The following is a 72,089-nucleotide window of genomic DNA, read 5'->3' as shown; positions in this document are numbered from 1 at the left end:
TGGGGGATCGGAAGTCTGAGGCGGAGCCGGTGGGACTGAGGACCAAGGTGGAGCCATAGGGAAGGAGGTCCCCGGTGGAGCTGATGGATCGGAGGGACAAGGCATAGCCAGAGGATCGAGCCAGGTGACTGACTGACCAAGGCGGAGCTGGAGGGACGAGGGACCCTGGTAAAGCCAACAAGCTGAAGGACCGCAGTGGAGCCGAGGGAACGTAGAGCTGAGGTGATGTCGAGGGATCGACAGGCAAAGGCGGAGTCCAGGGCTCGGAGGGTCTAGGCAGGGTTGGAGGGTCGAAAGTTCCCCTTGCCTGATAAGGAGAACTAAGGGTGGGTACAAGGGTGGGAACCATCTCCATGTCCAATAGCTCAGATGTGGTTATGACATGGCGTGGCTGTGACGTGGCATGGAGCAGGCTCAGGGGAGCAGACTCAGGCGTGGCTGTGACATGGCATGGAGCAGGCTCAGGCTTGGCTCGTCGACCATGATGTGGGACTCCGGCTCATCGACCATGACGTGGGACTCCGGCTCGTCGACCATGAGGGCTATTTCATTAAAGTCCACCCGGCAGGCCAGAGTGCAGAAGTCCTCCACATAATCCTCTAGGGGACAACTCCCTTGATGTAGGCATAGGAGTTGGACCGCTAGGTTCATATTGTGTAGTTCAGGTATTCTGTAACGTTGGTTGCTGGCACTGGCAATGACGATGATGAAGACAATGAAGTAAAGATGAACCCAAGTGCAGTTTATTTACATAAGTGATCGCCAAAACGTGAATCCAAACCATAACAGACTAGACTAGACTAGACTAGACTAGACTAGACTAGACTTGACTTGACTTGACTTGACTTGACAAAAGGACAATGGTAAACATGAGGGCTTAAATACATGGACAAGGGGTAAAACAAAGATGAGGGAACCAATGAACAGACAGAACTGATAACAAGATAATCAAACAATAAACCAATGAAAACAAGACACATGAACATGGATGGAAAACATGAAATCACATGACAAGGGAACCACATGACATGAAACAGGAACTAAACTTTCAAAATAAAAGACAATACATGAACTAACAGAATAAACATGACAGTCAAGCTCAACAACTTAACCCTGTCACATGAAATTAAGATATTATATCAGTGCTTTTCAAAATTATATTTTAATCCATATAAATATGGCCCGGAACAGTGACCATTTTGAGCAACAACCAAAAACCAAAAACAAAAAAACATAACCCTGTCACACACAACACTGTCACATTTCTTCACTGTCAGCCTATGACGGGGTTGAGTAATTTACTACATTTATGAATATTGTAACAATAATATGAAAAAGCCTATTCAGTATATTATACATTATAAATTCTATTTACTTCAATGAAACATGGTGTTAAAAATATGTGGGTGCAAGTAGATTTGTGATAGGGTTGAGACAAAGTGGCAATATAAGATAATTAAATTGGTAACACAATTAACTTTTTATTCCACTTTGCTGAGCGCAGACTGACATGTTAAAGGGATAGTTCACCCAAAAATGAAAATTCTCTCATCATCATACACATCTTGCCATCCCAGATGTGTACGACTTTCTTTTCTTCTGCTGAACACAAAGATTTTTATAAGAATATTTCAGCTCTGTAGGTCCATACAATGCAGGTCAACAGGGTCAGAACTTTGAAGCTCAAAAAGCACATAAATGCAGCATAAAAGTAATCCATACAACCCCAGTGGTTAAATCCATGTCTTAAGAAGTGATATGTAACAGATTTATCTCCTCCCTGACCAGTAGGTGGTGATATACATGAAGAAAACAAATCGCCAAAAAGAAGAACTCTTAGGAGAGAAGAACGCTTAGGAAAGTGAAAGTGGAGATTTATAGTAAAAAAACAAATTATCTGTTTCTCTCCCACACTTATCAGATCTCTTCTGAAGACATGGATTTAACCACTGGAGTCTTATGGATTACTTTTATGCTGCCTTTATGTGATTTTTGGAACTTCAAAGTTTTGGGCCCTGTTGACTGAAATATTCTTCTAAAAACCTTCATTTGTGTTCTGCAGAAGAAAGAAAGTCATACATATCTGGGATGGCATGAGGGTGAGTAAATTATGAGAATTTCCATTTTTAGGTGAACCATGCCTTTAAAGGGCTAGCATTAAATAATAGTGGTTTTAGTTAAAAATCTGAATTTAAATTTTTTTAACAAAAATAATGAGACCACAGGCACACAATTTGCCTCTTTGTAGCTTCATTACATAAAAATGGGAAAACTGTCATAAATGTTATATTTGTAGTCATTGCCCCCCTGTATTTGCCTCGAGCCCCCTAGAAACTTCTGATGCCCCCACCCTGACTGACAGTGTAACGATCAAGGGGCACTCTGCCCCCCCTGATGGCGAAACGATCAACATTGCCCCTTCTAAACATACAAGTGCCCCACCAAATATCACATCCTAGTTCCGGCTCTGTCCAAAAGTAGAAAATTATTCAACTTGACAACAGTGTCTTGCATTCAGTTGTGTTTGTGTGTGTTATCCATTGACACTAATCAAGTCAAGCACAGGTTACTGTATCTCACCCACACTGTGTGTGTAATTTAGCTGCGTATGGTTTTTCACACCCACTAATATTAAAGGACAGATCTGAGTTGCCGGCTTTACCCTTGGTTACAAACCCCTCACACCTGCGTCATTACGGTTGGGAACAGCCCTGTAGGGCAAAACACACACATTAATTTCCCTGAAATGCTCTAAAATTATGTGTCAGACAGCATGGCTCTCACATTCACAACACCACACATTAAGATAAACAGAGATCAAACTTTCTTTATTAAAAGAGAATATTTGAGGTAGTTGAAGATGGTATGTTAATAGCATGTACGGGAGTGAATATTTTATAATATTATTAATTTAGCCTACTTTAAACAGGTGGTAATAAGATGAGGTTAATTTTATACAGTATGCAGTATGTATATGTATGTGTATGATGAATCCTAAAAAGATTCTTGAAGCAGCTAAGGCAGCATAAACTCTACATACTGCATGTGACTACATATGGTTGTTGATGAGTTAGTAAACATCGCCTGTCAATCTAGTTATAATAAAAAACATTAACCCTTTCAGAAAATTACAATTCTTTCCTGCTCATCTGAAATGCCTGTCTATTTTCCTCACCCTAAAAAAAAAACAACCAATCATTTCTATGGACGCCTTTAACATCTTCACTGACTCCATATATGATATATGTGACATATTTCATGTTTTCTAAATTCATACTAAAGTATTGTGTGTGTAACTATGGAGGACCAGGACTACCAAAAAAATTTTTTTTAATAAAAAAATAAATAATTATAACTTTAAAGAAATGTAAAAAAGGAAAAAAGTATACATATAAATAAATAAATCAATAAATGTTAAAATCGGACATAAATGAGTATTTATACATGTATTTCCTTATATACGTATTATTATATTTATTTATTTCCATATTAATGTATTTCCACTAGTGCTGTCAGTCGATTAAATTAATCGCATAATTTGTTTTGTTAATCGCAAATTTTAAAAGTGCTGAAATTTGACAGTAAATATACTTCTTTTCTTGTCAAAATTAATTTATGTCCATCTTAGGAAAGAAAAGAAAACAATATGTAGCAATATAATGCTTTATTAACATTTTCTAAACAAAGCTTTCCACAATATAAACATAGAAATGCACTAAAACATCACCAATTCAAGTAATATTAAACATTTCCCAAAGTCTAAGTGGGAGTTTGACTAATTAAAAGAACTAGTCCCCACATAGGTTGCATATTCATTGCAATGGGAATTAACTATCTTAAACTCTCTTCACAATATTAATCTGCTGATAGACTGTGGCTTTCCACTTTATTACAGCAATCGTGAAGCTGCATTCATGATTTGCATCAAGCGCAGCTTTGAACTCCACATTAAAGCGCTTGTACACAAAGACGTCTCATTCTGCATTTTGGTGATCGTTTAGATTTGGTGTTCTGTGTTAATTAAAACATGCCTTACATAGGCTGAAAAATACTTGATTTCTATCACAAGTCCCATCTGTGCTTGTTTTGTACATCAAATGGTGTTAAGAGGTCTAATCACTTTATTACTGACAGGGAAGTACTGTCAGAGGTTCTTTTATTTACTGAGATAACAACCTCCACAGCTCTATCATTGGGGAGAGCGTAACGTCAACTAGCATGTTATGACGGTACCGCCATAGAATGTCTATGGCACCGCCGCGTTATGCTATTTTATGCGTGGCTCGTAGGCTTTCCTTGGTAGAAGGGTTCTGGCGCTGTGGCGTGTGCATCAGTGTAATGACTCCGGGTGGACACATTACAAAGGTTCTGCCATTCGCACCAGTGTTTATGCTGTATTAATGGTAAATGCGTTAATCGCGATTAAGAAAAATTAGCGCGTTAAACTTTTTTCATTAATTGCATGCGATAACGCATTCATTCCGACAGCTCTAATTTCCACATGTATTTATTTATTAATTTATTTTTTTCTACATTTAATAATTTTTACATTGTTTATTTATATATTATAAATTGTTTATTGTTTACAGAAACTCAACTTCAACAAATCTGATAACAGACACTTTGATATGACAAAAAGCAGCGCGTGCACGTGAAATGATCCAGTATCCAATTTTATGCAAACGGGCAGATGTTGGCGATAGAAGCTTGCCTTCATTCAGGGCCAGTGTCGTAATCAAATGAGTCCGCCAGTGAAAATGGCTCCGCATCTGACGTCATAGCGATTCCATTGGCTAATAAAACTTTTAATGAGTACTATATTCACTGCCTGAGCAAAAATCCTACAAAATCCTTTGATGATGTATGTCAATATAACTTTGTAAATACAACATTTAATGACTTTTAGATAATAAGTTATGTTATTATGTAATATGCTATTATTTTAGATAATATGCGTTAACGCATGCAATTAATTAATAAAGTTTAACGCGCTAATTTTTCTTAATCGCGATTAATGCATTTACCGTTAATACAGCATAAACACTGGTGTGACGGGCAGAACCTTTGTAATGCGTCCGCCCGGAGTCACTACACTGATGCACACGCCACAGCGCCAGAACCCTTCTACCAAGAGAGACTACGAGCCAAGCATAAAATAGCATAACGCGGCAGCGCCATAGACATCCTATGGTGGTACCGTCATAACAAATAAATAAATGTATAAATAAATAAATATGGAAATAAATTAATGTATAAATAAATAAATATGGAAATATATAAATGTAGAAAAAATCAATCAGGAAATAAATACATGTCGAAGTACATTCATGTGGAAATATATACAATAATACATAAATAAGGAAATAAATAAGTAATAAATACTCATTTATGTCACATTTTAACATTTATATATATATATATATATATATATATATATATATATATATATATATATATATATATATATATATATACATAATTTTTTTTGAATTTTTAACATTTCTTAAAAGGTTTATTTATTTATTTTGTATTTTGGCAGTCCAGGTCCTCCATAGTTAACAGACCTACAGACCGAAATTGCACATGTTGTCAGCCACTGAGTGTGTCTTGTGAGACACAAAGTTTTATTCCTGCAGGGGGCGCTTGACGCTCTGAAAGCCAAATCCTCCATGCATCCACTTTTAAATCTCAGAAAGTGTTATATCCCTTTAGAGACATTTTATATTGAATAGTTATTTTTTAATAAAAATTGATAATTGCAAGGATTCGTACCTGTGAATGGAAATCCGCCTCAGCAATATTTATAAAAGAATTTTTAAAATGCCTCATTCAGTAATAATAAACGACTGTGATTTGCCCATCCTGGTCTGCGCTGAGAAAACTAAAATGTACCACGTGACACCGCCATCTACGCTAGAGGGGGATTGCGTGACACTCGTTGGACTTCAGTTTTTTGTCTGATTATGGCAGACTCACAGTTACGTAATTACAAGGTATCTCATACTGAATTATTTTCAGCATTGATATATGTATATTAAAAAAAAGGACAGATGCATGATTGGGAGGGACAAATTATCCTCTTCACAGCAATGGGGTTCCTCCCCCAAATCTACAACAATGGTTATAATAAATGAGAAAATGTATCTAAAAATGTACTTTGAATTACGAAATAATTCAACAGTCACAGATCAGTTTTAATTGACACTTAATTATTTAATAAATTAATTAAAAAATGGAGATTTCTCATAGACAACTATTGTATGTTTTAGAAGACATGGTGTTAGAAGACTTAACTGAACAGAAATGCGATAGTAACAGAAATATGTTTAAAAAGGGATGAATAATTCCACAGAGTACAGATTCATAATGAATTATGAGAAATTAAGCATCACCTCACTTCTGGTTGACCTGCATGCTTGGCCTGATGATTTGATTTATTATTTTTTATAAAAGCGTGGGTGAGGTGTGTATTGTGTTTGTACATGTGTGTATGGGTGTGTGTGTGCACGTTTTAAGGGGGTGTCAGTGACGTAGATCCTTAAGGCATAAAGTCATTGCTCGTTATAGGTCAGAGGTTGAGAAGTGAGCTAATTGATTAATTTAAAGTGAAAAAATGCGTCATTCATTCAATGTGTGACAAAGTGTCAACTTGAAGGCCGCAGATGACAAACACTGTGTCACGTACACATTTTACACACAACCATGAAGACATCAATCATCTCCACACAAGAAAATTGTCCTTTTTATTGTATGTTTTTGTTTGTATTTTTTGTGTGTTTTATGATTTTTTTATGTGTATTATATAATTTTTTTTGTGTCACCACAAATCCGCAGAAATGTAAACATTCAAAACTTTTATTAGTGTCCCAAAATGTCCGTGTCCAAAGCTGACTGAAGTGAATCTAAGATATTTCTGTGCTATAAGTCCAGAAAATCATGGGTATTATCCTCCACGGGACCTTATCTTATTTATTTCTAATTAAATTCCTCCCAGTTGGTGCAATTGTGTTTAAGAACACAATTTATTGTAGAAATACTACTGTAAAATATACTGTGAAAGTCATGCAACTAGTAGCCAGGAATTTACTGTAAACTCACACTAAAAAAATTTTCAGTGCACAGATGTCGGTATTTTACAGTCAGTTTTACAGAATTTTTTTTTTTACAGTATATTTGATCATTTTAACCCTCGTATCATGTTAAAAAATGGGTACATCATCCTAATAGCGGTCAAATTGACCCTAATTGGTTACAATGCAAGTCACCAAAAATCACACTATGAAAAACAGTGAAGAATCAGGTAAGACAGAAAACATTTATTGTGGTCTGTCAGAGACTGAAAAAAGATGAAAGATTTAAACTATATTTAATCCTCATTATGTTGGAAACAAAATTTTGTATGTTATGTTAAAGACAAATTGACTCAAACAGTTTAAATACAATTAAAAACAGCAATGAACCAGGTTAAAACAGAAAACATGTAATTTTATGACTTGTAACAGATAAAACAATTTGTTTTTAAATATTAAATAAATTAAATTAAATTCAATAAAAGAACATATGATAAAACTAATTTTTTTTAACCACTCCACAGATTTCAAATTAGCAAACTATAGTTTTGGCATTTAGGATATCTACTTTGTGCATGACACGAGTAATTTTTCCAACATTATTTACAGACAGATTGTTTCACTTTTAATTGACTACATCACAATTCCAGTGGGTCAGAAATTTACATAAACTAAGTTAACTGTGCCTTTAAGCAGCTTGGAAAATTCCAGAAAATGATGTCAAGCCTTTAGACAATTAGCTAATTAGCTTCTGATAGGAGGTGTACTGAATTGGAGGTGTACCTGTGGATGTATTTTAAGGCCTACCTTCAAACTCAGTGCCTCTTTGCTTGACATCATGGGAAAATCAAAATAAATCAGCCAAGACCTCAGAAAAATAAAACGTGGACCTCCACAAGTCTGATTCATCCTTGGGAGAAATTTCCAAATGCCTGAAGGTACCACGTTCATCTGTACAAACAATAGTATGCAAGTATAAACACCATGGGACCACGCATTCTGTCTCGTAGAGATAAACGTAGTTTGGTGCGAAAAGTGCAAATCTATCCCAGAACAACAGCAAAGGACCTTGTGAAGATGCTGGAGGAAACAGGTAGACAAGTATCTATATCCACAGTAAAACGAGTCCTATATTGAAATAACCATAAAGGCTGCTCAGCAAGGAAGAAGCCAATGCTCCAAAATCACCATAAAAAAGCCAGAATACAGTTTGCGTGTGCACATGGGGACAAAGATCTTACTTTTTGGAGAAATGTCCTCTGGTCTGATGAAACAAAAATTGAACTGTTTGGCCATAATGACCATCGTTATGTTTGGAGGAAAAAGTGTGGGGCTTGCAAACCGAAGAACACCATCCCAACCGTGAAGCATGTGGGTGGCAGCATCATGTTGTGGGGGTGCTTTGCTGCAGGAGGGACTGGTGCACTTCACAAAATAGATCACATCATGAGGAAGGAAAATTATATGGATATATTGAAGCAACATCTCAAGACATCAGCCAGGAAGTTAAAGCTCGGTCACAAATGGGTCTTCCAGTTGGACAATGACCCCAAGCATACCTCCAAAGTTGGGGCAAAATGGCTTAAGGACTACAAAGTCAAGGTATTGGAGTGGCCATCACAAAGCCCTGACCTCAATCTGATATAAAATTTGTGGGCAGAACTGAAAAAGCGTGTGTGAGCAAGGAGGCCTACAAACCTGACTCAGTTACACCAGTTCTGTCTGGAGGAATGGGCCAAAATATCAGCAACTTATTGTGAGAAGCTTGTGGAAGGCTACCCAAAACATTTCACCTAAGTTAAACAATTTCAAGGCAATGCTACCAAATACTAACAAAGTGTATGTAAACTTCTGACCCACTGGGAATGTGATGAAAGAAATAAAAGCTGAAATAAATCATTCTCTCTACTATTATTCTGACATTTCACATTCTTAAAATAAAGTAGTGATCCTAACTGACCTAAGACAGGGAATGTTTTCTACGATTAAATGTCAGGAATTGTGAAAAACTGAGTTTAAATGTATTTGGCTAAGGTGTATGTAATCTTCTGACTTCAGCTGTATATACAGACTTTCCACAACACATTAGGATGTTTAAACTTTGCATGCATGTTCATGACCATGTTAATGAGGAAAATCACAACATTTCAAGGAGGAAAATATAGGTTAATTAGTATTTCAGATAGCTCAAAAATGCCAATGAGAGCTCATTTTACCATCTGTGTCTGACAAAGTCTTTTGCAGTACTGACAAGAAGTGTATATGCTCTTATTTACCTTCACAGGACAGTGAGAAACCAACATAACAACATATTCCAAAGAAGTTTTTACGTTTTGGGTCTGTGCAACTGCCTTCAAACATGAAAGTAGATCATAATCATAATAGAAATGATGTACGCACATTCCACAACACATCAGTGTGTCCACACTTTGTATGCATGTTCATGGCCTTAAAGGGACAGTTCACACAAAAATTCAAATTCACTCATCATTTACTCACCCTCATGCCATCCCAGATGTGTAAGACTTTCTTTCTGCTGATGAACACAATCGAAGATTTTTAGAAGAATATCTCAGCTCTGTAGGTCCATACAATGCAAGTGAATGGTGGACAGAACTTTGAAGCTCCAAAAAGCATATAACGGCAGCATAAAAGTAATCCATACGACTCCAGTAGTTAAATCCAGGTCTTTAGAAGCGATAGAATAGGTGTTGGTGAGAAACAAAACAATATTTAAGTCTTTTTTTTACTATAAATCTCCATTTTCACGTTCACATTCTGGGGATTGGTCTCCTGCGTGACTGATTACAGCTACAGCAAATCGCGTTCTTATTGATTACAGTAATTACATTCACCAACAAAAAGCTAAGACCTCCTATTACTTTCTGCAATTAAAGCAACGGTCTCTTCTAAATATATGTTTTCAATGTTTATTATTGTGCACCTCTTCTGCTTTCTTGCATGGCAAACTTGTAAAATCGTCCCTTCGTGAAGCTTTATCATATTGGGCAAAGCGCCGCTTGATGCTGAGCGAGCGTTGACGCCCCGACACAAGTCATGTGAAAGGCGCGTGACGAAAGGACATTATTGAAACTCATAATAATTATTATAGCCTATTATTGTTGTCTTTTCTGATAAAATGCATGCTAAACAGTTTAAAAACTGTAGAAATATATGCTTAAACATTCTAATAAAGTCAGTAGATTTGTAGACATGCAAATTTTAATCAAGTAGAAGTTAAGGACTTATTGAAACTCATTACTTTTTTATTAGAGTATTACTGTTGTCTTTTTGGATGAGAAGTCATGCTCGGCCATTCACAAACTAAAGGAAAATGTGGATAAATCTGCCTTGTTCTTATAATGCTCACACATTATAAAGTCTCTTGGTAGATTTCGGTCATGAACGACTCAAACTGATTCAATGACTCAGTCATAGCACATAGGATGCTCATTTAGCCACTTAGTGGCATCTCTAGAAGTGGTCACTAAACTAATCAGTACATAAAACTGAACAAATTTGTTAAGCAGAAGCAAGCAACACCAAAATACCCATTATTTTTGCAGCCAATTCTGCACAATTGTGCAGTTAATTTGCAATACTCGAATCATTAAAATAGCTGGAATTGGTGATTTTAGCTAACATGTTCGTGGACCAGTGAATGTCTCACCTCTTTTTGCCCCCCATGAGTTTGCATCCCTCTTATGGATTACTTTTATGCTGCCTTCATGTGATTTTTGGAGCTTCAAAGTTTTGTCCACCATTCACTTGCATTGTATGGACCTACAGAGCTGAGATATTCTTCTAAACATCTTCGTTTGTGTTCTGCTGAAGAACAAAAGTCATACACATCTGGAATGGCATGAGGGTGAGTAAATGATCAAAGAATTTTCATTATTTTTGGGTGTGAGGAAAACTGTCGGCCATCTTTGGAACGCTCCCGGTAGGCTGTTTCCAGTCAAGACAGTGCAGCTACTTTCTACTTGAATGAGAAAAGACTGAAATCACCTAAACGGTTGGTCAACTTTACGATCAAAGAACATATTTCAAATCGGCAGTAAAATCTGACAACACTGGTATCATAAATTGTGCTTCTTTACCTCAGATTATGTTTAAAAAACGAAAATTGCTCGGCTTGTATAACTAATGCGCATGCGCGTTGTCGAGTTGATTGACAGGCGATGTCAGTATCTAAAAGGAGATTGGCTATTTTACCTGTAAGGCGGGACTTCCTTTCTACATCCGTTGACCGTTGGGCGTTCCAATTTCTCCCATTCATTTTAACAGAAGTGGCTCGTCTCTGATAAATATTCTATGGAACAACATAGGTTAACCAGTATTTCAGTAAACTCAAAAATAGAAATGGGTCAAATTGACCCGCAAAATCTGTGAAATGTTTAACTTGAAAATCTATGTATTTGACTACACAAAACATTTGTAACAGTGTTATTAATTAACCTAAATTCCCCTTATGTAAGACCAGTTTACGTGAGGTGTTGGAGTGGTAATGGGTGACGGCATGAGCTCGAGCCCTCGGGGGCAAACAAGAGTAAGACAAAACGAGCTGCCGAACCACGCAAACCATCTCTCAAGGAGCTGGTCTTACTGGGGAGTTAGTTAACCGTCCGTGGAATGTAATTTATGGGAAATAGGACACTGTTTTTGCTCCTCACAAGCTCTTTTCTTGCAAATATACTTGCAAACTTTTTACACAGTAATTTACGCAAAAGGACACGTCAATAAACTTAAGTTTCTTCTGTTAACAACACTAACGTTCGCTTTAGAAGAACTTTTTATTGACGTGAATGGAAATGAAGGTGTCTCGTGCGCTCATGCTCTGCCTGTCAATCACTGTTCACCACGCGCTACGTCAGCAGCGTCAGCTACGCATGCGCCCTTCGCCAAGCGACCACCTGCCAATTCCGGACCTACACGAGGACCCCGACCCGGCGTTCGAACCGGGGGAAAGGGATTTGGCGCCACGGTTGCTTCGGCGGAAACTCGGCAGCGGGTTTGACCCCCTCTACTCCTCCATCGGTCCACCGGTGACGCGGGGTAACGGGACCGAAATCACGCGAGAGGACGAGATCAGTCTCTCCGGACCGGTGCCTCGTGAATTTCTGGAGCTTGATCTCGTGGAGCTCAAAGCGGGACCGAAGACGCTTAGCAGGGTTCGGCGGTGGTTGTGGGCGTACACCCGGTGCCCAGTGCTGTCGGTGTGGAAAGATCTGGGCGTCCGTTTCTGGCCGCGATACGTCAAAGAGGGACATTGCTCGAACGAACGCTCGTGTTCGCTACCGGAGGGGATGTTTTGCAGACCGGTGGAGTCGGTGAGCGTCGCGCTCCTCCGGTGGCACTGCCACAGCTCTCGCGCGCTCAAGCGTTGCGCGTGGATACGCGCGCACTACCCGGTGATTTCACAGTGCGGGTGCGCGTGCTAAAGTTTTGGATGGCTTATGGTATTTAAAAAAAAAGAAAAGAAAAAGTAAATCTCACGAAATCCAAAAGAAAGAAATTCTATCATACATGAAGAAAATTAAGCATATTTTAGTACCAATAAGATTTCTTGCGTGATTTTATTTTCATCACTATTGAGGTTTTGTAATCCCTACTTTTCTCAGAGATGATTGTTATTAAATTCTTATTACTGTGATACAAGTATATATATATATATATTGAGTGAATGACTTTCTTTTTTATTTAAATTGGCATGAAGGCAGTACAACAGGTAGTATTAGAACTTTATTAATATCCTAATAATATTTGTATTTAAAATTATTGTCTTCAAATTACAATAACGAGATTACTATTATTATTATTATTGCATTACAGTTATTAAAATAAGAATTAGGAGCAAAATGTGCTTTAATGACAATAATGTGACAGCGCAAAAAAGGTCCTAAAATGGGCTTAAACCTCTTTAATTTCTTTATTTTGATTTAGGAAAAATATGTATATTGACTTTAAACCATGGAATCATGAACATAAATAAGAAATTAAACATTATTTTTGTGCTTCTGTGGCTGCATGTGAAGTTGTTTAATTTATCTGTGAGCATGTCAAAATGAAAGAAAATGTTTGATGAAGAAAGAAAAACAATAAAAGTGCTGATGACTTCACAAAGTTTTGCATTTGTCATTTTACTGTAAAATACATTTGGCTTTTCTGTCTATCTATATATACCATCTGTCTGTCTATCTGTCTGTCCGTCTATCTATCTATCTATCTATCTATCTATCTATCTGTCTGTCAATCATCTGTCCATCATCCATCTATCTACCATCTGTCTGTCTTTCATCCACTCATCTATCTATCTATATCATCCATCTATCTATCTATCTATCCATCCATCCATCCATACATCTATCTAAATCATCCATCTGTCTATCTATCCATCATCCATCCATCCATCTATCTGTCTGTCTGTCTGTATGTCTATCTATCATCATCCATCTATCTGTCTGTCTATCATCCATCCATAATCTATCTATCTATCTATCTAAATCATCCATCTGTCTATCTATCCATCATCCATCCAACCATCCATCCATCCATCAATCTATCTATCTATCTATCTAAATTATCCATCTGTCTATCCATCATACATCCATCTGTCTGTCTGTCTGTCTGTCTGTATGTCTATATATCATCATCCATCTATCATCTATCCATCGTCCATCTATCTGTTTGTCTATCATCCATCCATAATCTATCTATCTATCTATCTACCATCCATCTATCTGAATCATCCATCTGTCTATCCATCATCCATCCATCCATCTGTCTGTCTGTCTGTATGTCTATCTATCCATCATCCATCCATCCATCTATCTGTCTGTATGTCTATCATCATCCATCTATCTGTCTGTCTATCATCCATCCATCCATCTATCTAAATCATCCGTCTGTCTGTATGTCTATCCATCTATCATCTATCCATCCATCCATCTATCTGTCTGTCTATCATCCATCCATAATCTATCTAGCTATCTGTCATCTATCTATCTATCTATCATCCATCCATCCATCCATCTAAATCATCCGTCTGTCTATCTATCCATCATCCATCTGTCTGTCTGTATGTCTATCCATCTATCCATCGTCCATCTATCTGTCTATTATCCATCCATAATCTATCTATCTATCTATCTATCTATCTATCTGTCTGTCTGTCTGTCTATATCTGCACATATATAAAATGCATAGTATAATAACGTTTTTGTGAAAACTTGTGTTTGTTTTGTACATTTGTGAGATTGTTTATGACTGTTTACTCTCTCACTTCTTTTTACATTTAATGTTTTTCTCTCTGTTTCCCTCTCTTCCGCCACATCTGTTTTTCACCTCTTCTTTTGCTGTCAGTTCTCATTCAACCATCTGTGTGTGTGCATCAATATTTTTTTTTCTCTGATGTTTCAGGATGAACACAACATCAAAGACCGTTGAGGAAGGTAAAATACGAGGGGGACATTGGTAAAAATAAAACACATTATATATATATATATATATATATAATCAAAATATACTTTGGGCTTAAGACCGAAAGTTTGAGAGTGCCTCATTAATGGAGCAAATCTAATTCTGCTATGAGTCAATGAAAATTATTCTATGACACTTTTTTTTTTCTCAAAAGAGATTTGTTAAACCTAATGATAAACTTAAGATTGCATATTTACAGTAAACAGTTGTCATGCATATTAGAAAACACTTTTTGACGCATGAATTGCTTACTTCCAGACATAAAGCATAGCTGTAGTTTGTAATTTAGATACTGTATCTGATAATTTCATTTTCATTAAAAGAATGAGTTTTATAGAATGTAAGTATATCTAAAGACACTTAATTTGAATCTGGTAAGACACTTGAATATTCCAGGTTCAAGTTAAGCTCAATCGACAGCATTTGTGGCATTATGTTGATTAACACAAAAATCAATTTCAACTCGACAAAAATGGAGGTTGCATAAAAATGGCACTTACAGTGGAAGTGAATGGGGCCAATTTTTGGAGGGTCTAAAAGGCAGAAATGTGAAGCTTATAATTTGATAAAAGCACTTACATAATTCTTCTGTTAAAACGTATGTATTATTTGAGCTGTAAAGTTGTTTAAATCATTATTTTTGTGGTATTACAGGGTTTACGCATTAGGTTGTCATGGTAACAATGTTGTAAAATTGCATATAACTTTGCTCAGAGATTTTATCACACTAAAATCATGTAAAGATGTATATTGTTTATGTCTTGTGGCTATACTTTTGAAACAGTGACTATTTTAACATTTATGGATTGGCCCCCATTCACTTCCAATGTAAGTGCACTGGAACCTCAATTTTTGCTTTTTTTTTTAAGAAAAATGTATTTTAATTTTTTGGTAATCAGTATTATGCCAAAACTTGTCGAACTTGTAGTTAACCCAGAATATTCCTTTAAGTCTGGTTCAAAATACATTTTAATTAAAATGTTAAAATCATAGAATTCATGCATCTTTTCTTGCATAACAGTGACGTTAGGTGTTTTTCTGGAACATTTGAAATGGTTTAAAATATTTATTGCATTTTTTGTACTTCATATTAATGACAAGTAAAGCCTAAGTATATTAGGTAAGTACATGAAAGGTGCTGTAAGTGATTTTTTTTTAAGGTATTCGAAAAAATGTTTTACTCTCTAAAAGATATTAATGACATAAGTGTCATGAGATATCTCACCGGTCTCTGTGACAGCACTAGACCCTTTAAACAGCAAACAAAAATGTGTCTGCGGACAATGGCACTTTCTGCCTGTCAATTATTTTGCAAGTTGTCATAGTGTAGTTACAGCAAATTATTGAGGCTTGATGCCATTTTTATGCCATGTTGTTCATAACAGTTGTCAGTTGAGGGCGCTATTTTGCTGCTGTTGTTTTAAACAACCATTTCTGCACTCAATAAAGCTCATTTTAGGAGAAAGGTATAGCTGCAGGCATTGCTCCAAAAAGAGGCGTGAGTTCCAAATCGTTATTAAAGATATAGGGAGTCTCAAATCTAACCCTCTCCCTAACTTTATCCGTGAGTGGAAGTGACGGCCCCTTTTGGAGTTGGCGCAACCCCTTTTGGAGTAACCACACCCCCTTTGGAGTAACCCCAGCCTCTTTTTGAGATTCTGCAAAAACATTTTGTTTGTGTTTGACGATGAGATGCAGTCATATGAGAATGTAGAGGCAGCTATCTACAACAATCAAGCCAAAGCCACAGGTGTTCTTGACCTGCATGGTTACCTTACACCTAATGCAATGGGGAAAAAGGAAGGGGTGGGGCCAGAGACACATCAGCATACCCTACAACTGCCTACAAATTTGACAGGTACAGGTGAGTACACATACATACACACATTTTGTGTACCCACACACATAAAAACGACATATTTACATTCTCTGAAGACAATGTACTCATGCAAAACTTGCTGCCACAATGCAAGGGTACTGGTTTTTTAGTGTGTTGCTATGTGGTTGCTAGGGTGTTCTCAAAAGTGCTCACTCCATGTATCTATGATATTATTGTCCCTAGATATGGCTCAGGTACCTTCTTTAATGCAAGTCTATGGGATGTTATTGTGATTCTTCTTGCAGATCGTTATGACAATTTTATTACACAACTTTCTGGAATATTCTGATTGGTCAATTGCGCCATCTAGCGGTCTGATATTTCTAAATAACAACCACACATCAGGGGATAAAGTGATATTTCACTGGTCATCTTTCCTACTTCTTGTAACACACAACAATTTGGATGGTCGGTTGGATGGTTGGTTGGATGGATGGTTGGTTGGTTGGTTGGTTGGACGGTTGGTTGGATGAATGGATGGATGGATGAATGGTTAGTTGGATGGATGGATGGTTGGTTGAATGGTTGCATGGATGGTTGGTTGGTTGGTTGGTTGGTTGGCTGGATGGTTGGTTGGTTGGATGGATGGTTGGTTGGATGGATGGTTGGATGGATGGATGGTTGGTTGGTTGGATGGTTGGATGGATGGATGGATGGTTGGATGGTTGGATGGTTGGTTGGATGGATGGTTGGTTGGATGGATGGATGGATGGTTGGATGGATGGATGGATGGATGGATGGTTGGATGGTTGGTTGGTTGGTTGGTTGGTTGGATGGATGGATGGTTGGTTGGATGGTTGGATGGATGGATGGTTGGTTGGATGGTTGGATGGATGGATGGTTGGTTGGTGGGATGGATGGTTGGTTGGATGGATGGATGGTTGGTTGGATGGATGGATGGATGATGGCTGGATGGATGGTTGGTTGGATGGAAGGATGGATGGATGGATGGTTGTAACAATCAGACATTCAGACATTTGCAAAAATTAAATCGCAATTGTCAAATCACAAAAAGTCCAAATTGAAAGATATAAAGTCAGAATTACTAGAAATAAAGTTGCAGTTACAAGAAATAGTTGCAATTTTGAGAAATAGTCGCAAATTGCGAAAAATAAAGTTGCAATTGAGAAATATAAGCTCATAATTACAAGAAATAAAGTCGCAATTGCAAGAAATAGTTGCAATTTTGAGAAATGAAGTCGCAATTTAGAGATATAAACTCACAATTAAATAATTGCGGGAAATAAAGTTGCAATTATAAACTCATAATTACTATAAATAGTTGCAATTGCAAAAAAAAGTCGCAATTGTAAAAAAATAAGTAACAATTGTGAGATATAATCTTGCAATTACGAGAAATAGTTGCAATTGTGAGAAATAAAGTTGCAATTGAGAGAAATAAACACAATTATAAGAAATAGTCATAATATTTTGGGAGAAATAGTGGAAAATTGTGAGAAAAAGTTGCAATTGAGATAAAAACTCATTATTACGAGAAAGTCACAACTGCAAGAAACAAAGGTGCAATTGAGAGATATAAACTTAATTATGAGAAATAGTCACAACTGCAAAATATAAACTCGCAATTACAAGAAATAGTTTCAATTTTGCGAAATAGTCGCAAATTGCAATTGGGAGATATAAACTCATAATTATGAAAAATAAAGCCACAATAGCATGAAATATAAACTCGCAGAAATAAAGCTGTAATTTTTTTAAAAAGTCACAAATTTAGAGAAATAAATTTGAAATTGAGTGATATAAACTCATAATCACTAAAAATAGTTGCAACTGCAAAAAATCAATTGTGAGATATAATAACACAATTGCAAGAAATAGTCGCAAATTTCGAGAAATAAAGTTGCAATTGAGAGATATAAACTCACAATTAAAAGAAAGTCGCAGTTGCAAGAAATAAAAGTCGCAATTGTGAGAAATGAAGTTGCAATTGAGAGATAAAAAGTCTCAATTACAAGTAAATTCACAATTTTGAGAAAGTCACAATTTGTAAGAAATAAAGTTGCAATTGAGAGATATAAACTCACAATTAAAAGAAATAGTTGCAACTGTATGAAAGTCACAATTTTAAGAAGTCAAAATTGAGAGATATAAACTCGCAACTACAATAAATTATAACAAATTTAAGAAATAGTCGCAAATTGAGAGAAATAAAGTTGCAATTGAGAGATATAAACTCATAATTACTAGAAATAATTGCACTTGCAAGAAATAGTCGCAATTATAAAAAAATAATTCACAATTGAAAGATATACAGTAATCTCGAAACGGAGAAATAAAGTTTCAATTGTGAGATATAAACTTACAATTACTAGAAATAAAGTCACAACCGCACAAAAAAGTGCCAATTGTGAGATATAAAGTCAGAATTTCCTTTTTTCTTTAGTGGTGGGATCAAGGCACCATAAATGTGATTTAGAGGTGATCTGAAATGAAAAAAAAAAGAGCCGTCTTGTTCACTCTTTCCAGAGTCGTACGACTTCACAGGTGCCAATGACACCACAGAGGACATTGAGTGTGTGTGCACGTGTTCAAGACATGTACATCTCTTTACATATTCCTATATTAAATGTGTCTGTAAATGCTTGTTTCAGATTCATATGAACATGAATGGAATCCCGGTGCAATACCAGAGAGAGATGGATGAAGAGAGGGAGGAGAAAGAGTACGACAGCAATACAGTATTTTAGACTGAGAATAATATGAGAGCGTGAAAGAGACTAAAGACGAGGAGAGAGAGAGAGAGAGAGAGAGAGAGAGATAGACAGGTTTCTTTTGGAGATTGAAAGAAAACAGCTACAGAATTAGTAATTATTGAAGTATATCTAAAAAAACATTAGAGACAACATGAACCTTATTTACTTTAGTAATAATTATCTAGGTCTTACTGTGCATAATTCACCAGTGCATTTTATTCTAAAGAAATAAAACGTTTGTTTTCGTAATCTTTCAACAAAATGTAATAAACATCTCCGCCTCTGAAACGACTAGACTTTTCGGCCGATGCAATTAAGGCTGTGTGGCTCACAAAAATTTAACCAGTAATATCACAGCCCACTTTTTACTATGTCCCCACTAAGATTTTGTTGGATAAGTCAAGTCCAACAATACATTATTCTTTTTCTCTTAAAAATACTTCACATTTCTGAAGTTAAAAGCATTGTGAATGCCAAACTGCCTTAAGTCAGTGCAATTTGGTGGAGAATTTTTTTTTAAATTGCATTCATAAAAGTTTCGAGTTGCAATTTGTAGAAGCTTCCTGAATACTGTTATTTTTAATCACCATATTAAGATTAAGTAAATTAATTGTGCAAATGCTTACAGGTTTAATGTCAATGACGCACAAAACCAAACTATGTGCAACTGGGACGTGTTTGTTTTGCAGTTAAGCATGCACAAAACTGAGTCTACAAATCTATTAAATACATTTTATTACATTAGCCACATTTGTATAATCACTTTTATAGACAGATGACTGTAAACCAGACAGCAAAGAACCAAATGTGTGTCTGTAGACCAACAGGACGCAATTAATTAAACAGAAGGCTTTTTGCAAATGAGCCATTTTTTCTTGTGAATAAAGCGGTGCATTTTTCATACATTTTGATGTGTTTACATGGCAAGAATCGTTCCATACACAACATATTGTATTTTGATGTCTAAGTAAAAAGATACTTCTTGACCAAGTAGTCTGGGAAAAAGCATTTTGACAAAAATTGGTTGGCAAATATTTCAAAGGCCTGTGAAAATATTAGCAACCAGGGCAAAGACATTCCCATTAACACATTAATTTTGCAATCCATAAACCATCATTCAACCATTCTAGAGCAAGATTTCTTGAACTTTAGTCTGGCAAGGCTTTGAAAGTCACAGTCTCAAAAGATTTTCTCTTCCCATCCCTTCACTCCTCTTCAATCCTTTCTCAGCCCCAGTTGTGTTTGTCTTCCTCTGCTGTGGCGAGGATATCCGTGACCAGACCGGTGCCGATGGTTTTATTGCCATCTCTGAGCGTGAACCTTTGACCTTTGTCAAGAACCATGGGCTGTCTGAGGGTCAGGGTTAAAGATGTGTCCTCTCCCGGCATTACCATTTCCTACAAATCGATGGAAGAAGAAAACACATAAATTCAGGGTAAGGGTTAATCTTATGAAACTTGTCTAAAACATGTTCAGGCCATATTTCACTGCAAAAATAAACCATGAAATAAATTGAATTTGCATAAAGAAAATAAACAGTAATTTTAGGAGCCTTAAGATAAACTTGCAATTACAGAAAATAAAGTCGCAATTATGAGAAAGTTGTGATTGAGAGATATAAATTCACAATTACAAGAAATAGTTGCAATTGTGAGAAATGAAGTCACAATTAAGAGGTATAAACAAGCAATTACAAGAAATAAAGTCACAATTGTGAGAAATAATGTTGATGTTGTAGGAAATTAAGACACAGTTGAGATATAAAATTGCAATTACAAGAAATAAAGGCGCAATTACAAGAAATTGTCACAAATGTGAGAAAATTGCAAATTGTGAGAAATTAAGAAATTCATTTAGAGATATCAACTCGCAATTGCATAAAACTTAATTTGTACAAGTCGCAATTTTGTAAAATATTCGAAAACAAACGTGCAATTACAAGAAATAAAGTCGTAATTCAGATAGTCATAAATTGCAAGAAATAAAGTTGCAATTACATGAAAAAGTTGCAATTTTAGGAAACCGTCGTATAAATATAAACTTGCAATTACGATAACGTCACAATTGCAAGAAAAGAATTCGCAATTGTGAGAAAGTTGCAACTGTGAGAAATAAAGTTGATATTGTTGTAGGACATTAAGTCACAGTTGAGAGATATAAAATCACAATTACAAGAAATAAAGGCGCAATTGTGAGAAATAAAGTTGATATTGTAGGAAATTAAGTCGCAACTGTGAGAAATAGTCGCAATTACAAGAAATAAAGTTGTAATGAGGGATATAAACTCACAATTGCTAGAAATAAAGTTGCAATTCCGAGAAATTGTCGCAAATGTGAGAAATAGTTGCAAATTATGAGAAATTAAGTCGCAATTGAGAGATATCAACTTGCAATTGCATAAAACTTAATTTGCATAAGAAAGTCGCAAATATAAACTTGCAATTACAATAAATTCGTAACTCTGATAGTCGCAAATTGCAAGAAATAAAGTTGCAATTACATGAAATAGTTGCAATTTTAGGAAACCGTCGTATAAATATTAACTTGCAATTACGAGACCGTCACAATTGCAAGAAAAAAGTCGCAATTGTGAGAAATTAAGTCGCAATTATGAGAAAGTCGCAATTTGCGAGAAATAGTTGCAATTGCAAGAAATAGTTGCAAACTGTGAGAAATTAAGGCACAATTACATGAAATAATCGCAATTGTGAGAAAGTCGCAAATTGTGAGTAGTTGCAAATTACGAGAAATAAAGTCGCAAATTGAAAGAAAAATTTCATTTGCATAAAGAAAATAAGACTTTAATAATAAATACATTTTGCATTGACAATTTCACGCAAATTAAGAAAATTTCCAAGCTCATTTCCATAATGCTAAATAAATTAAATCTAGTTCATATTACTGTTATTATTATTACATATTATTAAAATATGTAAGAAATTATGAAATAAAAATGAATGTATTTAAATTATATTAAAATTATATGGTTATATAACATTTATAGATTTTATACAATTCTATTCATTATATTAAATTAAAATTATTACATTGAATCATAATTAATAAAAATATTTATACATCATGGTTACATTTTATTTGATTTATTCTAATATGGTAAAAAATTACTACTGTAATGGGAATCTAATGAGAATCATCATTGAGAAGAACGGGAATTGCTAAAAAGAAAAGTAAGTAACGTCTAGATACATTACAGTAACTAGCATTTGGGGGGGGGGGGGGGTGCTTAATTGTCACAATACAAAAAAAAAAAAAGTCTTCATTTCTTTATGCAAAATGTGTAAATTTTTCCCTTTGACTTTGTAATGAGAATTGACCCAGACATATTTCTGTGAGACCCACAAATAATGCAAATTCAAAATTCAAAACTTACCTTGCCTGTTGGCAGCTCTACTCGACAAGCCATGTCCCAGGTGAGAGAGAACATGACAGGCATGAAGTTTGTGACAAATGGCTTGTGTCTGCCGCCCTCCTCTTTACTCAGAACATAGACCTGATGACATCCAAACAGGAAGAGTTTAACAAAGTAAAATGGTTTTGAAGCATCTATGAAGATGCCTTAAAATGAAAGTGATGAAATTCTGCAATTTGAAGAGATACAGACACTAACCTGAGCTTTGACCTTCTGGTGTGGCTGTATGGATGCTGGTTTGCTCATCACCATTCCTCGCCTGACATCTTCTCTCTTCAGCCCACGGACCAGAGCGCCCAGATTATCACCCGCCTCTGCCCGGTCCAGAGACTGATGGAACATCTCAATACCTGAGAGAAAGAGAGAAAATCTTAATCCATTGACAAAAGCTGCAGGAATTGATTTCGGAACTGACACAAGAGGGCTAGCATCAATACATTTTGGCCTATCACTAGTTTATGAGTTGAGCAGGAAATGACATATTTTCTTACCAGTGACAACAGACTTAAATGAACGACTGTGTCCGACAAATTCACACTCATCTCCTTTCTTGATCACTCCTCGCTCTAGTGTGCCAGTGACCACAGTACCACGACCTGCACACAGAAGTCATACACAGCGTTACACACACACACACACACTTCTGGGAATTCAGAATTACTCGCACACAAAGGATGAGTAATGAATAAAAACAATATTTATTTTGTGGATTTACTGAGCAGATGCTTTTATTCAAAGCTACTTATGTTTGCAAAAAGATCAATTTTGATTAAACTCTAAAACTGACTCTGGACTGACTTTGTTAAAAACCTTTTCAAGTGTCCGAGGCGAATTATAAAGGAAAAACACATTCAAATTATTACATAAGAGCCAAAAACACTATTAGCAGAAGCACAATATCGAATTTCAAGAGTAAACCAGAATAGTACAGAAGCTTGAGCAGAAGTATGCATCTGAAAAATGAAAAACGAGTAAAGAATTGTTTTTGTTAATAGGAAGTGGCTTTTACAACACAACAGACAGGACAGCATATACCTGGAATAGAATAGACTCCCTCTATGGGCAGCAGGAATGGTTTCTCCAGCTCTCTCTTTGGCAGAGGAATATAAGTATCTACCACATCCAAAAGCTTCATAACAGCATCAACGCCCAGTTCTGGCTCCCTGTTCTAAACACACACAAATAGAACAGAAGTACTGAATACTATCGATTCAACAGTTTAAAACTAGGGCTGTCAATTAATTACATGACACGCCGATTATTATTCGAATTAACCACAATTATTTGCATATATGTCTTCTTACATTACTATTCTTACTATTTTTCTCCCCAATTTGGAATGCCCAATTCCCAATGCGCTCTAAGTTCTCATGGTGGCGTAGTGACTCGCCTCAATCCGGGTGGCGAAGGACGAATCTCAATTGCCTCCACGTCTGAGACCGTCAATCCGCGCATCTTATCACGAGGCTTGTTGAGCATGTTACCGCGGAGACATAGTGCATGTGGAGGCTTCACGCTATTCTCCGCGGCACCCACGCATAACTCACCACGCACCCCACCGAGAGCGAGAACCACATTATAGCGATCACTATGAGGTTACCCCATGTGACTCTACCCTCCCTAGCAACCGGGCCAATTGGTTGCTTAGGAAGCCTGACTGGAGTCACTCAGCACGCCCTGGATTCGAACTTGCGACTCCAGGCGTCTGTGGTATTTTTAATCCTCGATTTAATACATAGCATCAGATAGACGCTTTTGAAGTGGCTCACTGGTTTTCAGCGTCAAAATGCCATGTTTTTAAGACGCCGAGTCAAGTTAAAGGGATAGTTCGGATAGCATAAAAGTAATCAATAAGACTCCAGTGGTTAAATATATTTCTTCAGAAGCAATATTATAGGCGTGAGTGAGAAACAGATCAATATTGAAGTTCTTTTTACCTATAAATCTACACTTTCACTTTCTAAAAAAGAAAGTGGAGATTTCTAGTAAAAAAGGACTTCAGTATTGATCTGTTTCTCACCCAAAGCGATTGCATCACTTCAGAAGGCATATATTAAACCACTGGAGTCTTATTGATTACTTTTATGCTGCCTTTATATGCTTTTTGGAGCTTCAAAGTTTTAGCCACCATTCACTTGCATTGTATGGACCAACAGAGCTGCAATATTCCTCTAAAAAACTAAGTTTGTGTTTCCACAGAAGAAAGAAAGTCATACACATCTGGGATGGCATGAAAGTGAGTAAATGAACTATATCTTTAAAAGTAGTCTGAAACTTTTGTGTTAATTGTTTTTAACGCATTATTTTTCTATATAATTAATCGCACTAAATTCGACATCCCTATTTAAAACGCATCATTCAAGTCCCTTCATCTCACTTTACCCAAGACATATGGTGCATTATTATACACATGTATAAATAAATGTGGACATAAAGGTATAAATACTAAATAAATGCATGTGGAAATACGTTTATAAAAACATAAGCAAATAAAAGTATAAATACTCCTTTGTCACATTTGAAAATTTATTTATTTCTATGTATTACAAAAGAAAAATTCTGCACTCCTTTTTTGTCATTTTATTTTTTTTTCCACCAGTCAGGGGACACAAACATTTCGGCCTCACGGCCTTCCTCAGTGTGTTTCTGGCTTACTAATGCAAACTGTTTATAGGTTTGTATTTATACAAATATTACATGTATTTCTATGTACACTTTTTTTCATTTTTTACATTTATTTGCAAACATATATATTATTTATAATATTGTCAGACTTGGTCCTCCATAAAGACATGCCTTACATCAAGTAATTGGACAGCACCTAAATTTATCTTCTGTTCATTTCTTTGAGGATCAAACTTTTAAAGGGATAGTTCACCCCAAAATGAAAATGTATCATTTGTTCCGCAAAAGAAAGGAAGTAATTTGGGTTTGGAACTATATGAGGGTGAGTAAATGACAGAATAATTTTTTTGGGGTGAACTGTCCAGTCAATCTTTTCCTCCATCCATCTCCATTCGACTATCCTTACCTCCAGGGCACAGAGTGCCGATCCAATAACAACGGGCGTGTTTTCCCCGTCATAGCCGAACTCGGTGAGCAGCTCTCTGATCTCCAGCTCCACCAAGTCCAGCATCTCTTTATCCTCCACGGCGTCAGCTTTATTCACAAACACCACCACGTTCTCCACGCCGATCTGCCTCGCCAGCAGGAGGTGCTCACGAGTCTGAGGCATCTGACCATCTGTTGCCGCCACCACCAGAATGCAGCCATCCAGCTGAGCTGTTCCTGTGATCATGTTCTACAGACATAGAAAAATTTGACCATCACATGTATTTATAATACTGCTTATTACTCTATTACCAAGTGTTACCTTGACATAGTCAGCATGTCCAGGGCAGTCTGTGTGTGCATAGTGTCTGTTAGCGGTGGTGTATTCCACGTGTGAGGCGTTAATGGTGATTCCTCTGGCCTTCTCCTCAGGAGCGTTATCAATATCTTCATACTTCTTATAACGTGCACCACCAGCCTCAGCAAGAACTGACACAAACACGCACACAAATTTAGGTGAAAACAACTACTTTTTAACCCTCCTATTGTCTTAAGAAACTGCACCATACTTTTGTCCTTCGGGTCATTTTGACCCGTATTGAAAACCATTAAAACGCATAAATTCTTGATTAGTGTAAAACGACACTAAAAACCCCCCTCAATGAAAATCTGTTTTACTGTGGTCCCAAAGTGTATAATGATAGGTAAAAAATGCTATAATGTGAATATTAATGAAGTAACATCATTTTTTAAAGAACAATTTAAAATTCTGCAAACATGGCTCAATTTATTTCTATTTCAATCTCTTTTGGCATTTTACAATATCTTGACTACATAACGACAGTCTCTGATTTATTCTGCTTGTATAAAATCAACAGTGTACATTTTGGAGTTACAAGTGTAGTACATGTGAATACAAATTAATCTCTATTGCCTTTTCCAGCTGTCAAAATGGGCCCACTTTACACGTCCATTGCAACAAATCCATTTCCTCTCCACTATTGTTGAACAATTTGTTGCAGTGTTACAGGGGTTTAGGGAGGTGCTGTAATAGATATTTCCGTCATCTAATGTTTTGGTAGAAAATTATAACCAATAGGTCTTTTGCCATTGGGGGGCCTTTAGCCCTATTGTCCCCATCATATAAAATCATGTTAGTAAACTTATTTACAAACATATTACTTTTTCAAAACTGTAAAAAAATACTGTCTCTGTGTGTGTTTTTGTGTATGATGACATGTGCATGTGTGCACAAACCTCATTCAAGAGGAAAATATGCAATTTGTGGGAAAGATGCAGTACCCACTGGAGCAGGAGGGGGCGCTAGAGAATAGTATGGGGCCACGGGCTAAATTTGAGAAAATTTAAAAATATTTTTAGGTCAAATTTGATTCATGTATGTACAAAAAACTATTTAAAGCTTTATAATATCCAGAAAGTCCAAAGGTGAAAGGTCACAACTGTTTCTTTACATACGGGTCAAAATTGACCGGTTAAGATAATGGAAGGAACAAACTGTTATTTCTCTTAAACAATTATATACAAAAATACATTTTCTTTTCTATTTTGCTTGTTTTGATGGTCTTGACAAAGTCACGATGTTTGGTTCCAGTACCAAAAACTATGCGGTATTTGTAACGTATTCTTTACCTGTCCCGGGTCAAAAATGACCCTAAGACAAAAGGAGGGTTAAACAGGTCATTGTTAGAGTAAATTTGCCTAATTAAACCATCTGTATCCCAACCCCACCCCACTGACCAACAACCTGGTGTATGTAAACAAGTGGGTGGAGTCTTCTAAATGGATACATAGGTGGGATGGGCTTAACACTGCACGTCTAGTAAGGTTTAGAATGGTGCAATAATGAATTACTGTAATTTTGGGATTATGAATTAGAATTTTAGAGGTCAGTTTTAGTCTTTAAATTACCTTTGGTGATGGCAGCAGTAAGTGTGGTCTTGCCGTGGTCTACATGACCAATAGTCCCGATGTTTACATGGGGTTTATCACGAGAAAACACCCTTTTGGCCTCCGCTGCGAAATTCCTCCGACTTAGAGGAACTGCACACTGAGAGATGGAAAGAAAATAAGCAAAACTCACTTTTTTTTAACTCCAAAAATCTTTCATATACAAAAAACAAGGCATTAAGAAATGTATTAACTACATAAATCTCAGATTATATGCATCTTAAATATTAGTGGGAACACCCCCAAAATCAACATATGGTTGTATCGTGTTAAATTCAGCTTTATAAATTAAGAATTTGCTAGAATGATAATGCAGTTTACTATGTATTTATTAACTTTATTCTCCATGATAATCCTGCTAATTTAGGCACTTCAATTCAATCTTTTATTCTCAATAACATCATTTATGAAGTACTTCAACTGAAAAAAACACTCACCAGTTTAAAGGAGCTGTGCAGTAAACTCGGGGAGGTCAACTGCAGAGCTGAAAAAAAAAAAAAAAAAGTCATTCATCTACATAACATAAAAAATAAAAAATTAAATTACAATAGTTTATGGTTCAGAAAAATGTTAAGCATTACTAAAAATCCATACGCACAAAAAAATTAAGTGTAATTATATTACATAAAACAATAAAAATAAAAAAAAAACTTCCAAAATCGAATTTAAAGCATTGACATCAATATAACAGTGGTGGCCAAAAATATTGGCACCCTTAGTAAATATGAGCAAAGAAGGCTGTGGAAAAAAAATCTGCATTGTTTATCCTTTTGATCTTTCATTCAAAAAATTCACAAAAATCTAACCTTTAACTGAAGTAAAACAATTGGAACAGGGGAAATATCTCATTATTAAATAAATATTTTTCTCCAAAACACACTGGCCATAATTATTGGCACCGTTTTATTCAATACTTTTTGCAACCTCCCTCTGCCAAGATAACAGCTCTGAGTCTTCTCATATAATGCCTAATGAGGTTGGAGAACACCTGGCAAGAGATCTGAGACCATTCCTCCATACAGAATTGCTCCAGATCCTTCAAATTCAAAGGTCCATGTTGGTGGTCTCTCCTCTTCAGTTCACCCCACATATTTTCTATGGGGTTCAGGTCAGTGGACTGGGATGGCCATGGCAGAATCTTGATTTTGTGGACAGTGAACCATTTTTGTGTTGTTTTTGATGTTTGTTTTGAATCATTGTCCTGCTGAAAGATCCAACCAGGGCCCATTGTAAGCTTTCTGGCAGAGGCAGTCAGGTTTTTATTTTGTATCTGTTGGTATATGATAGAGTCCATGATGCCATGTATCCAAACAAGATGTCCAGGACCTCTGGCAGAAAACAGCCCCACAACATTCAAAAACCAGCAACATATTTAACCGTGGACATTGGGGACTACTTCATCTCTGCGTACGCCAAACCCATCTCTGGTGTTCGCTGCAACAAAGCTCTTTTTTTGTTTCATCTGACCATAGAACCCGGTCGCATTTGATGTTCCAGTAGTGTCTGGCAAACTGAAGACGCTTGAGTTTGTTGTTGGATGAGAGCAGAGGCTTTTGTTCTTGAAACCCTCCCAAACAACTTGTGATGTAGGTGATGTCTGATATTATTTTGGGGGACTTTCTGACCCCAAGACCCAACTAATTTCTGCAATTCTCCAGCTGTGATCTTTGGAGATTCTTTGGCCACTCAAACCATCCTCCTCACTGTGAGTGGAGATAATATAGACACACATCCTTTTCCAGGCCAATTCTTAAGGTCTCCAGTTGATTGGAACTTGTTAATTATTGCCCTGATGTTGGAAATGGGCATTTTCAATGCTTTGGCTACTTTCTTATAGCCACTTCCCATTTTGTGAAGCTCAACAACCTTTTACCGCACATCAGAACTATATTCTTTTGTCTAACCCACTGTGATTGATGATTATGGGAATTTGGCTTGTGTGTTACCTCATATTTATACCCCTGTGAAACAGGAAGACATGCCTGAACAATTTCATGTTCCGAGTCACCCAGGTGCACTAAAAATGTAAAATAAGAATGGGAATATACTTCAGATATATTTTACTCATAAGAATGTTTTGGAGAAAAATATTTATTTAATAATGAAATATTCCCCTCTTTCAATTGTTTTACTTCAATTAAAGGTTAGAATTTTTTTTAATTTTTTTGAATGAAAGAGCAAAAGGATAAACAATGCAGATTTTGTTTTTCACAGCCTTCTTTGCTCATATTTACCAAGGATGCCAATATGTTTGGCCACCACTGTAATCTACACAGTAGACACCCAGTTATTTAGAACACACTGCATCTTCTCCTTGTTTCTTGATGCAGAACAGCTCTATCATTCATTTATGCACAAACAGTCTTATAAATCGCTGTCAATATCAGTAATAAATGCAACACAGGTTGAAGAACTTGACCTTGTGTTAAGCATCACAAATGCCATTTCCCCTAACTGCCATTTCCACACTTTCATCCATACATGCACGCATATATAATTTATACCCCACGCCAATCAATCGTAGCATGAACACGAGGTCAATGACACGCGCAAACAAGAACAAAAACGCTTCTTGTAACTTACCGGACAGGCACGCGCGGACACTCACGAGCGCAGCCATTTTGCGGGCGAAGCCAAATGCGCATGTGCGTGGAAATCAGAGACTGACGACATCACCACTGGATGTGTATTTTTACTTTAACGTAAACATTCTACAAAATGTGACCATTAAAAAGTGGATGGCGGTTTTTTATTTTTTTATTTTTTTTTTTTAACATTCTCTTACCACATTTTGACCATTGTTGGGTGTAATGCATTATTAGGTAGTTAATTACTGTAATTAAATTACTTTTCCATTTAAAAAAAAAGTAAAGTAAGGGATTCATTTTTTATCGTACATTTGTTGTATTACAAAACACTGCGGTTTACAGTAGTCACAACTGTCATCAAAAAGAAATCAAGCAAATTTAAAAAAAATGTACACTGTCAAACAAAAACACATTATTTTAAAATGATTTTACAGTAATAACAGCAACTGTGGTCTCTATGCTATTTTGGCGGAAACTATGATTATCAGGATTTTTTGTGCTTTTATTCTGAATTTAGAAACAGCATAGGGGATGTACAGCAAAAAGAAAATAAACAGAAGTGAATAAATTAATAAAAATAAGCCACACATTACTACAATATAAAGCAACACAATGAATAAATACATACATTCCTAATTAAAAAAAAAAAAAACCTTACATTAATGTATGAGATTTTTAATAATATAATTAAATAAATAATAATTTCATTTTCATCGTCCCTTAAACACGTGATAAGGAAAAAATAATAATTTAAAATTAAATTAAATTATTAAATTTATAAATTTATTTGAAGAATTTAAATAATTAGAAGACCTTTTTTATGCAGTAGTTGTGCTTCTGGATTAATATTGTAATGTCTTGTGAGTGTATGACGACTTAAATCGGTAAGTCATTACGGTAAAGTGTAATGACGTCATTGTACGTGCACGTTTTATTTGGTCTCGCTGCTTTGCTGCAGGATCTGGAAGCTTCTGGTGTGTTTATAATGGTAAAGAGGAACTCACACACACCACTACTACAGAAGCACATTAAACACATCACATCTGCATCTGCAAAACCTTGATTAATATCATTTGCACGAGGTAAGACGGGTTTGTTTTACCCGAATTTACATATTTTAGCTGGACTAGAATGTGATTACGTTTCATTCTACTCTACTTTTGGTTGTTAAGACACGAGTTTATAAGTCTCATGGTATATCTATATTAGAAGTGGTCCGATATATCGGATATACAACATATATCCAACATTTCCAAAAAGTAACTATCCGCAGTGTTGGGTGTAATGCATTACTAAGTAATTAATTACTGTAATTAAATTACTTTTTCGTTGAAAAAAAAAAAGAGTAAAGTAAGGGATTACTCTTAATTTTTCAGTAATTTAATTACAGTTACTTCTGATGTAATTGCGTTATATAGACTATAGAACAATTCTATATAAAACAATAGTGTGAATTTAAAATCGAAATTTAATGTTTAATGTTAAAATTTATGTTTTTTAATTTAACGCTGCCCCCTTAAATTCTTTGGCCAGTTCATGAATAATTTATTTGATTTTATATGATTTATTTGATATGATTATATGATTTATTTATTTATTTTTCGTTTGGTCGAGGATAAGGGTTTTAGAAAGTGCAATTACTTTTCAAACAGAGTAATTAGTACAGTAATCTAATTACACTGTAGAAGATGTAATTAGTAGTTAGTAATTTATTACTTTTTTTAGAGTAACTTACCCAACACTGGCTATTGGTTAAATTCCGAGTTTTTTTGTATTCCTTATTTTTTAATAAACCTCATCCGGTAAAATTTATATATATATATATATATATATATATATATAGGCTATTATGTCTGTGCCCATCATAGTGAGGAAAGAGTAAGAAATCTTTATTCATTCTATAAATCGATTTTATAAACCATTTGCCGATTAATCGGTTACGGCCTTTTCCACCACCTTAGTTACCGGTATCGGCAAAACCCACTATCGGTCCACCTCTTTTCTGTATGTATAAGTAAACACTGTGGATAATTGGTGTAGCGAAAATAAGTGTTATTACTGTTTTTACAACTAGAGTGTACATGTAGAGCTTTAAAGGTGCACTCAGTAAATTTTTCCTCATTATAAAAAAGTTGAACTCCTAAAGACATGAATTGTAATTTTGCAATATATGTAGGACATCATGACCACTCACATGTGATGAAGACTCCAGTCATATCAGTATCCTTATAAAAGTTGTTTTATTCTACATGGAGAGGGTCCCCACATGGGGGCTGCCATGTTAGAGTCACATGACCAGCTGAATACCACTCGCTTAATCTCAGTAACCGTCCTGTTATTTGATACTTTCCCTCACTGATTAAAGTAATCATGACTGACTGTTCGTTTAAATATAATTTTGTGTGTCATTCTTTCAATGTTATTATTTATTTTCTGGATTAAATATGCATACTTAAAAAGCATGTTTTATTGACGAAAACAGAAAAATGTATAATACATGTTATGTGATGTCTCTGTCTCTCTCTAGATGGCAGAAGGCAGAGGTAACCGGCGTCACCCCAATAATTTACAGGGTGTGCTTCAGATGGCTGTAGAGGCTGGTTCTGCATCTGAGGGTCCAGCTCCATCAGAGCCCATGACACAGGAGGTGAGAGGAGACCCCATGATGTCCATATAAACACTGTAGCTGTGCAAATTCTGTAATATTGCTGTTTATCAGTTAGTCTGCGGTTGAGACTATTTGCCTCTCTTTTTTCTGTAGAGAATGGAGTTTTTGAGAGGAGCTCTGGCAGAAGTGTGTAAAGGACAGATGGATGAGGTAGAACAGATGAAACGGTGTTTGGAAGTGCTTAACAGAGATGAATGCAGAGAGAGAGGGAGTGAGGAAGAGGAAGATGAGGAGGATGAAAGAGAGGAGGCTCTGGAAATGCTCTCGGAGCTCTGTGAGAACCTGGACAATGCAAGAGGTCTGTGTGTGTGTGTGTGTGTGTGTGTGTGTGTGTGTGTGGTTATGCTCTTCAAGTTCTTTGACCCTGCTAAGCTACACAAAGTTTTAGTGCAGTGTTTGATTGACAGGTGAATAGGCGGTCCTTTGCTTTTGTCGAAGACACATCAGGACAGATTCGCATTTCCATTACAAATGTGTTTGCGATGAGGAGGAGGGCGTGGCCGGGCCGTGATGGAGCACGGCCGGCGCTGATCAGCTGATTCAGCGCCAGCTGTGCTTCATCACGGCCCGGCCACACCCTCCACCTCGTCACAGTGATTTGGTCACATCATATGTTTCTGAATATCTAGGAATGTGGTTTGACTTTACAGCTGTTTACACCTTTATTTAGCAATGCCCACGAAGGCTGTCAAATTAAAATGCAAAATTTGAAAATTCGTCGTATTTACACAAAAATGTACTTTTGAATGCTAAAATGAGCATTGAAGTTTTGGATGTGTGCCAAGCACTAATAACTTTCTTGGGCTAAAACAGACACATAATACAGATGTCTCAAGATATGTTTTAAAGGTTGAATTTCCTTTTAAATTGATGCAGCATCTAAAAAAAAATGCATCGTTACTGCATGACACTAAAAAAACAGTGAGACACGATCAGGGTCCGAATGCACCAAATGTGGGTACATTTTCTATTTGGCCAGTGAATGTTGCAGCATTGCAGGCCACTCATTTTACGAACATTTGTTAACAGCCAGATACAGTATGTTCTTTGCTATAAACAATTGCTATAACATGGTGCTTTATATTGATTTGTTACGCCCTCTTGTGGATGTCTGGGACAACGTCGATTTAAAGGAATAGTTCACCAAATGAAACTTCTCATCATTTACTCACCCTCATGCCATCCCAGATGTGTATGACTTTCTTTCTTCTGCAGAACAAAATCGAAGATTTTAAGAAGAATATCTCAGCACTGTAGGTCCATACAATGCAAGTGAATGGTGACCAGAACTTTGAAGCTCCAAAAAGTCATCATAAAAGTAATCCATATGACTCCAGTGGTTAAATCCATAACTTCAGAAGTGATATGATAGGTGTGGGTGAGAAACAGATCGATACTTATGTCCTTTTTTTACTATGAATCTCCATTTTCACTTTCACATTCTTCTTTTGTTTTTGGCGATTCACATTCTTTGTGCATATCGCCCCCTGCTGGGCAGGGAGAAGAATTTGAAAAAAAACAATTACTTAAATATTGATCTTTTTCTCACCCACACCTGTCATATCACTTCTGAAGACATGGATTTAACCACTTGAGTCGTATGGATTACTTTTATGCTGCCTTTATGTGCTTTTTGGACCTTCAAATTTCTGGCCAACCTGCATTTTATGGACCTAGAGCTAAGATATTGTTCTGAAGATATTTGTTTGTGTTCAGCAGAAGAAAGTCACACATCTGGAATGGCATGAGAGTGAGTAAATGACGAGAGGTTTTTCATTTTTGGGTGAACTATCCCTTTAAAAATCAGATGTCTTGTAGATCCCCCCCCAGCCTGAAATTATGTCTTTAAATTTCTAATTTTGGTAATATATCAGTGAACATGCCATGTTGACAGCCCTACTGCCCACTTGTGATCAGATTACCGAGACGGATGTAAACCAGATGTAAACAGGGATTTTGAGTGTGTTTTTATGTGTTTTGCAGATCTGATGAAGCTGGGCGGCCTAGACTTGTGTTTGTCGTGCTGTCTCTGTCACTCTGAAGCAGGTATTCGCTGGAGAGCAGCTCAGCTCATTGCCAGCTGTGCTCAGAATATGCCTGAGGTGCAATGCTACCTGCTGAAACAGGGGGCGCTACTGACACTCCTTCAACTCACAGATCACGACGCAAACAGCACAGTTCGAATTAAAGCACTCTACGCTGTGTCTTGTAAGTATGATGTAGTCCATTAGGTCATATATAAATGTGACGAAGGGAAGATTTTCAGTGAATAATGACTTGAATTTCTGTCTGTTCTTCACACAAAAGTATGATATATGACTTCAAAAGGCTTGAAGATAACGTGCATGAGTCACGTGGACTTTTTCCTTGCACTTTTTTGGTGTTTTTGTCATTTTTGGATTTCAGCAGCCTTAGTCCCCATTCACTTTCGTTGAATGGAAAAGAGCAGCGTGAATATGTTGCTAAATATCTCCTTTTGTGTTCCATGGAGGAAGGAAAGTCGTACAGGTTTGGAGGGACATCAGGGTGAGTAAATGATGACAGAACTTGATGATAACTCCTGTCATTCTCAGGTTTAGTGCGGGAACAGGAAGCAGGTCTGCAGGACTTCCTGTCACACGATGGCTTTTCAGTGCTGATGAGGGGGATGCAGTCAGACAGTGAGAAACTGAGAACTAAATCAGCTTTTCTTCTGCTAAGCCTTCTGACTAGTCACCCAGAACACAAAGGTACTGCTGACTCTGGAAGCACTCTGTTAGACCATCATGAGTCTCTTCATGTCTTAATCTCTCTCTCTCTCTCTCTTTCTTACAGATACAGTGTTGTCTATGGGGATGGTTCAGCAGCTGGTGTCAGTTCTCCGGTCCCCTCATTCCTCTGTACACGAACATGTTCTTGGCGCCCTCTGCTGGTTAGTAAAATTGTTGCTTATGTTCTCCACATAGAATTCTATTTACATATATATAATTAATTTGGTGAGATGTAATACATAATCCTGCTTTGGCTTCATTTGTAACTCTTTCGTATGTTCGTCTTGCAGGAAATAGACAAAATATCTGGCTGCAATGGTGCTGTTGCATTAAATAACAGCGCCGCTGTGATTATGGAATTGTTTTAGCTTATGGAATTTTAAGACCTGGTTTCTGACATGTTTTTGTAGTCTGGTTGAGGATCCCCGTGGTGTGAGTGATTGCAGAGATCCAACGCTGGCCTTAGAGGAACTGCTCAACCAGAGAGTACAGGTCCTAATGGGACGAGATGAGAGCCTGGTAAATTAATTCACTCATTTCTTAACCATTGATTTCTGTTTGCATGTTATTCCAAAGGGAAAGGAATCTTGCTCCGCCCTTAACAACTTTTCTTTTCCACTGACATCACCTAGGCCACGTGCAGATGTGAACTGCGTTGTTAACTAATAGTCAAAGCTATTTTGGCATTGTTTTAGACTACTGCATTATATAATGCAAACTTTCTATAATTTTTCTGAGAGTTAACACAAATTAATGACAATTAAACAAAACTTAATAAAAGTTGGGTGCCAGTAGTGTTTCAGGAGGGGAAACTCGTATGGAACATCTACTTTTTACAATCCAATCATTTTGCTGATGGATAAAATTAAGTCCTGTCCTGTTTTTGTTTCGTCGAGTATTTTGTGTCACTTGGAAATATGTTACATTGCAAAAGTAAAATGGGTTGTTAAAGGGATAGTTCACCCAAAAAATTTAAATTCTCATTTATTCACACTCATGCCATCTCAGATGTGTATGACTTTCTTCTGCTGAACACAAATGAAGATTTTTAGAAGAATATTTCAGCTCTGTAGGTCCATACAATGCAAGTGAATGGTGGCCAGAACTTTGAAGCTAAAAAAAAGCATATAAAGGTAGCATAAAAGTAATCAACAAGACTGCAGTGGTTAAATTCATGTCTTCAGAAGCGATATGATAGGTGTGGTTGAGAAACAGATCAATATTTAAGTTCTTTTACTATAAATTCTCCTCCCTGCCGAGTAGGTGGCAATATGCATGAAGAATGAAAATCGCCAAAAACAAAAAAAAATGTGAAAGTGGAGATTTATAATAAAAAATTTAACCACTGGAGTCTTATGGGTTACTTTTATGCTGCCTTTATGTGCTTTTTTTGCGCTTCAAAGTTCTGCCCACCATTCACTTGTTTCTCACCCACACCTATCATATCGCTTCTGAAGTTATGGATTTAACCACTGGAGTCGTATGGATTTACTTTTATGATGACTTTTTGGAACTTCAAAGTTCAGGTCACCATTCACTTGCATTGTATGCACCTACAGAGCTGAAATATTCTTCTAAAAATCTTAATTTTTGTTCTGCAGAAGAAAGAAAGTCTTACACATCTGGGATGGCATGAGGGTGAGTAAATGATGAAAGAATTTAAATTTTTTGGGTGCACTATCCCTTTAATGCCATTTTAATTTAGACTAATTTAGGTCTGATGGCACAGAATTTGTTTTTGTTTTTATTTTAGGAGGAGTTGGAATTTTGTGAACGTTTACGAGTGGCTTGTTTCCAAGGGCAACACCAGGAGGACAGTGGAATGGATCGCTGAGGTCTTATTGGTCAATGATGCCTGTTGTGCAGTGATAGGCCAACACAAAGGAGTTTGTATTCCCTCTATGCTTAAGAGAGAAATAATGTACTAGAAAAATAATTAAAAACTTTTTACTCTGAATATTCATAGTTCAGTTTTGCCAGCTATATGTGCATGTGCATACTTTAATGTACCATGAATGCTGATGGTTTTCAACTGTACACAAAACACGTTTTTTTTTTTATATGAAAATGTACATTTTGTATAATATGTCAGTTTGTTATAGTAAAATATTTTGTTTAAAATTAACTTTCTATGTTTTTATTCTATCCCCTTTTCAGCTGAACAGCCATATAAATGCTAACCCACAAATGCAAAGCCATAGTTTAGAGCTACACACCAACATTTAAGAAATTGCAGAAATAAAATAAATGTGAAAGAAAACACCAATATCCTTTCACTGTGTGTTGAGAGTAAAAGTTTGGTTTAACTCGTTCTGTGTGTCCAAAGACAAGATCCACGGATCCATTTGTCATTGAATAATGTATCTTAATACCCTTTCAGTTTTTTAAAGTCAGTTGTTGATTAAATACAACAACAAAAAGAAACATTTAATTCTAATCACACATGGATGCGCTTAAGAAATTACGCACGTCCTCTCTGCTTATATTTGCTTACTGGCTGATGCCGCTAGTCTTAAAGAGACAGTACCGCATAAGTGCGTGTTCTGCATATCAATGTAAATACTTGTGAACTGTACAAATTATGCAAGTAAACAATAAAAATGTAACAAATATATATATATATATTATACGTATGCAACATAATATATGCAATTTCAAGACATTGATGGAACAGACTGAATTTGAACATTTTTCAAATGCTAAAATATGACCAATTTGATGAAAAACTGATGATAAAATATAATTTGTAAAATGTATATTTTTGAATTGTAACTAGAAGTTTCCTTTATAATTAAGAGCATTAGCTTGGAGAGAATGTAATTTATATGTAAACAAAATGGACATTGTTACAGAAATGTACCCATATGAATCGATATCAAATCAACAGTTTGTGAATCTGGATTGAATCGGGAAATCTGTATAAATGCCCAGCCCTAGAATGCAGCCTCTTCTCTTTTGATATATTTGACATATTTCAATTTAAAGGGATAGTTCACCCAAAAAAAGAAAATTCTCATTAAGACTTTCTTTATTCTGCAGAACACAAATGAAGATTTTTAGAAGAATATCTCAGCTCTGCAGGTCCATACAATGCAAGTGAATGGTGACCAGAACTGTGAAGCTCCAAAATCACATAAAGGCAGCATAAAAGTAATCCATACAACTCTAGTGATTTAATCCATGTCTTCAGAAGCGATATGATTGGTGTAAGTGAGAAACAATATTTAAGTCCTTTTTTACTATAAATCTCCAATTTCACGTTCACATTTTTCTTATGTTTGGACAATTTGCATTCTTTGTGCACCTACTGGGCAGGGAGGAGAATTTATAGTAAAAAAGGTCTTAAATTATTGATCTGTTTTTGTCTCACACCTATCATTTTTATTATCCAATCAATTCCCAATTATATAAAACTTGATCCCAGGGTTCCTGATGACATTACCTGAAGGTAATGGAACCTGTGGAAGTAATGGGACACTTTTTTGATGATTAATTTTTGAAAGCAATCAAAAACTGTTTATTTATCAATAAGGATTTAAACTGTTACAAAAACCTCACCAGCTTTCAGTATGGGGAACTATATCAAAGGCTGCACTGATATCAAGACCAAAACAGAAGCATAATGTTTATCAGCACACAGTCTCATGCCATTCACAACAAGAATTAATATCTGTGCTAGAACTTAAGAACTCACACTAATAACAACAGTAAATATAAACAGGCCATTGCAGATAATTGTAGATATAATGCACAATTCTGAATATACGTAGTAGCATTCTCTTTGTGGAAGCAGCTTTGAATAAAGCGGAATGTATAAATGTTAATGTTATGAAACTTTGGATATGTAACATGGTCCAATAATGAATTGTGAAGATTCTTGACATATTTCTTCATTTGTAATTGCTGGTTTTGGTCATTTTAACTGAGACTTGAAAGTTTGGGACACACCACAAGCACCTGTTGCTTTCATGCACTCAGTGATTTTTTTCTCCTAAGTCCTAAAGACATGAATTGTAATTTTGCAATATATGTAGGACATCATGACCCCTCACATTAAAATAAAGACTCCAGTCATATCAGCAACCTTATAAAAGCTGTTTTATTCTACATGGAGAGGGTCCGCACATTTAGCCCCTTTGTACCCTATACTAATGATTTATACATTGTGTGTGTGTTTTAAGAATATCATTAACCCTTGTGCATCAATAAAAAAAAAAAAGTTACTCAGAGGTCCTTCGAGGACAAAAATGTCCACGTCAAAAAACTGCCATAATAATATTTTACAGTGCATCCGTAAAACACACATCACATGTACATAAGTATTCACAGCCTTTGCTCAATACTTCGTTGAAGCACCTTTGGCACCAATTACAGCCTCAAGTCTTTTTGAGTATGATGCTACAAGCTTGGCACACCTATTTTTGGGCAGTTTCTCCCATTCTTCTTTGCAGGACCTCTCAAGCTCCATCAGGTTGGATGGGGAGCATCGGTGCACAGCCATTTTCAGATCTCTCCAGAGATGTTCAATCAGGTTCAAGTCTGGGCTCTGGCTGGGCCACTCAAGGACTTTCACAGAGTTGTCCCAGAGCCACTCCTTTGTTATCTTGGCTGTGTGCTTAGGGTTGTTGTCCTGTTGGAAGATGAACCTTTGCCCCAGTCTGAGGTCCAGAGCGCTCTGGAGCAGGTTTTCATCAAGGATGTCTCTGTACATTGCTGCATTCATCTTTCCCTCGATCCTGACTAGTCTCCCAGTTCCTGCCGCTGAAAAACATCCCCACAGCATGATGTTGCCACCACCATGCTTCACTGTAGGGATGGTATTGGCCAGGTGATGAGCGGTGCCTGGTTTCCTCCAGACATGACGCTTGCCATTCAGGCCAAAGAGTTCAATCTTTGTTTCTCATGGTCTGAGAGTCCTTCAGCTGCCTTTTGGCAAACTCCAGACGGGCTGTCATGTGCCTTTTACTGAGGAGTGGCTTCCGTCTGGCCACTCTACCATACAGGCCTGATTGGTGGAGTGCTGCAGAGATGGTTGTTCTTCTGGAAGGTTCTCCTCTCTCCACAGAGAAATGCTGGAGCTCTGTCAGAGTGACCATTGGGTTCTTGGTCACCTCCCTGACTAAGGCCCTTCTCCCCCGATCGCTCAGTTTGGCCGGGTGGCCAGCTCTAGGAAGAGTCCCGGTGGTTCCAAAATTATTCCATTTACGGATGATGGAGGCCACTGTGCTCACTGGGACCTTCAATGTTGCAGAAATGTTTCTGTACCCTTCCCCAGATCTGTGCCTCGATACAATCCTGTCTCGGAGGTCTACAGACAATTCCTTGGACTTCATCGCTTGGTTTGTGCTCTGACATGCACTGTTAACTGTGGGACCTTATATAGACAGGTGTGTGCCTTTCCAAATCATGTCCAATCAACTGAATTTACCACAGGTGGACTCCAATCAAGTTGTAGAAACATCTCAAGGATGATCAGTGGAAACAGGATGCACCTGAGCTCAATTTTGAGTGCCATAGCAAAGGCTGTGAATACTTATGTACATGTGATTTGTTTCGTTTTTTATTTTTAATAAATTTGCAAAGATTTCAAACACACTTCTTTCATGTTGTCATTATGGGGTATTTTTTGTAGACTTTTGAGGAAAATAATGAATTTAATCCATTTTGGAATAAGGCTGTAACATAACAAAATGTGGAAAAAGTGAAGCGCTGTGAATACTTTCCGGATGCACTGTATATTAATATTATTTTCCACTTTCAATGAGTTAATTTTTTTGAACCAACATCAGTCCTGATCATAACTGCCAAATATTCATTAATTTTCAGGATTTTAACTCTTTAAATGCCAGTTTGTTTACATAATGCCACTGTTGTTTTTCACACACACACGCGCACGCACACACACAAATTTCTCAATATACATACAAAACACACTCTGACATCCATACCAACACACCCACACAATTTTATCTGCATCATTTATTCAGTTGGCCTGCAGTGTTCTATAATACAGCAAACAGAAAATAGGGAAAAAGCATGTATTTGCTCCATAGGCTAAACGTGATAAAATGGCGCCATCTGGTGGAAAATATTAAAAATGTACATTTTGAAGCCAGGGCCCCGGAATGAAAGCATAATATCACAGAATTAATGATTTTATGCTTTAATGGCACTGGGATCAAATATTGCCGTTTTAATGGGTTTCAATGGGGACATTTTTGTCCTGAAGGTCCTGAGTGTAACTATTTTGTGTGCACAGTGTATTATAGATGTATTATAAGGACTGAGGTTGAAATATAACCCCCTCCCCCCCTATGTATGCCGTTGGCATTAACACAGCCAAAATGATCGAAAAAACAAAAATGTCCAGAAGGTCGCACAAGGGTTAATACACTGACAAATGTACGAAACCGGTCAGCTGCGCTAAGCGGGTAGCATATAACACCGTCATAATGCAATGATCAGCAAACCATACTGCTGTGAAAGAGTTACACCGCCGCTGGTACATAAACTCCTTCCCCCTCGCCATCAACGTCACCACCCCTCCGAAACTAACAACATGGAGTCCGGTGTTTAGTGTGCAAAGATGGTCTTCGTCACCGTTTACTAAACACATATGTTCTCCCCGGCGCCCTTGATGGAGAGCTGCGACGCTCCGGTGCGCGTGTAACGGAACGCACACTTGCACTATATGCGGCTGTGTGTTGATGATGTGATTGGACGCATAAAATTCGCAAGACAGGCCGCTTTCAGTGAGTATTGCACAATTCCATCCTTATCAGAGCCGTTCAATAGTCATATCTGAGAATGACAGCCGTGCAGATGGTAAAGTATTAACAAGGCAAGTTATAAACGCATTTAAACACTGCATATGCAAGCAACTGTTAACCGCCCCATATTTTCGGGAGATGGTGTCATCATTTTTCCCATCAAAAACGGCCTCCTCCTTTATTGTAGAAATAGATATCGCAAAATTAACCTAAATGGGGCTTGCTAGGATAAAGTAGGGCAGGCAGAGTGACACTGCAGAGAAGATTTCTCTTATAAAGGTTGGATACAACAGAGTACTTTGGAATACATCCCAAAATGTAACCTCTTTCTCTTTATTTTTATTTTATTTTTTAGGTTGTAATCATTTTGTAAAATCTAAATGCTCTTTTATATTAGGTGTAATTATTTATGCCATTATGTACTGTCATGTTGTTCTAAACCCATATTTTCTTTCTCCTATGGAACATAAAAGGAGACATTTAGCTAGATGCCCTTGGTGCTCTTTCAGCGTGAAGAAAAAAACACACTATAAAAGAAGTCCATACAACTTGACTTGTGCACTCACTCTAAGTTTTCTTAAGCCATATGAGAGCTTTTTAGGAACAGAGCAAAACATGTAATCTATAAAAAAGTAACTAGCCCGATGATAAGTATTTTAAAATGTAATTGAATCTAATTACAAGTACTTGATTTTTGTAATCTGATTACATAATACAGATTACATGAAATCCGTTACTACCCAGCACTGTGTATGTCATCATGAAACAGAAACCGTTCCCTCCAAATCCGAACACAAGTGGTCCCAGGAGACGCATTTAAGTGACCAGGTGTAAACATCGACGTGTCTCACCTGACCACATGTGATCAGATCAACCAAGACATACTGTAATACCAGGTGGAAACAGGGTCTAGGAGACACAAGAGAACTAATGGCATATTATAACGTCAAACCTGGTGTGGCATTACATTTCTGAATATGCCCAAAATGACATTTTAGAGCTGTAGCAGAGGGAAAAATGATCAGTGAATAAGATGCTATGAATAGATGTCATTTATTTGGAGTCTGACACCGTCCATCACCATTCACTTTCATTGTATGGGCATTCTGGGACATTGTGCTAAACATCTTCTTATGTATTTAAAGGAATAAAATGTCATACAGATTTTAAACTAGATGTTGGGTCATAGATTGGATCTTAGTTGTTTGAATATTTGTCCAGAAATGGAATCACTCTTCACAATGTAGAAGAGGAGAAGTGGACCAGGAGACCATGGAGCCTAGTGATGACCTATCTACCAGAGATCCTCAAGATCTAATGTCCAACCAAGGGGCACTGTCTTCAACATCAAACCCCATACTCAACTGCACATTATCGGTACAGCCAAGGCCCCAGGAAAGAACTCCTTAAATCCCCCATCCTCTCTCTGCATAAATTCAATAAATGTTAAGATATTAAACTTTCCAATGGACAATGATATATATATATATATATATATATATATATATATATATATATATATATATATATATATATATATATACAGGTGCATCTCAATAAATTAGAATGTCGTGGAAAAGTTCATTTATTTCAGTAATTCAACTCAAATTGTGAAACTCGTGTATTAAATAAATTCAATGCACACAGACTGAAGTAGTTTAAGTCTTTGGTTCTTTTAATTGTGATGATTTTGGCTCACATTTAACAAAAACCTACCAATTCACTATCTCAAAAAATTAGAATATGGTGGCATGCCAATCAGCTAATCAACTCAAAACACCTGCAAAGGTTTCCTGAGCCTTCAAAATGGTCTCTCAGTTTGGTTCACTAGGCTACACAATCATGGGGAAGACTGCTGATCTGACAGTTGTCCAGAAGACAATCATTGACACCCTTCACAAGGAGGGTAAGCCACAAACATTCATTGCCAAAGAAGCTGGCTGTTCACAGAGTGCTGTATCCAAGCATGTTAACAGAAAGTTGAGTGGAAGGAAAAAGTGTGGAAGAAAAAGATGCACAACCAACAGAGAGAACCGCAGCCTTATGATTGTCAAGCAAAATCGATTCAAGAATTTGGGTGAACTTCACAAGGAATGGACTGAGGCTGGGGTCAAGGCATCAAGACACAGACATGTCAAGGAATTTGGCTACAGTTGTCGTATTCCTCTTGTTAAATCACTCCTGAACCACAGACAACGTCAGAGGCGTCTTACCTGGTCTAAGGAGAAGAAGAACTGGACTGTTGCCCAGTGGTCCAAAGTCCTCTTTTCAGATGAGAGCAAGTTTTGTATTTCATTTGGAAACCAAGGTCCTAGAGTCTGGAGGAAGGGTGGAGAAGCTCATAGCCCAAGCTGCTTGAAGTCCAGTGTTAAGTTTCCACAGTCTGTGATGATTTGGGGTGCAATGTCATCTGCTGGTGTTGGTCCATTGTGTTTTTTGAAAACCAAAGTCACTGCACCCGTTTACCAAGACATTTTGGAGCACTTCAGGCTTCCTTCTGCTGACCAGCTTTTTAAAGATGCTGATTTCATTTTCCAGCAGGACTTGGCACCTGCCAACACTGCCAAAAGCACCAAAAGTTGGTTAAATGACCATGGTGTTGGTGTGCTTAACTGGCCAGCAAACTCACCAGACCTGAACCCCATAGAGAATCTATGGGGTATTGTCAAGAGGGAAATGAGAAACAAGAGACCAAAAAATGCAGATGAGCTGAAGGCCACTGTCAAAGAAACCTGGGCTTCCATACCACCTCAGCAGTGCCACAAACTGATCACCTCCATGCCACGCCGAATTGAGGCAGTAATTAAAGCAAAAGGAGCCCCTACCAAGTACTGAGTACATATACAGTAAATGAACATACTTTCCAGAAGGCCAACAATTCACTAAAAATGTTTTTTTTATTGGTCTTATGATGTATTCTAATTTTTTGAGATAGTGAATTGGTGGGTTTTTGTTAAATGTGAGCCAAAATCATCACAATTAAAAGAACCAAAGACTTAAACTACTTCAGTCTGTGTGCACTGAATTTATTTAATACACGAGTTTCACAATTTGAGTTGAATTACTGAAATAAATGAACTTTTCCACGACATTCTAATTTATTGAGATGCACCTGTATACACACTGCCGGCCAAAATTTCCTTCTGAAACAGCAAAATCTGTACATTATTCCAAACTTTTGGCCGCCAGCCAAAATGTTTGTAATTTTTTTTTACTTTTTTTAAAATGGTAACTATATTTAAGGTGCTGTAAGCAATTTATTTTTGGAATACCACACATAAAATGTCCCTACCACTTGACTCTTATCACTGAAATAGGTCCTGGGAAATCACACCTGATCCGTGGCAGCTCTAGGTTCTATAAACAACAAAAAGTCAGAGAAACAGAACACCTTTTTCTTAGCTAATCAAAAATGCTGTTTGTCTGTCAATCATATGGGGGCAGTCTGATTAAGTGGCTAAGTCTTGCGGAAGTTAGCAAAATAGCCAGAATCGCTTACAGCACCTAATTATAAAGTAACTATCAGTGCTGTCATTATGATGTTTCTGATTCTTGTAATATCTTGTAACAATTAGGTTACAACTGTGTGAGAATCTTGCGACATTTTATTTCTCTCCTAAACAGAACTATGTAATAGTTGGGCTTGTTTCAACCCTCTGAACTCACAGGGGGGGTTATTACAAAGTGGTGTCGTGGAGAAAGGTGATGGAAATTCAGAAAATCCAAAAGGCTTTTTCCCCACGCTGGAGCAATGTGGGAAAACACAGAGAAGCCCACGGTCTCCAGCCTTCAACTCATCTCTCACATGGGATTCAGACTCTGAGAAAGAAACCTTAGAAGGTAATTGTCTCACTGGTTCAACAGTGTTTTTATGAAAAATACATGGGTTTGCGTAGTAGCAGGCTGAAATATTTTGTGTTTGTACTGTAAAATTTCTATCCATGGTTATGTGTGTCATGCTGTAAATATAACTGAGTCTATTGCTTTCTGTTAAGTCATGTGCATATTGTTTGTGTTCATATGTGGGTTCCGATCGTTTTTTTGTCAGAGGAAGAGCTTCAGCACTTTTCTAACCCTCATGGTCTGGCTGCTCACAGCCCTGGTAGTCCCACCTCTGGACAAACACAAGACAGGTGAGATGTAAATAGACAGTTACACTGATATACATGTGTACGGAAAGGTGTATACATGAAGGTTTATAAATAATTGAGGAGCTAGATGGATAGATATAATTGGCTATAATCTAATTATCAAACTTCATTCCTATGTTTGCAGACTTGATATTGATGTGTGCCAAGAACCTGAGGAATCCAAGCACTTATTTTTGAAGAAGATCACACCTGGGCCCATAGAGATAGAGAATCCAGGAGATGTTGTTACATACAGGGAGCCAACAACTACAGACTCCAGCTCACAGAAACGTAGGGAAAAAAGAAATACATACAATATCTCAAAGCGTATTTAAATTCATGTCAATAAATCCTTGTGTTGTTAAAAACCTGCAAAATTAAATCATTTGCTATTTACTTGCAGTGGAACAAGACAAAGTGACCCATTTGCCAGATATTGTACCAGAAGAGGGATGCCAAAAAGAAGAGCAAGATGACCTGAAAGTGCATAATCAGAGAGGCAAGGAAAAGATGAATACCAAAGAGACAGATGTATACAGCTTCCCAGCTGACTCTGAGCCAGAGAGCCCACCTCCCGGGCCTTGGGCACACTGCACCTTCATTCAACGCAGGAGGAAAAAGAGGGCCATACTGAGGCCTTTCTCTGGACTGGGCACCTGGCAGCGCCCAACAGGTGGTGGCAGAAGGGGCAGAGGTAAGACCTCAGGAGCTAAGAAGCATAGGAAAACCACAGAGGATAAGGGAAGAATGTCTGTATTTAAAGATGTAAAGGAAGAGAAAGTACAGGAAAGGCAAAGGTCCATAGTAGACCACCAACTGGATGGAGACCTCTACCAAGCCATATTCACATGTGTAGAATGTAGCATTTACTTCAAAAAACAAGCTCATCTACGTGAACATATGCAAGAGCATGGCCACGGCAAAGGTCCTGCAAAGAAATGGGGCGGACAGCATACTGAAAGTGGGTTTGAATGTGTAGAGTGTGGTCAAGAGTTTGTTGACCGGTTGCTACTGCTAGATCATCGCAGACGCCACAAGGAGTCAAGGAGGAAAATCCTGGAGGAGATTGGAAAACTAAATGAGGGAGGAAAGAGCACGGCAAAGCAAGCCAGTTGTAGTAAAGAATCAGAGTCAGTTATCAAAGAGTCAGCAGAAGTCAGTTGTGGCCAGTTCGTGTGTCTTAAGTGCAACTTTAGCTCTGATGTGCCTCAAGAGTTTGCAGACCATAAGAAGACACACAGTACTCGAACAAGGGCTGGTGTCTCTCGAAGTTCACCTCGTATACAACATAAGTCCTCCAAAAAAGGACAAGTTTCCACTGCAGATGTTCCATCAACTCTTGTCACCTCGCCTCTTAACAAGAGGTACCCCATCCGAGCATCCAAAAAAACTAAAGAAACACAGCTTGATGCTGGCCCTTTACAGGTAGACACTAGTTCAGGGATTAGTCAAAATACCCCTGCCTCTGCAACCCCAGGAGAGGCCACAGACCAGCCATACAAAGCAACCCTGCTAGCAAATACAGTCCTAGTAGAGGAGTCAAGCCAAATAGGAGAGCCCAAGACAACTGTGGCAAATCCGGTGGAAGAGAATGTCCTGCAACCTCAGTGTCTCATGTCAACACCTCCAAATCCAAGGGCTGGTCCACGGCGTAGGGATGTGGCATTCAAAAGCATTGGGAAGAAGCGCAAAACAAGGGTCGAAAGGGATAAATTGGGGCGTACAAGAGCAAGCACACGACTAGATCCTAAGTCCACCCAGACTCAAGGAGTAAAAAAACGGGTCCAAATCTCAAATCAGACTGAAGTGAAGACCCAGAGAGAAGGCACTCAAACAGCAGAACCAGAGCATGAGCCAAAACAGGGGTCCAAAACAGGTAAGAAAGTAGAAAGTCATAGCACCAAAACCTGTTTGTGCTCAGTCATCTGAATGAATACATAACCTGTGCTCCTCCCTCCTGAAAAGACCAGCATTGCTGGTCACCAGCTTATGTTGTGTTTTGGGTGCTGGTTCCCCAGCATGGAATGCTGGTGTGCTGGTGTCCCCACCATGCTTTTTAACTAGCTTAACCAGCTTCATCAGAAAGACCATGCTGGTCAACCAGCTTCACCAGCAAGGTTTAGCTGGTGAAAAGCATGGCTATGCTGGTCCACCAGCTAGACCAGCACCAAACCCGCACTAACCAGCCTAGACCAGCATGGTAATTGCTTGCTGGTTAAGCTGTTTTCACCAGGGCTGTCGTTGGTCTTGAAGTGATGTATGTAAATGTGTTTGTGTTATGTGTCTGTTGAGTCATTGAGGGTCATTGTTGATGTTATGTGGGTCAATCAAGTGTTACAGTCTGTTGAGCATAAACAGTCATCAACAATCACATGACCCAACTCTCTGGCAATGTGGTAAAACTCCTCATTCCATTGGTCATTGATTAAAGGCGTGAGGTGTACCTTGCCAGTTCGACTGGCCGATGCTCACTATCAGCCACTTTTGGTGGTGCAACGTTCTTCCTTCAGTTTTGGTTGGAGTGCACTTGGGTTAACTTTTTTCAAACTCTTGAATGAGGAGCAAATGCCTAGCCTTAAACATCCAAAAAAAGCATATGATGCATAATTCATAGGAGCCACGCTTGGCCATAAACTTGGGGAATACCCAGGTTTCATCCTTGCCTGAACCTGGTCCCTTCACCTGCAGACCCTGTGAAGGTGCCTGCCCTGGCCTTGCAGTTGAAGAGCAGCTTCTCAGCCAGACTCCAAGGGGCAGCAGAGAGTCTGGGGTTTCTTAAGGGGCAGCAGGCCCAGCTCAGAAACAAGCTACCCCCTCGTGCTCATTGAGTCTCTCAGCTCTGATCTCCAAACTCCACTCTCATACAACAGAGTGGTGGGTGAGTGATGAGCAGAGCAAAAGAGATTGGTTTCCTTAAATGATTAAAGAGTAGTCAGAAAAATGTAACCTATTTGTTCTTTTAGGTTAGGGTGATTGAGTTATAAAAGAACAGTTCACCTAAAAATTTGAATTCTGTGTGGTATATTCCAGCATACCAACTTAAATTTTGGTGTGTTTCTTAAACAATGCTATCGTATGGCTTCAGAAGGTGCTCATTCCAGTTTAGAATGATTTGAGGGTAAGTAAATGATGGGTGATTTTTTTGGGTGATCTATTCTTTCAGTTTAGCTCATCAACATCATTCACATTGCATCCCATGTGCATTTTTGTCTGCATTTGACTACTAAATTGAACACTTCTTGTCTTGGTGTACTTTTACATCTGATTAAGGGTACATTAACATGACAACGATGTACTAAAAACGGAAAAGTTTTCCTTTGCGTTTTTGAAAAGTTTCACGTACAGACGACAACGTTGTCAAAACGATCCCCGTTCACACGGATCCACGAAAACGACTAAAAACGCTGTATTATGCACGCCAGGCCAGTAGTTAGCGATGTCACTTTGTAAAGAAACACTACACACCTGCACACATAAGCATTCTTCCACAGAGCGGTGAATACAAACAATGAAGATGGCGAAAGCATCGAGCAATTTTGTCTGGACGGACGATGATGTTGCTTTATTATTCAAGTCTTGAGCAGAACAAACACATTCCTGTAGTCCGCCATTGTAGTTTTGAATGTCTCGCGCGTTGTTTTGAAGTACTCAAGCGCATGCCTATAGATTGAACATGTAATACGCGTGCACATGACGTCATCGTTTTCACAAATTCACGTTTTTGTATGTTTACACGGAGACGATAACGGCATCGTTTTCAAAAACTTGCACTTTGAAACCCGTTTTCAAAAGTTCGCGTTTTCAGGCCCCAAAACGCCGTTGTCGTGTAAACGAACAGCCAAAACGCATAAAAAGTTTTCTGTTTTTAGTTGAAATCATTGTCGTGTAAACAGCCCCTAAATTAGTAAAGCTGGTACTGAAATATGTATACCATCAAGACCAAGATTTGACCATATTTACATGGAATAATAACGTTCTTAATTGACACTTTGTTAAGCCCCGTCTTAAAAGCATTTCTGACCAATCCTATCTTAGCAACTGTTGCTGTTTCTCTGACAAGTGTTTGCTTCTTTTCAACGGGAGTCTATGGGAGTAATGTGTGTTTGAGTAGTTTTAAGCGGAATTTTATTCAAATGTAAAAAAAAAAAAACCTTGTTGCTGTGTCACTTGTAATAGTGGCATGAGGTATTTAGAGAAGATACATGTGGTGTTCAGGTGTGTAATCACCATCAAATGGCTTTTCTCTTTTTCAAGAGACTGTGCCATAATAGTTTGCCTCAATTCTGATTTAAAGTCTCCACAGTTTTCAATCAAATTACGGTATCATTTATTTTTTTTGTTTTTGTATAGCACTTTTCACAACACATCATTTCAAAGCAGCTTTACAGAAAATCATGCTGTAACAGAAAGAGGAAGCTGTAATGTCTGTAATGTCTTAAAAGTCATCATTGTGCAGTTTAAATGAATAACGTGATTGTAGATTATGCCTTAAAAAATATTTGTTTTTACGCCCACAGTGAGCAAGACAAAGGCGACTGTGGCAAGAAACGCAAACTCCATAAGATGTTAGTTAATGGAGAAAAATAACCTTGGGCGAAACCAGGCTCACCAGTGAAGCCAGTTCCCTTTTGGTTAACAACATGAATATAATGCCAATATTAGTTATCTATGTGTAGTACAAATCATGGTTTAAATTAGTAAACTGAGTAGATCTTGGTGGCCAATGTTTAAACTAAAGGATTTTGTATGAACTGTAAGATTAATGGCTAAGTGTCTTTGAAGTCTATCCTGAATAAACTGCGGAAGTGCACATAGATGCAGTGTCCTTTGTTCTTTGGCTGGTGAAGGCTTTAGCTGGCATTCATTTATTGCCTATGTATTCCATTTTAAGAGAGTGTATTCCATCTTGTGACCAAGATTTTGCAGGCAGAGGTCAGTGAAGTGCATTGCAGTCTGGCTGGAAGCTTGTGGCTGTTAATTTTGGTAAGGTCCATACTAAGTCTGAGCCAGTGAAGTATCCCATGTTTTACAGTTGGAGTTAGAAGCGGTTCATCCACTGTGAAGTCCATTATAGTAGACTGAAGTGATGTCTGGCTGGCACAGACTGTAGTTAGTAGTCATCACTCAGCAACTGATAGTGGTGGGATTTTGACATCGGGCAGGACCAGAGCTGGATCTGGCGGGCTCTGGTAATCTCAAGATATAGAACAAATAGAATAATATTTGCGTAGATGACATTAAATTTAAAGCTGAATTATGGAACATAAGAATAAATATGCTTTAAAATGTCACTCTTCATTTCAGCCTACATAAGAATATTTTCAATTCCGCTTATGAGAATATTTTGCCAAAAAAAAAAGCGTCGTTCACCGCCATCTCCCATTCATTTCTATGGGAAGTTCTACAAAGCTTGTCAGAGCAATCAATGGTAACCAAGGGGGGCGGAGCTTAGTAAGGGGTCAATTGGTTTATCTTTAACACTCATCTTCAACCTCCCCAGGGAAGAAGCCACCTGCCAGTGCTCTGAATCTTAAAGCCAACTCCTCACAAAAAAAGATCAGCAAAAAGCTTGAAGCACAGGAAGAAGAACCCAAACTTGATAAAGACAAATCTGATAGCAAGGGCAAGTGTGGGGAAGACACACTTGTTGCTGCAACAGTAGAAGATGATGAAGGAGAAGAAGAGGAGGAAGATGTTGTTAATTGTATTATTGGTTCATTAACTGAAGAAGATGAAGATGATAATGGTATAGAAGGTTTGTTGAAAAGCGTTGAAAGAAAATGCCCTTACTGCCCAGATCAATTCCATAATGGCATCGGACTAGCCAATCATGTGAGAGGTCACCTGAACAGAGTAGGTGTCAGTTACAATGTCAGGCACTTCATCTCACCAGAAGAGGTCAATGCCATTGAGAAGAAATTTTCCTACCAAAAGAAAAAGAAAAAAGGTGAGGTTACTTTTAAAGTAAATGCAGATGGATTGCTCTGTAACAATGCAAATTTTCGTGTAGTTGATATTGTATTAAACAGGATTTAAAGGCGAACTGTGTGATTCCTGCGCCACTAGTGGCACCAAATGGAATTGCAATCTGTCTGTTTGTTTGTGCGTCATGATTGGGTTAGACAAATCAACTAACGGCATAAGTTTGGGGTGGAATTATCTGATTACCAATTGCAGATGGGGAGAGTGTTTGGGAAACCTGATTGGAAACAGCAAAGTCCCATTTCAAGGCAAGTCAGTCCACACTGTGGCCATATTGGGAACGCTCTCAACAGCTATTTTCTATGGATGTAAGTGTCATACAAGTACAGCTTCTATCTACTTGAATAGGGAAAGACTGAAATCTCTGAAACAATGGTATCATTAATTGTGCCTGTTTAGTTTAGATCATGCAAAAACAGCCCACTATTTTTCAGGCTGGTCCAGCTAACACGCATGCAGATTCTCGAGTTAACTGTAAGGCGAACTTCCTTTACACACCCACCATATTGAGCGTTCCAGTTTCTCCCATTAATTTTTATTGAAGTGGTCCTTCTCAGCTCAACTGTCTCTGGAAACAGTCATTATTTTGTACTTCCATTGGAGCTAGTGGCGCAGAAATGACACAATTTACCTTTAAAAAGACGTTATAGACACTAGAACATCCACGAAAATTTACACTCCGATTTCTAAAATAAACAGTTAAAGGTGCTAAGATGTTTGCACAAAATTTTTCGAATGTAACTTTGTTTTGCTGTTGTTATTGCCCTTCCATGATAGTCGCCAACTTTGACCCATCAACCTTCAGTGTGATGAGATGTGAGTTCTGTAGTGCCGGTTTTGATACAAGGGCTGGCCTCTCCAGTCATGCTCGTGCCCATCTCCGAGACTTTGGCATCACAAATTGGGAAGTCACAGTTTCTCCCATTAATATTCTCCGGGAGCTTTTTGCCAAGCATCCAGATCTTGTTCTACCTGCTGTCCTCTCTCATACTGTCCTGTCAAGTGAAGAGCTAAACTCTGATGAAGATCAGGACACTGAGAAAGAAGAAAAGGATGAGGAGGACATGACCACTAAACCTGCTACTTTTTCTTCTGACTCTCCAAAACAACACTGGAAGGAAGAAGACAATATCAGCGGAATGGAGGGTAAGTGGATGGGATTAATTTCTGCTTGAATTGTTGAAGACTTTAAAAGATAAATATCATATTATCGTTTTTTCAAGTAATATAAATATCATATGATAGTTTTTTCCAGGTAGTTTATGTAAAAAAAACAAAAAACAAGGGGTCAAGTTTTTTAGCCTCTCCTGGTAGATGCCGTAACAACGCCATTATGGGGGCAAAAAGCATTTGTATCCATTGACGGATATTCAAAAGTAGCCATGTATTCTGATGTTTTTTTTTGTTGTTTTTTTTGCAAGCAACAAACACTCACTGAGAACTTTATTAGGGACACCTGTACACTTATTACTGTGATTATCTAATCAGCCAATCGTGTGGCAGCAGTGCAACGCATAAAATCATACAGATACGGGTCAGGAGCTTCAGTTAATGTGATCTCAGTGATTTCAACCGTGGCATGATTGTTGGTGCCAGACGGGCTGGTTTGAGTATTTCTGTAACTGCTGATCTAGAGTTTACTTAGAATGGTGACAAAAACAAAAAACATCCAGTGAGCGGCAGTTCTGCAGATGGAAACACCTTGTTGATAAGAGAGGTCAACGGAGAATAGCCAGACAGGTTCGAGTTGACAGGAAGGCTACGGTAACTCAGATAACCACTCTGTACAATTGTGGTAAGCACAATAGCATCTCAGAATGCACAACACATGAAACCTTGAGGCGGATGGGCTACAACAGCTGAACACCATGCCAGGAACTTTATTAGGACCATAGAGTTTCTAATAAAGTTCACAGTGAGTGTGTAACTTGCAAATATTTCTTTATGTTACAGTAGGTGCTTTGCCAGTGACCAATTTGGTCTTAGAAAGGCTCTTAAAAGTGTGAAATGGACTTCTTTTCCCCTGTCTGCCACCTTTGATGTCACAGCTCAGGATAGATGCTAGTGAAGGGCTTAGTACTGTGCGTGTTCTTATGGTGCCATCAGCCAATCAGAGTTATCAGGACGTCGTTTTCCTGCAGCAATGGAACAGGATGAAATGCAATATTCAACATACAGTTCCTAAAAAAACAAATCAATATCTTATGCAATTTTGCTTCTCAGTTAAATGTATCTTGTTTAAAGTATGTTTAGGTATTTTTACAGGAATTGCAGAAATCGAGAGTTTGTGGCAAATTTGCTGCAAATTCGCTACTGATCATTTTCACATGCAAATGAGTTTTGCGGCAAACTTGCGGCAAATTGTCCATAGTTGTCCAATGCTGCATGTTCACCACTACCAGTAAAGAGCTGCAAAACGTCTGGCAAACATGTGCGATGAATCACAAGCTCATTTGGATGTGAAAATAATAGGTGTCAAATTTGCGGCAAGTTTGCCAGAACTCTAGATTTTTTTGTAAGGGAAACCAGACAGATTTCTGCAACAAGTTTGCCAGAACTCTAGATTTTTTGAAAGGGAAACCAGACAGATTTCTGCAAGGTATATCAGTTCTCCTCTCCACACTCGCTATGCTAAGCAGCAAGTCATATCTGATGAGGCTGATGAGACATTATGTTCTTACATTAGGATGGTATTACTTGCTCATACTTTTGAATAATTAGACCCTACATCAACTTATCTCCTTTGTGGCCATAAACCTTCCAAAACATACTAATAAGAAACCTCAAAAGCCTGTGCATGATGCGATTGAAAGCTGAAGTGTACAAACACTTGTATTGTTTAGTACTACAATTTGTGTAGTGGCCCCAAAAAGTATTTTAAAACATAAGCCATATATTAGGTTTAAAATCACAAGACAATGCTGTATTTAACTTGAGATCACATCCACTAAAATGACTTAAGGACCACTTGATTTAAAGTAATTGCAAAAATGGATAATAAAAGTGATTAAGAGACTTCCAAAGAAACCTCAAAAGTCTGTGCATGCCAGGGGATTTTGTAATACATTCAGAGGCAGTGGTGGAAGCAATTCTGAAGACCCCTATATGATGCAAAACACTTTGTCTTTATGCAATCATTCTTATTTATTATGACAGATTAATTCCTGGCATTTAATATTTAGCCCAGTCTCCGCCTTTACTCGGTTCGTCACGCCTTGATGCGTTAGTGCATGTGTGCGGGGCAAAATGGCTGCTTCCACCTCCCCGCAGACACAAACAATAGCTGAAAAATTGTCTGACTTTAGGTGCTGTAATTCTGATGCGATGAATGGTGAGTGCATGCACTTCCGCGCCGTGCATGATCAAGGGATGCATGAGTTATGCATGTGCTCAGAGCTTTCCCACTTTTAAAGCTTGCATGGCATGCAGTCGTATTAACGTTTAAGAGAAGTCCCTGTCATATTCTATGTGCGTTTTAAATCACTGATGCCAAAATGGTCTCAAATAGTCCAGAGACTGAGTGCACACGTATGAAACCGCTCATTCCCCCGCTGTTTTGACAAATGCAGAACACTTTTGTCTTGGAAAGTGAAACTATGACATTGTGCGCTTAAATACTTCATGTCCAAAGACAAACGCAGTTTTGATGTCCTGTCATTATGCACATCTTTATGAGTATCAAAATCGCCATTTTATCCGAGGTGTGTTTCTTAAATGTTGAAATGGAGCGCGCGACGCTTTTTTCTCTTAATTTGCATTCTCCCTAAAACATGTTTTTTTTTTTTTTTTTTTTTTTTAAATGATAAACGCTACTTATTTCCTTATATTTTGTTTTGAAGAAGTTGTAAAACGGTGGCTTGTCGTGTTTAACTTCGACTATTTCATGTATTTTCTGTGTATTGTCTCGTCTGGTTATTTTATGACATGCATGCCATTAAAGGGATTTTTCATTCTCTGTCTGAAAAGAAAAAGGGCTGATGTTGCTGTAATTGTGTCTAGGACAGATCAAATGACAGCACAGAAACGCCCACCACAGGAACGCATGCACAGATTATTATACTGAATATGCTGAGAGGAGCAAGATGGGTTTAAAGAAGCTGACAAAAGATATATGTGCAATTTATACTGTATATAAGTGCAACTTTTAGTACTAGTATATTTTCCTTTGGGTGAATAAAGCATATCTGCCTATATAGAATTGACTTAGATAAAGTTATGTTGTTGTTACAGCACTTTTGATTTTCTCTTAAAAGGAATATTCCAGGTTCAATACAAGTTAAGCTCAGTCGAAAGCATTTGTTGCATGATGTTGATTACCACAAATATTTTGACACGTCCCTCCTTTTTTTAAAAAAATAAATAAAAGAAAAATCGAGGTTACAGTGGGGCCAGTTGTTGGAGGGTTTAAACACAGAAATGTAAAGCTTATCATTTTATAATAGCACTTACATTATTTCTTCTGTTAAACTTGTGTATTATTTGAGCTGTGGAGTTTTGAAATCATTGCGAAATCGGATATAAATTTACATAGAAAAGATTAGTGAGCGATTAAATCACACTAAAATCATGTTAACATGCATTTTGTTTACGTCTTGTGGCTATACTTTTCAAATAGTGGGTATTTTAACGTTTACCGATTGGCCTCCATTCACTTCCATTGTTAGGTCCTCACTGGAACCCAGATATTTGCTTTTTTTTTTTTTTTTTTTTTTGAGAAAAGGAGGGACGAGTCAAAATTTATTTTTGTGGTTATCAATATTATGCCACAAATTCTGCTGATTGAGCTTAAAGGAATAGTTCACTCAAAAATCTTAATTTGTGTTCTGCTGAAGAAAGTCATATACATCTGGGATGGCATCAGGGTAAGTGAATAACGAGAGATTTTTCATTTTTGGGTGAACGATTCCTTTAACTTGGAATATTCCTTTAATGTGATTAAACCAGTCTAATTAACCATGTTGATTTTAAAGAGTACAAAAGTGCTCTAGCTAGTCAAATGCTAACTTAACTCTCAGAAACCAAGCATTGATATTGATGATATTATTTCCCCCTTTTTAAAAAGGTTTTAGGAAGCCACTGATTTAAAATGCATTGTTTTTTGTTTTTTTATGCAGTTATACTTTTGCAGATTATATTCTGTTTCAGTAATGATGAAAATATTTTTTCTGAATCCTTTTTCAGACTATAGCTGTAGAGGTCTGCTACAAACCTGACGTAAACCTGAAGTTATATATATATATATATATATATAAGACCTGAACCCAGACTGAAACCTGACAGTTTGTCAGGGCCTGTTATGCTTTGTTTGAGTAGCAGACATCTATATAGCAAATTCTGTTCGTTGGCTAATTATGCAGTAATTAAAAACCACGGTTGTTTCTTCTGTGCATAATCTGAAGATGTCAAACCAGTTCAAAATCCATATGGACACAATAGCCACGTTTCCACTTTTTGATTAGTGCGAGCCAGGGCTATCAACTGGTCAGCCGGGGCTAATAGCCTCAGACCCCGAGCCGCAAGACTTAAAAACGATCTGCATTCACACCACCCCGCAGCGTTGCTTTAAAAATCCGCCCTTATTACGACGCCCTGGTGCCAACATCACACACCGTTTCACATGCAAGAGCGAAGCTCAAGCTGAGGTATCAGACTATGGAGACTAACTAACCCTCAGAACAAACATGGTGGAGACTGAAGCTGCCATTTTTTGCTTAATTTGGTCTTTGCTTGGTGGAAAGCGAGACCTGACTCAGCAAAACGGCATTTGAAATTGGCCCCACCTCAATACCAATTGGCCTTCTTTGGCCCAAGGCTAATCGGCAGGTCAAAGTGGCTTGGTTGTTGGCCCAGAGGAAGCCCAGAGGAGGAACGATGAAACTCTGGAAAAGACCGTGGGAATGCAACTGGCCCTGGCACGCACTAGCACGCCCTTATTTGGCCCAATAGTGGAAACGTAGCTACTGATTACAAGCCCTTGGTGGTTATCCTTTAAGGAATTTGACTGTACAATAGTCTAATTTCATTATTTTTCTATCTATTTATGTTCAGGTGGTGGTGAGGAGGAGGATGAGGATGAGGAAGAGGAGGAGGCCAGAATGCCTCTTACAGAAAAATCGGGCACAAATCCCAGAAAAAAGACACTGTTCTCCCTTCAGGAACACAGTCCTGAATCCAAAGAGACCGACTCTTTGGGTTAGATGAATTTTATGTTATCTCAACTCTATTTAACCTACTTTAATAGAATAGTTCACCATAAAAATGTATTCTTTCATTTACTCTTTCATTACATTCATGTTGTTTCAAACCACATCACTAAGGTGACTGACTCTATGAAGCTCCGAAATGATTAAAAAAAGCACCATAACGGTTTCATAAAAGTAGTCCATATGCCTTGTGTGCTGTTTGTACTGTGGTTTTCTCTGAAAATCTGGGTATGTTGTTAGGTATGTCATCTTGGTTTTTCATCTTTTCGACATGACATTTATCTCCATTTCAAAATTTTTTCAGGCTCCAACCTTTTGAAATGTGAGATTTGTGGTACTTCCTTTGAGACACGTCGTGGTTTATCTAGCCACGCCCGCTCTCACCTACGCCAGCTGGGTATTGGCATGTCGGAAAACAGTGGAGCACCCATTGACCTCCTCTACCAGATCACTAAGGAACGTGCCATGGATGCGCATTTCACTGGCACCCCCCCATCTGTGGCATCACCTAAGAAGCTCGAGCACCATTCTCCTCCCGTTTCCATGCCAAGCCCTAAAAAAGATATTGAAACTGAAAAGGGACTGCTGGACACCAAACCAACTGTCCCATACTCTGTTGTGGGTTCAGTTAATAAAGTTTCCTCTTCCCCAAATACTTCCTCTGTAACAGGTTCACTGCCATCCTCTCCATTTATAAAATCTCGGTCTCCATCCCCAGTCCTGAGAAAGGCTCCAATCTCTTCCCTGCTCCCTGTGTCTTCCCCACTGCGATCCCAGGAGCATAAGACTTTGGGAAAGAACCAGGCTGCAAACCTCTCCAGTCCCAGCAAACCATTCTGGGCACCACAAGAGACGGATGCACCTTTGAACCTTAGTAAGAGATAATTTATGCTCGCCCAAGAAATAGTTTACTTAAAAAAGAAAATTCAGTTATCATTTAAGAACCCTAATATTGCTTAAAACTTTCTTTGTTCCATGGAACACAAAAGGAGAAATCATTGATCAACTCCCGTTTGCAGCACCTAAATCAAATATGGCGACTACAGAGCAGGTTTGATATCATGGCATTTGGTCACAAGACACGCAAGACCAATTGACATCCAACCTGTGCTGTAGTCACCATCAAATTTCTTCTTTTTTGTTCCATGGAAGCAAGTCAGTCATACAGGTTTCGAACAACATTTCAGTTTTGGGTGAACTAATGGAGTAACTACTAATAAATGATTCTAACAAATGGTTTCCAATTTGTTTTTGTATTATCATTGTACCCTATTCCTCTTGTACCCCATTCATTTTGTTCTCTTTTTCTTCTAGCAATGGACTTGGACTCTAAAGACATTATTTGCCAGTTGTGTGGTGCGTGGTTCGAAACAAGAAAAGGTCTCTCAAGTCATGCTCGAGCCCATTTGCGCCATTTCAGGATTGAGTACTCAGAATCCAAGGGCTCTCCCATTGACTTACTCAACCGATTCATTTTGACAGATGAATTTAAGCACAGAGCTAATTCTTTTCTCTCTGATGGTCCTGAAGACTTGAGGTCCCCAAAGACCAGCATGGCTTCCCTCTTGCCCTCAACTTCCACTGCTTCCTCTAAGAGGCCTCCTCCCTCTAGTCCTATCCTACATAAAACTGCTCCATTGAGGACTACCATTGGGTCCAAAGCTACCTCGCCTTCTACCCACACCCTGTTGGGCCCACCAACAAAGAAGTTGAAACCCTCCTCTTTGCAGGTTCTTCGTTTTAGTGGTGGTGATGTGATGCCCTTCCCCATAGGTAACAACTTTCACATGTTTTTGTATGTTATTGTCTTTTCGTCCTCAATAGGGTGCAGAAATGTGGTTTCAGAAGCAGTTGATTTTATATGGCTCAGTTGAAGCCATCAGTCCGCATCTCTTCTTTTTTTAAATCGTTTTTAATAATGAAATGTCTGGTGTAGAACTACACAACCTATCAGCCTGAAGAGAAACAATCCACCAATCATAGAATCACAGCAAACAAACCGCTGTAATAAAGCTATGCAGCGATCGCCCACTCCCATGACGCACTGTAAATGAGCAATTCAGTCGGCCTCTCTACACTCTCAAACTATTAAAATATTGGTATATATCTGAATATTTATACAAATGCAATATAATTGAAACATATTGATTCTATACTTATAATCAAAAACTTAGTCAATAATTTTATACTTTTCCATCATTTCTAATTTGATTGTCATTTACGATGCTTCATGGTCCATGGGATTGTTGTTCATTCCCTCATTAAAGACGTGAAGTACACTGTCTTGTACCTTTTGTCTTTTTGTCAGATTTCCCTATATTTTTGCTTCAAATCAAAGTTTGTGGTGATGTGATTCACCTCTGAGCTGGTTGGTTTGGTTAATTTCTTCCAATTCTTTTATGAACAATTTTATGAAGTCCCTATGAAAACGAATGGTGAAAAATATTTCCAGAATCAAGACAGCTGAAAAAGTACACAGTCACTGGTGTGCTCTATTGCTCCTCAATAATGTAAGCTGTACTTAAACATGGCCAACATGCTTATTAACCTAGTTACTTCCAAAATGATAGTTTGCTCTCTTCATTTCCAGAGCCAATGAAAGAGGTGAATTGTGAATTCTGTGGAGAACTTTTTGAGAATCGCAAAGGCCTCTCTAGTCATGCCCGCTCACATCTGCGTCAGCTTGGCATCACTGAATGGTCTGTGAATGGCTCGCCTATTGACACACTCCGAGAGATTATAGTCCGTCGAGGCCTACCGTCCATTGTGCCGCTAAAAACCCACAAATCCCCCTCTTCTTCTCCGGGCCCAGGACTGCCTCGGTCTACACTCCAGTGCTCTTCCCCACCAGGGAATGTTCTCGTCCGGCTGCCTTTCCATTTCCCCCAATCACCAAGCCATGATCAGCCTACTAACAGGAAAAAGTCTCCTTCAACATCTACCGCCAGTTCTTCTCCAACAGTGGAAATGGTTAAACCAAAACCAGAGCCTGAAATTGTAGAAGTTACCATGAAAGGGTCAGAAATGGGAGTGAGTGCAAGTTACAGCCCAGAGCCGCTACATCCTAGTTTGAGCAGTTCGGATAAAGTTTTTCCTGTCAACTTGGGTATGTTTTTTTGTGTTTTCACCTTTGTTTGTTTTCTTTTCACACTTTTCAATGATTTTAATTGATCACTGAATTGTCCCTCAGCCAATCAGTTGTCTGTGTACTGTCTTTCTCTTTCCTCTTACAGTCATGACTCAAGAGAAGGAACCTTCCCGTGATATCCGATGCGATTTCTGTGGCGAATTCTTTGAAAACCGCAAAGGCCTCTCAAGCCACGCCCGTTCGCACCTGAGGCATATGGGTATCACAGAATGGTCTGTAAACGGCTCGCCCATTGACACTCTGTGGGAAGTAATGAGAAGACAGGGCACTGTCCCTGCATCTGCTGCCTTGGGCATAAAGGAGGAACCGGGACAGGATGGTAGACTATCACTGAACAGTCCTGGCTATCAGTCCCATGTACTTTCCCGCAAGTCACCCCTTAACCTGCTCCACTCTGGCTCGCGCCTCCACAAGCATGGGCTTGGAAGCATGGGCTTGTCTCGCACCTCACCTGTGGGGAAGTTTTTTGGGGTGGTTCCGCTGAGGAAGAAGGTGCTGGTAGAGGATGAACAGCCAGGAGAGAAGTCACTGCTCGTCCAGTCTAAAAGCTTCTCGCCTCCCCCACAGGACCATTCCATAAAGGGGAAAGTCTCCACAGAGAAGCAAGGGGTAGGCCACATGGGTAAGGGTGTATTTTTGAAAAGGCTCCTTATTTGTTTTATCTCCATCGCATTGTTGGAAGAGGACATTTAAGGCAAGTATTTGTAGAGCAGTACTGCTTCAGTGTTTGCAGAATAATGACTCTAAAATAAATAAAAGTCCCAGATTCTGAATTCCATGGCTTAACTTATATGCCATCAATCAAATTGGTTGTAGTATAAAAGATACAGTCTCAATACAGTAGTCTACAATAATCTCAGGCCATGTCCACACTAATTCAACTCAGTCTGTTAGTGTCGTAATGTCATAATTTTCCAAAATTTGAGGTTATGGAGAGCATTTTCAAAAGATTTTGTTTTGGTTGAGGAAAACACCATTTCACTGTGGATGAGAGGTGTAAACGTATCAAAATCAATGCAAATCAAACGATGTGGATGTGGTGTTTGTATACAATAGTCTCAAGAACAATGTGGAATGATCAGAATGTTTTATTACCCTCTTTAGATGCCAGCTGTGAACTCTGTGGATTCTACTTTGAGAACCGGAAAGCATTGGCCAGTCATGCCCGAGCACATCTCAGACAGTTTGGCGTAACAGAGTGGTGTGTAAATGGTTCACCCATCGAGACGCTGAGTGCCTGGATACGCAGCCGCCCACAGAAGGCAGCAGAGATGCAGCAAAGTTATGCGCAAGGAGGCCGCTACGTCCAGAAGAAAGTATGAAAGCAAATAAAACTATATTTTTACATTTTCTGAAGAAAACAAATGTGGTGCTTGTTGGTGCATTGGCCAGGGCATTTTGGGTGAATTAGAGTGTTGTTAGGTGGTTGCCAGAACAGTGCTTCCTGGCCCCAGGGGCGCAACTACCCATTTCCGAGCGGGTAGGTGAAACTAAAATTTGAGCCCCATGTATTTGTCGAAAGGTTGGGGGGAGTCGTCCACTATAAGCGTTGAGCGGGCCCCCCCTTTAAATGCCGCCCTTATGCATTGCATACTTTGCATATATGGTTTTTGCGCCTCTGCCTGGCACAAGTAAAAATAACTCACTCCCAAGTCTTTATGATATTATGGTCTCTAGATAAAGCTTGGGTCCCTCCTTTAAGATAAGTCTATGGGATCTGTCAACAATTTTATTGTCTGCCAGGTGAAAATCACAAGTCCAATTGCACAAAAATGAAATAGCACATCTCTCCTCAAGTTGCATAATTTGAGGTATCATTCATGTCCATTGCATAAACAGTGCAGGAGTTTCAGTGCAGAGTTGAAGGTTAATACATGCATCAGAGAATGAAGCACATTTGGTATGTGTAAAATATAATTAGAAAACTGATAATATGACAAAGTATTGATGTTTATTTTATATATGCAATAATCTCTTGCAGAGGTGCAGTTCCTCTCTTTCACCGTCCCATGAGTCTGACCCTACAGCCTCTGTTTGCCACAAGCTTCCAGTGGCCAAGTGGGCATCTCTCACATTGCCTCAGAAGAGGGCAGTTGGACGGGATGTCAACAGCTGTTCCTTGGGGTTGTCTTCACGGGCACCAGAGGCCAAAATTAGGAATGAAAGTTCGAATCAACATGGCCTTATTCAACAATCTGACGGTCATCATTCCAGTAACACACTTTCACATGTGCAGGTGGCCCATAGTGAACTCAACGTTCGTTTGCCACGAGGTCAGAGCACAACTTACCTTACTTTAATGTTTTATTTTACATTTATTCGCAAAATTTGACATAATGCACTGATTTTCTCTTTAAGTATTTGAGAGACGGCCACTTAAACACCCGTCACATGCTGAGGGAGGGGAGAGAGAGAGTGGTCCTCCAAAACCTCGCTCCAGTACAGTTCCTGCCCTTGTGCCAAAGCCCCCCTCCACCCCACTGGTTAGACTTGTGGGTAAAATTTACTCACTTAAGTGCCGGTGAGTAGTACTTATATATTAGATCTGTTCTTAAACCTAGGCAGCTGCCTTATAAGGGGCCATTCACATCAAACACATTTTTGCTTTCATCCCTTTTCTTTTTTCATTGTTTTTCTATGTAAACATGCGCTAGACGGATGTTTTTGCACCATGTCTCGCTGTTTTTTCAGATTCTTGAACAGGAGCACCGCATTTTTTAGATGCCGTATCAAGTTAAAAATTTTTTCTAAAAATGCGTATCGAGACACCTGCATTCTGTTCCATTCATTGTGCTGCATCTAGCCTTTTTAGCCAAATAACCTGTTTGCTCTGAAACAGAGATAGCATCCTAAATGAAAAGGAACTTCATAAGTGTCTAATTCGAAACACTTTACAAAAGCAACTCAACGAGCCACACAAAATGCACTCCTCGCTCAAAGCAGACAGGAAATCAATCACAGTTCATTCCAATAAAGTTTACGTTAGCATGTTGCTAAGCTAGCAACATAATACTATCAAAATACATATTGCATAACACACAAATAGCGCTACTCACTCAAAGCGCACAAGAGCTTCACATATAGTTCATTCCAGTACATTTTTATGTTAGCATGATGCTAAGCCAACAATGTGATACTATAAAAACACATATTACATCCAAATATTGTAGACCATAGTCCATTTATCCAATATCTTTTTTTGGGGGTGGGATTTTCTCCCCTTTTTCTTCCCAATTTGGAATGGCCAATTCCCAATGCACTCTTAAGTCCTCGTGGTGGCATAGTGACTCGCCTCAATCCAGGTGGTGGAGGACAAACCTCAGTTGCCTCCACATCTGAGACCGTCAATCCGCGCATCTTATCACGTGGCTTGTTGAGTGCGTTACCGCAGAGACCTAGCACGTGTGGAGGCTTCACATTATTCTCCTAAGCATCCACGCACAACTCACCACACGCCCCACAGAGAGCGAGAACCACATTATAGCGAACACAAGGAGGTTAACCCAACGTGACTCTACCCACCCTAGTAACCGGGCCAATTGGTTGCTTAGGAGAGCACGCCCTGGATTCGAACTTGCGACTCCAGGTGTGGTAGTCAGCGTCTTTACTTGCTGAGCTACCCAGGCCCCTGACTTATCCAATGTCTTGAATAAGATTAACTAAGCTTGTTGCAATGCATTCTTGGAGAGCCTTCTCTGCAAAGGATACATGCAATGCTTCCTTAATATTTAGGCCAAATTAGGTTTTTACCTTTTGGAACAGCCTTTGTGTCTGGAGCACGTCTAAGGTGCCTTAATATGCTGTCTAGGTAGGCTGATCATTAGGTTTTGGAATGAAAGTTTCTTACGTGTGCTACAGCTAATAAACATACAGTTTATTCAAGATTATATTATGTAGATGAAGCATTTCTGTGCCTTAAATAGATTTTAATTTTAAAATAGTGCTTTCTACAAATGTTTGCAGAACTAACTGTTTTTCATTTGTGAAAATCTTCTCAGGTTTTGTGACGTGGAGTTTCATGGCCCTCTCTCGGTACAGGAAGACTGGATCAGACACCTGCAGCAGCACATCCTCAATCTCAACTACAAGAAGACTTCACCACCCGCAAACGATACTCCTGCCCAATGTGACACTTCTGTTCCCAAACCCCCATCCTCAGCTACTACCTCCATTACAACCACAGCTCGCACCACAACCCCGTCCACGCTTTCCCCAAAAGCCCCAACCACACCCACACCCACACCAGCCTCCACACCTACACGCACTCCAATCCAAGTCTCCACAGCGCCCCATATGGCTGGCCCAGTGACACCAGCCACAGCAGAGCCACTTCCTTCTCTTACTAACTAGGCCATGTTTCCATTGCCCACATTTGACTTCAGATTCCCTACTTATTACCTCCCTTGTCCTTTGTTTTGTTTCTGCACATACTGTTACCCATCTTTGAATATCTCTGTCTCTGATCAAAGGGAGAGATTTTTAAAAAATCTCTGCTATCAACCCACTTACATGTGACCTACATCACAAGCATCTGTTTTGAGAGATTCAGGCTTGAGGTAGGTCTGTTGCCATGACAGTTCTCAGCTCTCCTTTGGCTCTTAAAGGTGCAGTGTTTAATTTCTGCGCCACTAATTTAGGTACCAAAGGGAATTGCAGTCTGTTTGTTTGAACGGCCTAAGATAGCAACATTGGCTCAACCGGGGGGTGGGTGGGTAAGTGTTTGGATGGTTAGCTTTGCTAGTTAGGCCCTACTGATAGATGCTGTAACTACATCATTATACAGGAAAAAGACATATTTCTCCACTGGTAGTTCAAATGTAGTTGTGTATTCTGCTGAAATAATTTATTGCAAGCAACATGTAAATTACCAGCCTGATCTCATGAAAATTACATGACTGTGGCAACATTTTTGCAAAATGATATTATGTGGTCCATAACGTGGTTCTGAGGTGTTATGTCCACTGTGTGGCGCTAAAAGCAAGATTTTCTCCCAAACAGATGAGGTTGTCAAGGTTAATGCTCTGTGGAATTTTAAATAAAAAACCTACCTCTCTACCCTAAACCTTAAACATAAGTATCAGAAAAAGCCAATGTGACATGAAAAACACAATTGCTGAAGCAACCACTTCTTTCTGTGGTGCTTCTATGACACTTTTGGCTCACGCGTTGGCTTGCATGCTCTACAAGGCTTGTACCCCGGTTCTTTGCATCGCATGTGCAACGGTTTATCAGTTGAGCTACTGCACAGTTTGATTGCGCATGAACAAGCTTTTAAATGTAGTTGGTTATGTAATGCAAATGCTAATATAAGGGCTGTTTTAAATCGAATTAATTACATGGTATGCTGATTAATTAATCACAATTACTCTCAATTAATCGCATACATAAATATTTGCTGAGAAAGCCCCTCAAATAACAATAATGCAATATATAATTATTAAATAATTATACATTTGTTATATATAAATAATTATAAATAAAATTTATATATTCTAAAAAATAATAATACAGTAAAATAAATAAATATTATTTTGTCAAACAAGTTAAGCATTTAAAAAGACAATACAAAAAGTGGCTTTAGAATGCAATATATTTTTTATTTCTATATTATTGAACTAAAGCCGATCATTGGCCTAAAGTTCACAGCAATCCACTTTGCAATTGAATTTGCCAGTCAGTCTGAGATTTATTATAAGGGCTTGTTTAAGGACGCGCCAATGTACACCTGCGTCCGACGGACGCTTTTGTAGCGTCTCGGTTGTGTTGCATCATAAACATACCGTTTTTAGGTTGCTGTGTTAAGTTAAAGTCTGAAACTTAGAAAAACACGTCTTGAGATCCTTGCTTTCGGATTTGCTCCATCAGGCTGTGTTTGTACACAATAACATGTTCTCATCTTGTGTTGTCTGCTTTCGGTAAGTGTGGTTTGTTCTCTGTCTGTATAAGCTGCAAGTTGCCTATACAGCTGAAGTTTCGCTTACTGCCCCCTGGAGAAAACAGGTGGTACTACAAGTTTGAATTGCTCAGGAATCTTCCTTATTAGGGTCCGGGGACATGAATAATTGCGTTATTCAATCGCACTGAATTAACGCATTAAAATTGACAGCCCTAGTTCAAATGTATCACCAAAGTGTTTAGATAAGAAAGCATTATGTGAGAAGCAGGGCAAAAAGTTAATATTTATGAACTGATAATCTGATGCTGTTTTACTCGTGATTTGTGTGAAAAGAAATGAAAGTCATTGTTGTTTTAGTGCATGTAGTGTTAATTTCAAATGCAGAGAAGCCACTTAAAAATCATTTTGCAAATATGTAAAAATATATGTAGATACAGTAAAGTGATTCTATGGGACCAGGTAGCAAATTGCATGTATTTAATATATATTACTGTAGATGTTTCACCAGTGACCAAATAACGGGGGGAAATTAGCATAAAAACAGTAATTATTTTTTGCAAATCTGTTTGGTGCCCCTAATGGCGCAGAAATTACACCACAGCGCTACGAATGAAAAAGGACAAAGGAAAACACCACCGTATAATTCTACTTTTTCATGCTTTAACGGTTGTCGTTTCATTTATATTTATTGGTAGAAGGATGAGTCTGTTTACTTAATTTCAGTAAGCTATCTGACCCTAATGCCCAGTGCATTTTGTTTCTTATTGCTTAAGAAGCACTCCTAAAATGAGTGAAACCATCTATCCTACCAAATTGTTAAATCATGTACAAATCAAAGAATTACAATCAAAATGCACAGACATAAAGTTATATTCAACCATAATCCCAGATTTCTTAAACTTGAAATGGTTTCAAGACAAAGCACTTAAACGAAAGGCTTCTTAAAACAAAGCTTCTGTTTCTAGCATAGACAAATTCACTTTTTCTTACTAGATTTAACTTATAATTAAGTTCAAGCTTGCACTGCCATGTAGCCATCAAAACATTTAAAATTTGCCCACTGCAAACATGGCATGCATATTCTACAGCCTTTTATTCATTCTTGTCACTTGGAGTTGATCAAATTTGTCTAGAACCAATTGCTGCTAAGTATTTAAATAAGCTAAGCACACTTAGTTAAATTTATTGTTTTAGCACATCATGACCAACCTTTGTACAAAATGAGCATGAAAATTTCCATCATGCCTACCAGTTGTACTCTACATAAACATATAGATGTATGCCTTCATTGCTATTTCGTTTGACACATTATTTTGTAGCACGTTTGCACATGCTAGGTCTTATGCAAAACAGGTTTTGCATAATGCTTTAATTAATCTGATCCCGTATTGCTCCATTTTCACAGCAACTTTCTGCCTTTTTTGCTTTCCTTCTCACGTTAATTCTGTGCTTGTCACTTTAAATGATACAGCTGACGTAGCTGTTGTAAAAATCTTCTAGTTCATGAAGCTTTCTGATAAATTGCCTTGGAAAAAGCTGATGGGCCCATTTTAGGCTTTTGAAAGGCTTTTTTTTTTTTTTTTTTTTTTTACAGATTTACTAAGATCCCAAATGACCTTATGGCTCATTTGAATGTCGAATGAACTAATATATTTATTTGGCTTCACTACATCAATTTGAATGTTTCTCAAGAGTAAAACGTTGATGCACTTTTATCTGCAATGATTTAGGAAGTGTGTGTTTGAACCCATGTACACTATATGGACAAAAGTATTGGGACACACCTCTTAATCATTGAATTCAGGTGTTTCATTCAGTCCCATTGCCACAGGTGTATAAAATCAAGCATGGTGGTACTGTAATAGGATGCCACCGTTGCAACAAGTCAGTTCATTAAATATCTTCCCTCCTAGATATTCCACGATCAACTGTAAGTGGTATTATTGCAAAGTGGAAGCGTTTAGGAACCACAGCAACACAGACCACGTAAAGTTACAGAGCGGGGTCGCCGAGTGTTGAGGCGCGTAGTGCGTAAAAGTCGCCAACGCTCTGCTGACTCAATAACTGCAGAGTTCCAAACCTCCTCTGGCATTAACATCAGCACAAAAACTGTGTGCCAGGAGCTTCATGGAGCTGTATGCAAGCCTTACATCACCAAGCACAATGCCAAGCGTCGGATGGAGTGGTGTAAAGCACGCCGCCACTGGACTCTGGAGCAGAGGAAACGTGTTCTGTGGAGTGACGAATCACGCTTCTCTATCTGGCGCTCTGATGGACGAGTCTGGGTTTGGCGAATGCCAGGAGAACGTTTCCTGCCTGACTGCATTGTGCCAACTGTAAAGTTTGGTGGAGGAGGGATAATGCTATTGGGTTGTTTTTCTGGGGTTGGCCTAGGCCCCATAGTTCCATTGAAGGGAAATGTTAATGCCTCAGTTTACCAAGACATTTTGGAAAATGATATGCTTCCAACTTTGTGGAAACAGTTTGGGAAGGCCCTTTTCTGTTCCAGCATGACTGTGCCCCAGTGCACAAAGCAAGGTCCATAAAGGCATGGTTGGATGAGTTTGGTGTGGAAGAACTTGACTGGCCTGCACAGAGCCCTGACCTCAACCCTATCGAACACCTTTGGGATGAACTAGAACGGAGATTGTGAGCCAGGCCCTCTCGTCCAACATCAGTGTCTTACCTCACAAATGCTGTTCTGGAAGAATGGGCAAAAATTCCAACAGACACACTCCAAAATATTGTAGAAAGCCTTCTCAGAAGAGTGGAAGCTGTTATAGCTGCAAAGGGGAGACCAACTCGATATTAATGCCTCTGGATTTAGAATGGGATGTCATAAAAGCTCATGTAGGTGTAATGTGTAGGTGTCCCAATACTTTTGTCCATATAGTGTATATACTGTAAGTGTTTATACTGTATACATGGGTTGTATATGTACATTCTGATTACCTGTGCATTACATTTTTTTTTATGAAAACGCCATTTTGAAGATGTTTTCATGAAATAAAAAGTACAAATTTGTCAGTGACAGAATCTGCCAAAGAGCATCTTTGTATCTCAGAATCTCACAAATTGGCTTCTTTAAAGGGATAGTTCACCCAAAAATTACAATTCTCTCATTATTTACTCACCCTCATGCCATCCCAGATGTGTATGACTTTCTTTTTTCTGCTGAACACAAAAGAAGATTTTTAGAAGAATATCTCAGTTCTCTAGGTCCTTACAATGCAAGTGAATGGTGACCAAAACTTTTAAGTACCAAAAAGCACATAAAGGCAGCAATAAAGTAATCTGCATGACTCCAGTGGTTGAATCTATATCTTCAGAAGCGATATGATATTAGTGGGTGTGAATCAGTTCAATATTTACATAAAAAAAATAAAAAATACTCCTCCCTGCCCAGTAGGGGGTGATATGCATGAAGAATGTGAATCACCAAAAACACAAGAAGAAGAACTCTTAGGGGAGAAGAGTGCTTAGGAAAGTGACTGTGAAAGTGGAGAATTATAGTAAAAAAGGACATATTATTTTCTTACCCACACCTATCACATCGCTTCTGAAGACATGGATTTAACCACTGGAGTTATATGGATTACTTTTATGATTACTTCATGTGCTTTTTGGAGCAACAAAGGTCTGGCCACCATTCACTTGAATTGTATGGACCTACAGAGCTGAAATATTCTTCTAAAAATCTTTGTGTTCAGCAGAAGAAAGTCATACACATCTGGGATGGCATGAGGTTCAGTAAATGATGAGAGAATTTTCATTTTTGTGTGAACTATTCCTTTAAGTGGAATGATTTCAAGCAGTCTGTTCTGTTTTTCCATGAGCAGTTCTGTTTTTGACAGTGGGTTTTTGTTTCTCTGTCTTTGGCTTTAAAGCAGAGACAATTAAATGGATAGTTCAGAAAATTCAGTCATTGTTTACTCACCCCTGTGTTGTTGTAACCCTATATGACTTTCTTTCTTTTTCTTAACACAAAGGGAGAAGTTGTGAAACATTTTTTGTTCTCAGTGATGTCATATAATGGCAGTTTATGGTGACCACCTCTTCAAGCTTCAAAAGAACACAAAAGTATAATTCAGAAGTCTAATAAATTATTTCATGAGACTCATGATTGTTATGAAAGCATACGATAAGGTTTGGTGAGAAACAAGCCGAAATCTAATGTATTATTTCGTGAAAATGTTCACTGACTGTTGATCTCCTGTGTGCGTTCATGGTAGGGCATGAGAGCAACAGTTCACGCAGCACCCTCGCGACATTGGGACGTTCAAGCGAAAACCGTTGTGTTTATCTAAAAACGTTTTGTTTATCTAAATACATTTTGTTTATTGCATGTCATTTGCCATCAGGT

The 72,089-nt window shown here is 38.1% G+C and overlaps 4 protein-coding genes across 6 annotated transcripts; 3 read left to right on the top strand and 1 right to left on the bottom strand.

Moving 5' to 3' along the window:
* Positions 1 to 11,602: 11,602 nt before the first annotated feature.
* On the top strand, positions 11,603 to 12,706 carry nog5 (noggin 5). Its single transcript, XM_051716439.1, has one exon. It carries the CDS (start codon positions 11,876 to 11,878, stop codon positions 12,509 to 12,511), a length of 636 nt encoding a protein of 211 aa, XP_051572399.1. The 5' UTR covers positions 11,603 to 11,875; the 3' UTR covers positions 12,512 to 12,706.
* Positions 12,707 to 19,860: 7,154 nt separating this feature from the next.
* On the bottom strand, positions 19,861 to 30,235 carry LOC127451955 (elongation factor Tu, mitochondrial-like). The gene is made up of 10 exons (XM_051717046.1): positions 30,175 to 30,235; positions 28,029 to 28,075; positions 27,553 to 27,691; positions 25,946 to 26,112; positions 25,604 to 25,873; positions 23,608 to 23,740; positions 23,064 to 23,168; positions 22,771 to 22,922; positions 22,534 to 22,653; positions 19,861 to 20,539 (listed from the first exon to the last, which is right to left on the bottom strand). Exons 1-10 carry the CDS (start codon positions 30,209 to 30,211, stop codon positions 20,369 to 20,371), a joined length of 1,341 nt encoding a protein of 446 aa, XP_051573006.1. The 5' UTR covers positions 30,212 to 30,235; the 3' UTR covers positions 19,861 to 20,368.
* Positions 30,236 to 31,096: 861 nt separating this feature from the next.
* On the top strand, positions 31,097 to 38,186 carry LOC127452081 (hsp70-binding protein 1-like). Of its 2 annotated transcripts, none has more exons than XM_051717254.1 (8): positions 31,097 to 31,261; positions 32,707 to 32,826; positions 32,941 to 33,145; positions 34,831 to 35,055; positions 35,421 to 35,576; positions 35,662 to 35,758; positions 36,008 to 36,116; positions 37,351 to 38,186. In XM_051717254.1, the coding sequence occupies exons 2-8, from the start codon at positions 32,707 to 32,709 to the stop codon at positions 37,429 to 37,431; spliced, it is 993 nt and encodes a 330-aa protein (XP_051573214.1). In that variant the 5' UTR covers positions 31,097 to 31,261; the 3' UTR covers positions 37,432 to 38,186. The 2 variants fall into 2 exon arrangements, with proteins under 2 accessions (XP_051573214.1, XP_051573215.1); XM_051717255.1 differs by lacking the exon at positions 37,351 to 38,186 and adding an exon at positions 37,199 to 37,258.
* Positions 38,187 to 42,146: 3,960 nt separating this feature from the next.
* Positions 42,147 to 71,771, top strand: LOC127451247 (protein Wiz-like). Of its 2 annotated transcripts, XM_051715780.1 has the most exons (17): positions 42,147 to 42,349; positions 43,589 to 43,744; positions 46,036 to 46,207; positions 46,416 to 46,500; positions 46,643 to 46,788; positions 46,901 to 48,373; positions 51,998 to 52,444; positions 53,257 to 53,625; positions 58,528 to 58,671; positions 58,987 to 59,556; positions 59,997 to 60,455; positions 61,273 to 61,788; positions 61,916 to 62,452; positions 62,935 to 63,146; positions 63,812 to 64,103; positions 64,189 to 64,351; positions 65,829 to 71,771. In XM_051715780.1, the coding sequence occupies exons 2-17, from the start codon at positions 43,640 to 43,642 to the stop codon at positions 66,178 to 66,180; spliced, it is 6,042 nt and encodes a 2,013-aa protein (XP_051571740.1). In that variant the 5' UTR covers positions 42,147 to 42,349; positions 43,589 to 43,639; the 3' UTR covers positions 66,181 to 71,771. The 2 variants fall into 2 exon arrangements, with proteins under 2 accessions (XP_051571740.1, XP_051571741.1); XM_051715781.1 differs by lacking the exons at positions 51,998 to 52,444; positions 53,257 to 53,625.
* Positions 71,772 to 72,089: the final 318 nt, after the last annotated feature.

This window comes from Myxocyprinus asiaticus, chromosome 14 (assembly GCF_019703515.2).
Source record: "Myxocyprinus asiaticus isolate MX2 ecotype Aquarium Trade chromosome 14, UBuf_Myxa_2, whole genome shotgun sequence".
NCBI lineage: Eukaryota > Metazoa > Chordata > Actinopteri > Cypriniformes > Catostomidae > Myxocyprinus > Myxocyprinus asiaticus.
The sequence above is the reverse complement of the archived record's forward strand: the minus strand, read 5'-3'. Positions and strand labels throughout refer to the sequence as shown.

Bases quoted from the DNA above. Each gene is read 5' to 3' on its own strand.
- LOC127452081 (XM_051717254.1), top strand. From the start codon at position 32,707: ATGGCAGAAGGCAGAGGTAACCGGCGTCACCCCAATAATTTACAGGGT. The intron at 33,146-34,830 runs GTCTGTGTGTGT...TGTGTTTTGCAG, and splicing joins GAACCTGGACAATGCAAGAG to ATCTGATGAAGCTGGGCGGC. The intron at 36,117-37,350 runs GTAAATTAATTC...TTTTTATTTTAG, and splicing joins TGGGACGAGATGAGAGCCTG to GAGGAGTTGGAATTTTGTGA.
- LOC127451247 (XM_051715780.1), top strand. From the start codon at position 43,640: ATGGAGCCTAGTGATGACCTATCTACCAGAGATCCTCAAGATCTAATG. The intron at 48,374-51,997 runs GTAAGAAAGTAG...CAACCTCCCCAG, and splicing joins AAAACAGGGGTCCAAAACAG to GGAAGAAGCCACCTGCCAGT. The intron at 63,147-63,811 runs GTATGAAAGCAA...AATCTCTTGCAG, and splicing joins GCCGCTACGTCCAGAAGAAA to AGGTGCAGTTCCTCTCTTTC.
- nog5 (XM_051716439.1), top strand. From the start codon at position 11,876: ATGGAAATGAAGGTGTCTCGTGCGCTCATGCTCTGCCTGTCAATCACT.
- LOC127451955 (XM_051717046.1), bottom strand. From the start codon at position 30,211: ATGGCTGCGCTCGTGAGTGTCCGCGCGTGCCTGTCCG. The intron at 22,923-23,063 runs GTAAGAAAATAT...TCTTTCTCTCAG, and splicing joins ATTTAAGTCTGTTGTCACTG to GTATTGAGATGTTCCATCAG. The intron at 22,654-22,770 runs GTTAGTGTCTGT...GGATGTCATCAG, and splicing joins ACCAGAAGGTCAAAGCTCAG to GTCTATGTTCTGAGTAAAGA.